This window comes from Astatotilapia calliptera, chromosome 4, assembly GCF_900246225.1.
Source record: "Astatotilapia calliptera chromosome 4, fAstCal1.2, whole genome shotgun sequence".
Lineage (NCBI taxonomy): Eukaryota > Metazoa > Chordata > Actinopteri > Cichliformes > Cichlidae > Astatotilapia > Astatotilapia calliptera.
In genome coordinates this window covers 294,461-355,408 of record NC_039305.1, presented here as the reverse complement: position 1 = coordinate 355,408, position 60,948 = coordinate 294,461, and the positions used below count along the sequence as shown (strand labels likewise).

Below are 60,948 nucleotides of genomic sequence, written 5' to 3'. Positions count from 1 at the left end.
AGTTCTGGAGCAAACTCAGCAGCAGCTCCATGCTGTCTGCACAAGTTCAGCTGTAAAAAAGAAACCCCACCCACAGACTTCATGTAAGCTCCACCCTGACCCTAATTCTGGGAAAACAACCTCACACAGTAGCTCAGGCACAGATGTTTCCTCTATTATCTCAACCATCATAGTGGGAATGTGAAGATCAGACCTCTACAGGATACTGGGAGAAACACACACACTCGTCGTCTGTATTCATATCTTGTGAGGACATGTTGTTGACATAATGCTTTCCCTGACCTTTACCCTGCACCTACACCAATAACCGATTGTAACTTTAACACTAAAACCACATTTTGAGTCTCAAAGGTGCCTTGGTCCCCACAAACACATGAATACACACTCACAGAGTGTGTGTGTGTGTGTGTGTGTGTGTGTGTGTGTGTGTGTGTGTGTGTGTGTGTGTGTGTGTGTGTGTGTGTGTGTGTTGGATACTGGCAGCGCTGATGGGAGGAAGCTGGAAAGTCACGAAAACAACATGTGTAGAGAATTCCAGCACATTAAAAAACCCTGCAGACTGAAGGAGTCTAACTCGAGGTGGTGGGAGGGGTCAGATATCTGGGTACATGTGCCGTGTATAGGACGCAGGCGAGGAGTGCAGCTCGGGCTCAGGTCTGTGTGCTAAAGAAAGCTTTACCCCGAGCTTACATTTCTGATCTGAGTGAGTTTTCACCACACGCGAGCTCGCAGGTTCAATCTGTCCTGAGTTAAACTCATCATCATGCTGAATAAGCCAGAACAATCCTCTAGTTTTCGATTGTGTTCAGGAAACGTGTCAGAGTTTCTTTGAGTCTGGTTGTTTGTTCAGAAGCGTCTTTAGTGTTATTTTTAGAGTTTCACTTTGGCACGTTTGAGGTTTTCAGGTTACACTCTTCAGATTAGATCAGTGAATGTCATTTTTTCTATTTTCTCTCCATTGGAGACGTTTCTCTGTCGGCTCTGATTTCCTCAGGAAGCCACGCCTGACCATTAGAGCAGCAGCAGCAGCAGCTCAGAGACTTCAGCAAAGACCTGCAGCAGCAACCAGTAAGTGAAGCTTCTCCTTCAACGCTTCAGCATTGATCAGAGTCCAAACTGGTTTTGATTTGACTTGAAACATTGAGGTTAAAGTGTATGACAGTGCATGAAAGTGTATGGTGGTGTAGTCCTGGCTGCTATCGGGGGTTCGGTGAAGCAGATCCGTGGATGTGTGTTTGGCTGTAGCAATAACACGGTCATTTCTGACACTTGGGTTTTAAACCTCTTTTTAGGATAAACAAACTGTGATGCAGAGCGATACAAACTCCTGTATTCAGGTTAGAAAAGCACTAATGAAATGTCAAAAACAAACAGCTCTGTGAGGACTCTGATTGGTCAGTGAGGGGTTAACAGCTCTGTGAGGACTGATTGTTTCCAGCTGTGATCAGGCTCTGGGCGGCGGCTCCTCCCACCAGCACACTGTTACACAATGCCTGAGTCATGTCATCATGTTGAACACCTTCAGATTTCCAGTGAAATGGCTTTAAAGTCATAAGTGAAGAAATCAGACTCACAATTTACCCAGAATGCACTTTGTGAAGTCTCCTGTAGTGAATGGTCAAACATCAGATTACCAGTGCTGGTTTCTGCTTGTCAAACAGCTGCATACAGATGTTGTCTTCTGACTGAGACTCATCAGAGCTTCAGTATTAAAGTGGTTGTGCTGGTGGAAAGTCAGGTGACTATGATGGCGTCGGGGGCACCATTGACTCGGACCAAGAACACGCCTCCTATGACCCACAGTGGCTCTGACCGTCCGCCAGCTCGTGTCAGAGCGGTTTCAAACCTGCTGCCAGGCTGAGAGACGGCGGTCAGTCAGTGAAAACATCACAGTGAAAGAGGAAGTGGAACAGGAAGTGACAGGGAGGGGTGGTCGTGTCATACAGGAGCAAAACAGACAGAAGAGGATTTGTGTGAGGCACTCGAAGGCAGCAGGTAAGAGGACAGAGAGAGAGAGAGAGAGAGAGTGTGTGTGTGTGTGTGTGTGTGTGTGTGTGTGTGTGTGTGTGTGTGTGTGTGTGTGTGTGTGTGTGTGTGTGTGTGGAGTGCACTGCGTGGACGTGGAGAACACGGTCACCGTCGGTGTTTCTGTGTTCGTTCTGACTGATGAAGGAGATGAAATAACGTCTCTATGAGTGCGTGTTATTGAACATGCATTATAATGAGTTTGCAGAGCTGTTGTTGTGTTTGCCCTCTCAGTCTCTTCAAAACTGATTTTTAATGTCGCTGTTTTCACCCGGGTCAATAAACATCAAAGTTACGGGAAAGTCGTCTGTTGCTGAAAATGACCTGATATCACTGAGACGTGTTTGACGTGTGTGTGTAACGTTCAGGCTGCAAAGTTGTTTGCATCGGGTTAAATTCCTGCGTCAGTGTGTGTGGAGCTGCCCGTCGCTCCTGCAGGAACGTGGACGCCATCCTTACTTTGGTGCTTTTAAAGTCCAGAGTCTCTGTTGTTATCCCGGGACTCCTGCTCTGCAGACGCACCTGTACACACAATGGACAGCCCTCAGCCCAGGCTGTGGTCACCGAAGTAACCATGTAATGGATTTACTGTCAGGTCACATGTGAGTCATTGGTGTCCTGCGCTCTTCTTGGCTTGAGGGCTCTGATGCTGATTTCATTGTGACGCCTCAGGCTCATGGCACCTCTGTGACTCCCAGATATCAGCTTTTCTTGTAGTCACACGATCACTCGTCTTCATGGTTAGCTAGACACAGGCTCACGTTACCTGCCTGTCCTCCCCTCAGTAAGGCAGGAAAAAGAGGAGGCGGCGATGAGGCTGAGAGGACCTGCGGGTGTAATAAACATTTAAATATTTCCATCATGTGAGCAGCAGCTGAGAGCTCAGGAAGTGTGTGTGTGGTAGCGAACAGGAAATAACAAAGTGAGAAACATAATAACAGCTCAGGCGTGACCCGATCACGTGATGCTGACTGAGCCAATCTGAAGCTGAGGACAGGGCTGGACTGCGTCTCTGGAACCGTCCCCTGCATGATGATGCTAGCTCACCAACAACCCAGAGTCCAGGATCCAGGACAGGGAGTAAACTGAAAGGACTTCCTCTGACTCTGTTTTCTGCTCCCCTGCACAGGTTCATCATGGGTCTCCCAACTCACCGTCAGTGCAGCATCGAGATCCAGAACAAGACCACGACGTTCACCCTGTGCAACCCACGGTGAGTCCTGCAACTCCACGTCCACAGAGAGCTGTCCCCGCGTCAGCTGCATGACAGTTATTGAAAAATCACTTGGATGTTTCTGTGAGGTTAAATCCAGATATATGTAATTATTGTTGTTTTCATTCATGAACGTTCACAAAAGCAGAAAAAGTAAAAGCACAGTTGTTGATTGATTAAATTACAGTTAATCAATCACACGTGAGTGTGCTGCAAGGATTTTAAAGCATTGTGAAGTTTGACGAGATCCCTCGACCCCACGAACGAGCCTTTCAGACTCATGCTGGGACATGAGGGGTCAAGGAAGGACAGTAGGAAGGAAAACTTCCTGTTAAAAGGGAGTTTTTCCTTCCCACTGTCACCAAAGTGCTGCTCATAGGGGGTCATATGATTGTTGGGTTTTTCTCTGCATCTACTGTACAATATAAAGCACCTTGAGGCGACTGTTGTTGTGATTTGCGCTGTATAAATCAAACTGTGTAAATTGGGAGTGTCTGAGCAGAGTCAAACAGGATGTGACACGAGTCAGATCAGATCTCTGACAGGAAGCTGCCATCTTTCTGTTGAGCTACGTTCCTTCCTGCTTCACCAAACCTCAGACTTCCTTTAGACCAAACCAATCCAACCAAGGTGCCATTATTTCTATTTCGTATCACTTTATAACTTCTTCATCTCAAAGAAAAATATCTCCTACACCATATATAAGGATGCATTGTCTATGAAAGACACAAATATGGTTCTTTTCATGTACTGGCACAGCTACATTTGTCTGAAAGCTTACTTTATGGCTCTTGTATAGTTATCTGTGGTACTATATAAGATGAGCGCTAAATTCACCCACAACATGGTTAAGTTGGTGCACTGCCCAAATGTCTGGCTCCTGAGAATGAACCACCATCCTTTTAACTTAACGAGTGAACTGTCTGCTTGTATCTCCTTAAAACAAACGTCGGTTTGACTCGACACCACCAACACAACCAGCTTCAGCGGCAAAATAACTGAATGAACATTACTCCATCCAGATGTTTGACTGTAAAAGTGGCACACAGTGGCATGGTCCTCCTGTCCTGTTTGCTGGTTCTGTTTGTGGATGTATTATCCATAAAATCGTGATCTGTCTGCAGGGTTAAAGTCAGTCTTCTAAAGTAAAGGCCTTAAAAGTAAGTGGAACCTGAGCCGCATTAAGTACTGACATTGCTAATGTCACGTCACTTTGCCGACATTTGACCAAAAGTAACTTTTTCCACGTTCTTCAAAATTTGCATTGCTACTTAAATAAGTGAGAATAAATATGTCACAATAGATACATGAGAACAAAGCCCAGCACTTGCTTGTCTTCCCCCAATTTGTTTTTAAATTAGCTGTGTCCCAAAACGTCGGCTGCATCCTCCGGAGGCCGCATTTGAAGGCCAATTACGTCACAGCCAGGCGACGAAGGCTGTCCCAGTTCGTCGACTCCTTCAAATGCGGCCGACAAATGCGTCCTTCATTTCCCCGAATTTGAAGGATGGGTCGGGTGTGTCCTTCGTGCCCAGAATTCATAGTGCGGGGCCAGCCAAATTTCAGCTGCCAACAATGGCGGCCGCTGCTAAGTTTTAAAATTACTCTTATTAATCTTTCTGGGTCACAAAATAAACTTTTAACATATTTTAAGGCGAGAAAGCAGCTGTGTAAATTACAAATATCTGCTCGGTTTATCAAGACATCGCATATTTGCAAAAGTGTGCCGACGTTTTCGGAGACGTCTGTTACCCACCCGCTCGATAGCAAGCCGGGGGGTTCAATGGTCACTCCAGCCGGCGAGAGCAGTGGACTCCCGGCTTCATCGTTTTCAGACCCCCGCTTTCTCGCTACTCAGGTTAAACATGATATAAGTCACTCGGAGAACTTAAAAATGTAATTGTTTGCCTTTTTTCTGTGTTTTATTTGTTCCGGAGTAAATCGGTTTGGCTGAGATCAAAGTTATTAGATTATTAGATTAAATAAACTTTAATAATCCATCGGGTGGGTTCCTCCGGGATTCTCACACAGCTGAATAAACGTCAAACAGAAAACTGATTAAACAGAAGTGTGAGACGGTCGAGAGTTTACTCCAGTGTCCTGTTATATTTTAGATAGCAAGGAGCAGACGGCCGAGTTTATTAAACTCCACCGAGACAGCGGTGACGCTGATCTGAAGGCTAGAACGTCCCATTTCACAGCCTCGCACTTCCGGCCTTCTCGGTCTTTGAAGGACCCGGCCCACGTAGACCGCGAAGGCCGGGTCCTCCAAAGGATGCAGCCGACGTTTTGGGACACAGCTAGCATTCACCAACACACTTCCGCATCTGGTCCGTTAAGTTATTGTGTTCCCAGAAACGCTTCTGTTTTCTGAATTGATTTTTTTTCCTTTTGTTTTGGCTTTTAGCTTTTCCTGCACCACCCCTTCTCCCCACCGCTCCACCACCCATTTCCCATTTTGGGTCAGATACGTTAAATAATGTCTGAGAATGGCTAATTAAAATATAGAAAACAGTTCCATACTCTTTCCCAAACCAGCAGAGGGATGCAATCTGTCCAGCATGCCCTAGTCTGTGGAGGAGACTCTTTGAGGCTCCGTTCGATCACTACCTCCAGGTCATGATCATCAGCGAGGACAGGAACGCAGAACAAGCCACAAATCACAGGCTTCTTGCTCAGCTCTGTCCTCACCACAACGGACGGATCACTGCAGCCTGTACAGCCTGCCTTACTTCCTAACTTCCTTCCTAACTTCCTTCTGTCTTAAACCCATCTCCAATCTAAAGTGGATGACCGCCTGGTCCTCCACACTGCAAACCAGCTGATGAAGCTGGATGCTGTTGTTCATGCGACAGATCTCCACTCAAGCTCGTTAACAGTAAACTCCTGATAAAGTTTCTTTAATTAATCCGTCACCATGTTTGATGTTGTGTACAGGATTCAGACCTCGGCCTGAAAAGTCCTCCTGCTCTGTTTGAGCCTTTTAGATTTGAGTCTTTGCAGCGTTTGGCCCTTAGAATCAATCCTCCCCTCAGGTGTGTACACAACATGAAGACATTGTTGCCTCGGTTCAACTCCACCATCGGACCAGAGTCTTTCTGTACCCGGGTCTGTGTGGGTTCTCTCCAGGTACTCTGGCTCCCTCCCACAGTCCAGACACCTGCAGTCAGTGGGGTTAGGTGAACTGGTAACTCTAAATCATCCACAGGTGTGAATGTGAGTGTGTTAGAGCTGTGGCAGACTGGCGACCTGTCCAGGTGTGCCCCACCTCTTGCCCTATGATAGCTCAGATAGGCTCCCGCCCCTCCGCAACCCTGATAAGGTTAAGTTGGCCACTGATGGATGGTCTCTGAGCGTGACGGTGCTTGTGGGTGCAGGTCTCTGCCGGTTGTTCAGGTGTGTTGCAGGTGTGAGGTGTGTGTAACGGCAGTGATGTCTTCCTGTTTCTCCAGCATGCACATTGTGAGCGGCTCCTGCAGCTCGCCCCTGCCTCCCACGCTCAGCCCCTACGAGAACGGCAACGCCCTCTTCATCAAGAAGCCTCACACGGCGTGTGGCTCTGTGACCGTCTTCACCTACGACCTCCAGCACGTGTCCACCCTGCAGTTCAACGGCAGGGTCGCAGTGATGTTCTCGGTGCCGTACGACTTCAACTTCTACTCCAACTGGTACGCGGTGGGAGTCTTCGACATGGACAAAGCCTGCGACCAGCACCTTTACGACGAGATGTACAACAAGTCGGAGCAAAAGTTTGTCAGGGGCAAAGCCAAGGGGCCGAGTCTGACCTACAGGGGGGCCTACATCACTGTCAGGGCCACCATGTCCGACACCTACCAGCCCATCCTCAAGGTCGCCATCTGCAATAACTGAGGCCCACAGCCGCACCTGCAGTGTGCACCATTAATCCCACTTAACCCAGTAACACTGGGTTCACACTGCAGGAGACCTGCAGCTGATTGATCAATCAATTAATCAGTCATCAGTCAGTTCGATTCTCTCCTCATTTTATATCCACAAACACAGATTAAATCTCAACATTTATTTGAAATTTGGATTTCTTTCCCTGCCCCTCCTTCCTGATGACATCCAAAAAATGGTGAGCTGTGATTGGTCAGCAGTGTGTCTGTGATGTTGTCTGAACCCGATGTTAAACTTTTTTTCCTTCTCTTTATGTTTGACACAAACTTAACTTTTACTTTTGATGATGTCACTCAGAAATCGTCATGGCGACTGCATTACTGTGGTCCAGTGAGATGAAACCACAGAGCTGTGCAGCTGTGAACATGTGGATGAGATAATAAAGGCTGAGTGAGCCCTAAATGTCTGAGCTGTTTTCTTACGATAACCAATCACAAAGCAGTCTAAGGAGCTTGGGAAGAAAAGCGTCGGGACTTCTTTAAGTTTCTTGAAGACGTTTGGTCCGAGAAGCTTCTTCAGTTTTCAGAGCAACTAGTGCAGAGTCCAAGGTTTTAAGCCCTGTGAGAGTTTTTCTAAAGGGGTCGCTGACCCACTGTTGATCCTCCGCCCAATCACATGAGCCAAGGTGTGAAAACAGGTGTCACTATCAGCCAATGTTGTGAAACCTAGTCCCATCCTGTCATGTGACTTACTGAGGTAAGTCACATGACAGGGTGTGAGTGGGCGTTAAGGCGTCTGGGAAGGATCCCATCCTCTCTGTGAGAGGATACAGAGCTGCTCTGCTAACAGCACTGCCATACACCTCGTGGAGGGCTATGGAGCGTGATCCCTGAAGATGGAGCACGTCCTCTGTTGAGGGACCAGATCTGCCCCACCCTGGCCCTGGATCAGGGAGGGGCAGAGGATTATCTGGATTATAGATGAATATTATTTGCTATTGATATCTATTGACAGTGTATTGATTTGTCCAGGAGCTGCCCTCTGATCCCATATTTATCATCATCAGCATCATGTGATTTTCTGAAGGTCAGTAAACGCCACACAGCAGATCCTCCAGTTTTCACTGCATTTAATTTAAAAAAGATCTTTGTTTACATAAATATATAAATACATAAATACTCTGAATAAATAAATAAATAAATAGAGAGGGGAACATCAGAGACAGTCTTCAGATATTGTGTCAGTGTTGCGTTGCTGTTGCGTTGCTGCAGAGCGCCTCCTGCTGGCAGCAGCAGGAACTCTGATGGAGGCCACGAGCAGCTCCAGCTGTTCCAGGCGCAGTTTGGTTTCCTTCCTGAGCAGCTGCCATGACGCAGTACTGCAGCCCTGTACACACAGTACTACACTTATTACCACTGTCACTACACACAATAATACAACGAGTACTACAGTACTTGTACTTACAGAGCAAGACAGAGTACTGTTGGCCAGAGTCCTGTAGTAGCTCCTCAGTCTGCTGTTGGCTGGACTGTTGGTCGAAACCTGGAGACAAAGAACAGTTCAGACTGAGGCTCGGAAAGGAGGTGAAGTGTTGGTGTGGGAGGAGGTGAAAGGAGGTGAAGCACTGATGAAGAGGAGGCTCTGGGAGGAGGTGAAGGAGAGTGGGTGTGGGTGCATGTTTGCTCCTGTGAGTAGGCTGAAAGCAGTGAAGTGGGCGTGTCCACTCACACACGCGCTCAGTTCCATGATCTGTCTGTGGATGACCGTCAGGAAGCCCTCCGTCTTGTCGGCGCCCCAGGGAGCGGCTGACAGGTTGTCATGGCGATACAGACAGAAAATAAGCTGCAGACTGTCTCTGATGAAAACCAGCTTTGAGTCCACCTGAAGAGAGAGAGAGAGAGGTGAGCTGCAGGCGTCTGATTGACAAACAGATGTGATGTCATCGATGTGGTCATGTGACCTACCTCAGAGTTTTTTATTTGCTTGTAGAGATGTTTTGGGAATCGAACCGGATGAACTGAAGAGTGCTGTTCAGTCAGCTGATCGCCCTGAAACAGAGAGACAGCGCTTCATTTCACCACATCGCTCTGAGCTGTTGCCAATCGTGACGTGTTGTTGACGTCCCCACATTCAGTCTACACACTAAACATGTGACCTGTGATGTTTACAAATGTCCTACAGGCTCTGAATGCATCGTTTTAGCTGTCAGTAAACTTTGTGTTGAATATTCATCACATCTCCAGACGAAGGTCTTATTTCAGTCAGGTTTCAGAGCCCATCACAGGACAGAAACACAACATCTCTAAAGTTAGAAATATCCTGTCTCAGAGTGATGCAGAAAAACGAGTTCATGCATTTATTACTTCCAGGCTGGACGACTGTAATTCATTATTATCAGGAAGTCCTAAAAACTCCCTCACTCACCCCAACCAATCACAGCAGATGGCCCCGCCCCTCCCTGAGCCTGGTTCTGCCGGAGGTTTCTTCCTGTTAAAAGGGAGTTTTTCCTTCCCACTGTCGCCAAAGTGCTGCTCATAGGGGGTCATATGCTTGTTGGGTTTTTCTCTGTATGTATTATTGTAGGGTCGACCTTACAATGTAATGCACCTTGAAGTGCCTCTTGTTGTGATTTGTAGCTGTATTAATAAAATTGAATTGTATGTAAACGTGTCACATCATGAAGAATCACTGAGAGTCTCTAACTTAAGTTCAAAAACCCTGAAAATCCTCTTATACAGAATCTCTTTATGTATTCACACAATATGTTTATGCAGTCCTGGAATATCATTAAAGTCCTGGAAACATGTTTGAAAAAACCAAGCAGTGTTTTTAATGTCCTGGAATGTTTTAAAGACCAATTTAAGGACCTGTACTCACCATGCGAGTGAGGAAGCCCCGGGCTTCTTCCATCGGTGCTTTGTAGTGTGTGAGCCAATCACAGCAGAGGGCAGAGGTCAGGGTGCCACAGAGAATGAAGAGCAGACCGGTCCAGGTGACCATGATGAAGATGATGAAGATGCTGTGCGGTGCTGAGAGTGCGTGTCCATGCTGCCAGCAGAGATCAGGCTTTTATTTTACAAACAGGAAACAGAAAACATAACAAAAATTCCGTGTTTCAGTTTTCAGACAGAAGCTGTGAAAGTATGGGCTCATAATGTGGTCATAAATAGTTTGTACTTGTAAATCAGTTTTGTATGTGTAAAAAGAATTTGTGTGTGGACTTAGCCAAAAAATACGTGTGAAACTCTGCACTCAAGTTTCAAGTAACAAGTATAAATTTTGACCCTGTTTTTCTTCCTTTCATCGGGTTGGCCAATGTCATGTCAATCACAAATTTAACGATCCAATCAGAGAACAGATGGGTTTGGCTGTCGGAGGGGCGCTTTTTTGAACTGCAGGTCCTTGAAGGGTAATACAGTTTGAAGCTGGAGGACCTCTATATAAATATAAATAGCAGCTAGGTCCCCTAACTTTCAGTAGCTGTTGAAAGGATAAAGTTGTGCTATATCAGTGGTTAGAAACACCATTATTACTTTAGGATTAATTTAACACAAAGTCAGGGCTGACCTGGGACCATTGCTGTGAGTCACAGTGCGCAGCATAAAAGTCCTTTCACATCGGACGCAGGATGTGCTGCTAATGCTAACTGCTAACTAAAAGCAAAGGATCCAGAATTTGCTGCTGGCTGCTGAGCTCTGTGTGCAGCAGCTCTACCTGTACTAGATGCACCTGCTCCTTGTCGTTTCTATCTCTGACTTTATGTCCTCTACAAGAGTTTCTGGTTTTTTTTGCTGGTTCTTCAAATGTTCAATAAAAACATGTATGCTAATTCATAATGAAGAAATCTTTGTAACCATCCCCACTAGTAAAGACTGTCATTTCCACAATACTGCCCCGCCCTAGGTCCGCAGCGCTGTTGAAAAGGCTTTGGAGGTCCCTGTATTAAGCATGTAAACCTGTGACACATAAATCACCAAACTCAGACGACCACAGACTGTTTTCCTTCGTGATGAAGGAAGACGCTGGGCTGGCATGTATAAGGGCATTTATTCTCTTCTAGGACCTGAAGCTCCATAAAGCACACCTCCAATAGCCAAACCCACCTGTTCTTTGATTGGATAGTTAAATTTGTGATTGACATGACATTGGCCAATGAGATGAAATGAAGAAAAACAGGGTCAATATTCGTACTTGTAACTTGAAACTTGAGTGCAGAGTTTCACACGTATTTTTTGACTAAATCCCCACACAAATCTTTTTACACACACAAATTCGATTTACAAGTACAAAATATTTATGACCACAATTTGAGCCCATATGAAAGGGCGGGCTTTCAGAGTCTCGTCTCTTTAATCAGGATAAATGTTGTCACACACACTTCAACTGCTTTGATCTGAACCTGAGCCGGGTTTTAACACCTGTCTGCAGGTAAAAGTCCCCACTCTGCAATTTACAAATGTCCCGAGGGGACTGAATGCATCAATTATTTGTAACGTTTATTTATTCATTTATTTATTCGTTTCTAAATCAGAGGTTTTATATTCATGGATACAAGTTTGTGTTTAATCTGCGTGTTTAGGCTCTTATATTCAAGGACCCTGGAAATCCTCTAGAGGACCCTCACCCTCACAGTCCTGGGATATTCTTAAGCACCCTGGAAAGTCTTGAAGTGTCCATCTTCGTGAGCTGTGATTGGTCAGATGTGTGTGTTCTGTCTTATTAACGTGATCAGTTCATTGATCTCAGGCTGATCGATCACTGATTGATCGATCAGCTGTGTATTGGTAGAGGAATGACAGCATTTGGGTGGAATTCGCTCGCTTTCATTTTCCACACTGACAGGAAGCAGCAGCATTTCACAATAAAAGCTGTTTGTGTGTGCGGTTCACTGTTTCCTATAAATAAACTCTTTAACTCTTTACTCTTTATTGTCATTGCACAGTCATACATAGTACAGTAGTACAATGAGATTGGAAAACTGTCCTACGTCGGCACTACATATAACACAACACGATACGACACATCACAACGCAACACAAACAACACAACACAGTATATTAACTTAGTAATAAAAAAAGAAGAAGAAGTGTATGTGTATTGCACACTGTTATTATTACACATTAATTATTATTGCACCTTGTTATAAACATAAATATTATTATTGTTATTGTATTAAACATTGTTACCTCCCCCCTAAAAAAGTCCAGGGAGGTATCCAGTCAGGTCAGCTATTTGCATTGATCAGGGCTGTTGCCCTGTTGTAACAGCTGTCCTTGAGTCTGTTTGTTCGGGACCTCAGCAGCCTGAACCTCCTGCCAGACGGCAGCAGCTTAAACACCCGGTGACTGGGTGTGTGCAGTCCCGGAGGATGCTGCGTGCCCCCTTGAGACAGCGAGTGCTGTACAGGTCCTTCAGGGAGGGAAGAGGATGTCCAATGATTTTTTGGGCCGTATTAATGACCCTCTGGAGTGCCTTTCTGTGTGCTGTGGTGCAGCTGGAGAACCACACACTGATGCAATATGTCAGCACACTTTCAATGGAGCAGCGGTAGAAGACGGTCAGCAGCTCCTTCTTCAGGTCCATTTTTCTGAGGATTCTCAGAAAGTGGAGACGCTGTTGGGCCTTCTTTAAAACCGCAGAGGTGTTAGAGCTTCATTGGAGGTCTGTGTCTATGTGCACACCCAGAAACTTGAAACTGGAGACCCTTTCCACGCACTCGCCGTTGATGCAGACAGGCTGCGGCTCGGACTTCCAAATAAAGATTTGTAGATGTCTGTGTATTTTATAATCGATGTTTGAGTTTCTGCACTTACTGTTGTGAACCTTCTGCTTTCCTTTTTGAGTTTTTTCATGCAGTCTTTATTCAAACCTTACCTGAAAACCATCATGCTTTTATTTTGGTTTGCAGTTTTGTTTTCTGCTAACACCCAGCTGACGTCATCGTCGTTTTCGCTTTCGGGTGTGCAGGAAACTCTCAGTGACGTCACACCAGGTGAGCTCACTGATGAGGCAAGAAAGAAACTCGGAAATAAAACTTTATTAACACAGCAGAGTGGCGACAGACACGTGCGCTCATCCCGATACTCCTTACTTCCGGTCTCAGCAGACAAAAAAAGCTTCATTGAACAATCTCTCCACGATAATCACTATGACAACACAGCAGACGTAAATAGAAAAGCAGAGACAGGATTGTTAAATAACAGCCGTGAGACTCGTGACGAACAACATTAAAATGACGCCAAACTGATTTCCAGAACTTTCCCCAGATTCCTCAGAGGAGTCAGGCCCGGCAGCGGGTGGACTTCAGTGATTGGTTTTGTAGGAGAACGCTCTGATTCGTCGAACATTGTCGCTCTGTCCCCTGATTGGTTGCCGTGGCAGGCTCCGCCTCTCAGCGGAAGCGCGCTCCTCTCGCGACCCCGCTGAGCGCGTTATCAGTCCAGGGGAGCGGCACACGTGCGGCCGGGATGGAGGCGGAGGTCGTGGACTTCCGGGTTCCCGTGGAGAGCAATAAGACGGTGCTAGTGTGGGACATCCCGCCGACCCACGGCGAGGCACACATCCACGTGAGTGCACACACGGTGACGTCAGTTTGTATTAAATGGTGACGGTCTGTCTTGAGCTGCTGGTGTAAAATGAGTGGATGTGACATAAGAGCTGCAGGTGAGTGAGGCAGGAGTCGTTAGTGGGAAGCGCGTGCTGAATTCAGGTCACATCACAGCATTTCAGTGATGTCACTGCCCACCGACCAATCAGATCTCCATTCCTGAACATCCCTCAGAGCGCTGTTTTCTCTGTTTTCCTGCTGAGCATCAGTAATCACAGTCAGGTGGATTATTATCGTTGTGTTGTAAGCATGTATATCTGGACATGCTGACCCCAGATCAGATTGATGTGTTCATATTTAACCTTAGATCCTGAAACAGAGTCAAACAGGTGGTGGTCAGAGTGACGGAGAGCGCAGAGCACATGCCTGCTCGACCAATCACGTCCATCCACTCTGCTCTGATTCCCACGTCTCCTTCATCAGGCTGTGGGACAGGAAGTTTCACGTTTCCATGGATACAGCCTTACTGTGCAGCTGTGAAGCCAGAAACCAGTTTCTGCTGCTTCAGAACATTTCCTGTCAGATTTCTAGTCACCGTCTGATAGCACCTCTGAGGTTTGTGGCACTCTCAGAATCAAGTTCTGTGGAAGTCACATGACCCACCAAAGGCCCCTTTATAGACTGCCCCGCCCCTTTGACGTGATCGTGCTGGTTAAACTGTGAGCTAACAGCGAGGTAATAACGTGAGCTCCATGTTGGGATTAGTGAATCAAGATAACAGCGATACCCTGGCTACTCGCTGAATACTTCTGATACTAAATCTATCAAAAGGAAACAGCGGCCTGTTTGTCATGATGATGATGATGATGAAGGCCAATGAAGACTGTCCACCTAAACACAGATGCAGGACAGGGGCGCTGCTAGGATCCTGAAGCCCTGGGGGCTTAGCCCAGCCCTGAAATATGTTTGGGTTTTACTTGATAACAGCAACTTTTTAACAGTCATGACTACAGTAACAGATGAGTGTGATGAAGCGTTCGTCTGTGAGACGGGATGCTGACGGTACGTAGGCGAGTTTAACAGCGTTCCCTGCTCCGCCTCAGAGCCTCTGCTTTTCACTGCTGCTGATCATCTTCTTCTTCACGCCCGGGTCTTCTTCACCAGCCTGCTGCACTCTTCACCTCCTCGGCTCTCTCCCGTCCTCTTATGAGAACAATGTAAACAGTCATCAGAGTCAGCACTGAACACCAGCTGAGGACCCGCCCTCTGCTGCTCTCCAACCAATTACATCTGTCTACACAGTCACATGTCTTCCTCCTTACTTGATCGCTGTTTTCTATTGCACTATTTTATTTTTAGAGCACTTTAATAATCACTCTGTTGATGTCACTGCACTTTATTTCGTACAAACTGTCCCATGCAGTGTCCTGAGATGTCCACTAGATGGCACCAGTCCTCTGTGAACATGGAGCGTCAGTTACCATCAGTACCAGCACTGACACACCGTATTATCAAGGTTACTGCAGTAATACTGTGTACACATGCAGTATACTTCGTTTAAAAGGCTTCAGTGTTGCAGTAGCTGATACTGCATGGATATAAAACCTGAGAACTTTCACTGTGTCATCACAGCATCCCCTGTAACCACGGTTACACACCATCCTGCAGCCTGTGCTCAATCTGAGCAGCTGCCTGATATTGTGTGTGTGTGTGTGTGTGTGTGTGTGTCAGGCCCAGCTGCATGCTGTCTTCTCGTCCTTCGGTCCTGTGTACCTGTTGAAGGTGAGCCCTAACGCTCCGCTCCACCCTCCTGGTTTTTACGCCCTCATCAAGTTCTTCTCTGCGGCTCACGCCGCTGCAGCTCAGCGCATCACAGACGGACGCCCGCTGCTTGACGACTTGCCGCTGAAGGTGACGACATTTTCTTCGTCTTTGATGACCTTTGTGTGTTTTCCTGGAGCTCACCTGGCCATATTTGTGGGTTTTAGGTGAAGTTGAGCTCCAAGCAGACGCCTCACTTCCTGTCTGGCAGCAGCAGAGTTCTGAGCCATGCACACTGTCTGGAACTGGCCAATCACGTCCTGGGATTCAACGGCTGGACCTCTGACATCATCACAGTAAGCACTGCATCGATGTATTCAGGTGAGCGAGTGAGAGTGCAGGTGACTCACTGTCTGTCTGCTTCAGCTGAAGAAGCTCACCAACGAAGAAGAAGGCGAGGAGGAGGAGGGGGGAGGGGCCGGGCAGAGGAGGCTGAAGTTCGGCTGCGTGCTGCAGCTCCGCTTCCCTCATCACGGACAGACGAGCAGAGGAGCTGCGGTGCTGGAGGACTGCTTCACCTGCACAGGTGAGGGCAGGGAGAGCCCGACACTTTGAACATTGCTGCCTGGTTATTCTGGTCTAAGGTGTGTGTGTGTGCGTGTGTGTGTGTGTGCGTGTGTATGTGCGTGTGTGTGTGTGTGCGTGTGTGTGTATGTGCGCGTGTGTTTCAGGTCCAGATGTGTTCCTGCAGAGGTGCTGCAGGCTGCAGAGGTTGGTCAGAGAGAAGGCTCTGGTTCAGGCCTTCAGCTCCGTGCTGCTCATACTTCTAGGTACTGCAGTACTCTAAATACTTTAAATACTGCCGTACCTGCAGCACTGACTCTGCTCACCTGTGTGTGTGTGTGTGTGTGTGTGTGTGTGTGTGTGTGTGTGTGTGTGTGTGTGTGTGTGTGTGTGTGTGCGCGCGTGTGCGCAGGTAACGGGAAAGTGATGGTGGAGGTGAAACAGACCCCTGATCAGTTTTTAGCTGATGACACTGAAGGAGTCCTGCAGGTAATCTCACCTGTTGACTGTGTGTGTGGGAGGGTAGGTATGGGGGGTTAATGCCTTTAATTAAACCCTCACACGGGGGGTGTGTGTGTGTGTGTGTGTCAGGTGAACGAGTTTTCCTGGACAGAGGGTCCTGCTGATGAAGAGGAGGCTGACGATGCAGAGTGGGCTCTGACTGTGTCGTAGATCAGGACTGTGGGTGGGTGTGACGTGTTTCTGAGAGGAAAGCTTTCAGGTGTAGAAACAAAACAACGGCGCTCCCCGACGCGACGCTCCGGCTGTACGAGGACGGGAAAACTGATCCTGAGATCCAGAAGCTCATGGCACACACACAGCTGTGAAACAGCACCGATCAGCTGTGCGTGTTGCTCTCGTCCTCTCTGCAGCAGTGAATCATGATTTTCCACACAGCTGTTTAGCGTTCCCTCATTATTTATGTTTTGGTTTGAGGTTTTATTTTGAATCGCCAGGCTGGATTTTCTTGTTGTTGTTGTCGTTTCTTGTGTCAGTTTGATTCTTTTTAATAATTAGTATAAAAGATCTGTGAAATAAATAAAAGCACTGACTCAGTTTGTGGATGTCCATCAGAGAACTCTGACAATAACTCTTGTCATTGCATGGTCCTACATGACAGTCAACACAACACCACACAGTAACTTAACTAAACTTAATAACATAAAGAATAAGTGTATGTGTATTGCACACTGTTATTATTGCACCTTGTTATACATATGTCGTTATTGTTGTTAGACACAATAACATAAGTATCTACTCAAAAAGTGGGAATTTAATGTGTTAACTGATTTGACAAAAATAACACATTTAATCGCACTTTGCTTTCCAAGCAAAGACAAAAGGGGACCACTGCATCATTTCCTGATAAACCAGTTATACTGATGCACACATCAGAGCTATGTTGCTAGGACTGATCAGAAAACGTTATCCCGACAGAAGTGGTGTTGTGCAGAAAGTGAGTTTGCATACCACCGAAGCACTTCAACCTTACGGTATCATCTGAATGCAAAACATGTTGCAGCGAGCACAGAAAATGTGGCAGCTGTTAGCAGCCTCAGCACCAACAAAAGGTGCTGGCAGTAGTGATGGGAATTCCGTCTCTTTTCAGAGAGCCGGCTCTTTCGGCTCCCAACTGGCACTTCAGGTTCTTTTGTTGCTTTAATTAATTTATTATCAAGAACAATAAAAAATATGTACAAAAGGAATTACTAATGTAAAAAAAATCCTGGCTTTATCCATATATGTTTATTAGAGGTGCAACGATACACACAATTCACGGTTCGGTTCAATACTTTGGTGTCACGGTTCGATATTTTTTCGATACAATTTAATTTCTCATTTATTAAAATTATAAATATATATTTTAACTCAAAAGTACAGTTTTTAAATTTAATGTTGCTGAAACAACAAAATAATAATAATAATAAAAAAATCTATCTGATGGAGAAATCCCTCATCTTTGGAAAAGAAAGTTTATTACAGAGAAATGGCTCTTTCAAAATAAAAGCTATACTATACGCTTCTTCTGGGCTATATTCTCAGCAGCATATTAAACATATCAGGTCCCCATAAGGAGAATCCTGTGCTAACGGCTGTCTAAATCAGCGGTCCCCAACCTTTTTTGCGCCACAGACAATGCCCAACAATATTATCAAAGACCGGCCTTTTAGGTGTCACGGATAAATACAACAAAATAAAACTAGTACCGGTACCGAAAAAAATAAGATTTATTCATAACACACGTGAAAAGACCCAGGAAAACCGAGCTAACGATAAAAACGATAACAAAATAACGCTGGAAACCGATAAAAACCCTGAAAACCAAACATTTCACACCTGAGCCTCAACTCTCACGGCCCGGTACCAAACGACTCACGGACCGGTACGAGTCCGAGGCCCAGGGGTTGGGGACCGCTGGTCTAAATGACTCGGGTAAAGTTTGTAGCATGCTGCTTGTTGTTTTTGTCTGCTTCCACTTGTCTTTGCACTCGTGGCTCAAGAGTTAGGAGTTCGCCTTGTAATCGGAAGGTTGCCGGTTCGAGCCCCGGCTCGGACAGTCTCGGTCATTGTGTCCTTGGGCGAGACACTTCACCTGTTGCCTACTGGTGGTGGTCAGAGGGCCCGGTGGCGCCAGTGTCCGGCAGCCTCGCCTCTGTCAGTGCGCCCCAGGGTGGCTGTGGCTACAATGTAGCTTGCCATCACCAGTGTGCGAATGTGTGTGTGAATGGGTGGATGACTGGATATGTAAAGCGCTTTGGGGTCCTTAGGGACTAGTAAAGCGCTATACAAATACAGGCCATTTACCATTTTACCATTTGCACTAGGATGATGTCGGAGTAAATGTGCAGTCATATTCGTTGTGTTCCCACTAGTGCTGTCAGCGTTAATCTGAAATGACGTTAACGCCACAACACGGCAAATCTCCGTTAACGTGCTACCGCGGATCGCCCCGTGCGTGGGGCTGGACGGCGTCAACACGTTAACGAGCTAACTGCGCTAACGCACTAGTTCCCACCCATGTAATTGAGCATTGCGTGGCACATCCAACATACTGTTTTACTTTAGTCCATGACGCGCTTACCTTCAGGGTCATACGTCACATGAAAACCAAAATAATTCCAAACGCCAGATCTGAATGAGGGTGGGGGAGGTTCAATTTGCCATGTTGCAAGGCGCTTAACTTCTGTCTCGCTAGCTTGCCCTGCGCTCAGTGAATCTGCGTTCGACTACTCCGCCTAGGCTGCACTGTCGAGCGCAGATCCACTGAGCGCTCAACACAGACAGCATCGTCAGAAGGAAAGTTGATAAAATAAATTGTCTGTGAAGGTTCTCAGTCATCCAGGTCATCGTAGTCAAAGGAGCTTGCAAAGAAAAGCGTCTGGACTTCTTTAAGTTGCTTGAAGACGTTTCACCTCTCATCCGAGAAGCTTCTTCAGTTCTAAGGTCAAATGGTGGAGAGTCCCAGATATAACTAGGGATGGGTACCGGTATCATGGCACCGGTTCTGACATAAACGGTAGTAACCAGACCGAAAAGCAGCGCACATTTCGGTGCTTTATTTCGGTGCTTTTTTTTCCTGAGCTGTGATACACTTCTAGCCAATCATTTTACGTTTCCGAGCATAGTAGGCGGGGCCAGGTACGTACGTTCTTTTATGCAGAGCTACAGATTAAAAATGCCCAAGGCGAAGCGGTCAAAAGTCTGGCTGTACTTCACAGCAAAAGATGCAAACAGCAGCCTGCAACAAGTGCTTTAAGCTGATACTGTCAAAGGAGGTAACTCCTCAAATCCGATGAAACACCTGGCGACGCATAGCGGTTTTTTTTCCCCAAAAACCAAGAAATGCACTGTATTTGATAGCTTGCTGCGAGACCTCACACCGAGCGCATCTACTGCGGTGTGGTGCCTGTTATCGGACCCGGAGTTAGCAACATCCCCCAAAAACCCGAAGAGGAGAGTCCTGGCCCCTAGCCCTGCCAGTGTAGCAGAAATGATGAGGATGATGATGCAGCAGCAGCCGTTCTTCTCTGCGTGAGTAGCTTAATGTTGTTCGTGTGTAATTTACGTTGAGTAGGCTAACCACGTTATTACATTAATGCATGTAAGGTGAACTAGCAAACATCATCATAGCTACATGCGGCTGTCTTCTTGTTTGATGGCAGATACTCACTTCACCCTGGCCAAAAAGGCTAAAATGACCAAAGAAAAAGAGGGAAACAGCTGAACATGAGCGGTTTAGGACAAAGTTTGTGTTTTTTCCATTGTTTATGCACTGCTTCCAGCCAAGAGTGATACCATATATGCCCTATAGCTGCAGAAAAGGCACACATTGTTATCTTTTTACAAAAACCAAATCAAATCAAATCACTTTTATTGTCACATCACATGTGCAGGTACATTGGTACAGCACATGTGAGTGAAATTCTTGTGTGCGAGCTTCACAAGCAACAGAGTTGTGCAAAATACAATAATGTAAACAAGCAAAATACAAGAATGGCTACATCTGAAACTAATAAATATATGTACAATATATAATAGTGTATGCATTTCTGGATGTGTATACTAAATATTTTTCTACGTGTGTGTGTGTGTGTGTGTGTGTGTGTGTGTACACATATTTTACAAATTAAATAGAGTAAACAATAAATAAAATATATAAAATATACAGAGTTGAATATGTGCAAAACAGTGGCATTACTGTACAGTATGGAGTGCATAATGTTAAAGTTCCAGTAGTGAAGCTGAGGTGTCTATGACGTGTTCAGCAGTCTGATGGCCTGGTGAACCAGCTGAACATGAGAGGTTTTTGGACCAATTTTGTGTTCTCCATTCTTTAAGCACCGGTTTGAGCACCGTTTAAGCACCGGCACCGTTTCAAAAGTACCGATTTGGCACCGGTATCGGATAAAACCTAAACGATACCCATCCCTAGATATAACCTAGTGGGAGTGACCCTCCACAGAGTATGTGTGGTGTACAATTACATCAAGTACACCAAGTGATGCAGTGAAGATAAACACTAACCGGCCAGCCAGTCACAGTCTGCTGATACTGCCTTCATGAACTAAACAAGCCGTCACTGTAAATCATCCAAGGACAATAGTTGCAGTCAGAATAATTGATACTCATCTATATATGAATATCTACTGACTCATTGACCTTCAAATATTTCAAACAGGTCTGCTGGCTGAGAGACAATAAATGATGATGTGTTTTATCTTTCATTTGCTCCTGTTGATCCTGAAATGACCAAAGATGCCAGGAACTTTAGCTAAAGTAGACCCTGAGCACATCACTGCAGGTAAACAACAACGACTCAGAGTGCAGACAGTGGACTCTGGACTTTGTGGACTGGTGTCAGCAGAACCACCTGCTGATCAACGCCGGGAAAACCAAGGAGCTAGTGGTGGACTTCCGGAGACGCAGACCCACCACACTGACAGCGGTGAACATCCAGGGAGTGGACATTGAGATAGTGGACTCTTATAGGTACCTGGGTGTTCACTTGAATAATAAACTGGACTGGAGCCACAACACTGATGCTCTTTACAGGAAGGGTCAGAGCAGACTCCACCTGCTGAGGCGGCTGAGGTCATTTGGAGCACAGGGAGCGCTTTTAAAGACCTTCTATGACTCTGTGGTGGCATCTGTCATTTTTTACAGTGTTGTATGTTGGAGCAGCAGTTTATCGGCAGCTGAGAGGAAGAGGCTGGATAAACTCATCAGGAAGGCCAGCTGTGTTCTGGGATGCACCCTGGACCCAGTGCAGGTGGTGGGAGACAGAAGGACTCTAGCCAAAATAACATCTCTGATGGACAGAGTCTCCCAGCCCATGCATGTAGATGTTGCTGAACTGCAGAGCTGCTTCAGTGACAAACTGCTGCATCCTCGATGCATGAAGGAGCGTTTCTGCAGGTCCTTCCTCCCTGCAGCTGTCAGACTGCACAATCAGAACTGCTCCCAACAAACACAGATGTTTACATCTGCGCTGTAACTGCAATAATTTAATCAACCAATTCGCACTACAACCTGGTTTGCCTCTTATCTGTAGTTATTTTTATTAAATTTAATAACTGTACAGTACTCTCTGTATATAGTAACCATTGTCCTTAATGTAAATATGTAAGAAAAATTGTGTATGTTTCTGTTCTGTGTCCTGTGTACTGTTTGTTTGTATATGTGTCTTTCTGGCTGGTGTTACAACCAAATTTCCGCTTGTGGGACAATTAAAGGATTATTCTATTCCATTCTATTCTATTCTAAACAGCAGAGCCAGTTATACAAAAAATAGTTTAATATCATTGACAAAGACACTGATATGCAGTTAACGCACCCACATTTTACACAGACTTTCAAGCGCAGTCAGAAATATCACAAATATACAAAAACAGCCTGTAAAAGTACACGAGACACCAAACAGTTTCACAGAAGAGCCGACCGCACCTAAAGGCAACCGGGATGGTTTTACTAACAGCTTTCTCAAAGGAGATTTTATGGGGGTCCTTGAAGGCAGCACAAAGACACGACTGCTGCCATATTAAAGGAGCAGTCCCCTCATTTTGATTCCAGCCCTTTAAAGGAAAACACCAATCTGTTTCCAATCAATCCATGGCTAAAAGATGTACACATATACACACAGATCAATAACCAATCATCTATAATCAATCGTCTGTGCTTGCTGTCAGCTGGAAACCTCACATCTCCGTCTACAATATGAACGTAAACACATTACGAGGTTTTCACATGACAGCAGACTCACACTGGCAGTGTGTTGGTCCAGTTAGAACTGGTTTGTTTTGGCCTAGTCCAGTTTGGTCTGGTCTGGTTTATTTTTTCAGACGCTGACAGTCTCTCAGTGAGTCTCAGTCCAAGAAGTGACCCAGTGTTTCGGGGACTTCCTGTTTCGACATGAGGAGACTTGGTCCTGGATCAGGAATCCGTCAGCATCCATGTGCTGCTGTTGTAGGTCGTCTTTACCCATAATCCTCCCCTGATGGAGCGCCACCGCCCGCCACACCCCCTGACGCAGAAAGAACCCACACTGCAGAGAAAAAGAGGGATCAGAGACCTTGTATGTCCACAGAGACACGGAGGCAGTGAATAGGTGACACAGGTGAGTTTGCTGGGATAACCAGTGATCTGCTGAAAGGCAGATTCATACTGGTCCTATTTTGGGGTGATTTCCCATAATTCCTTGCATTGACAGCAAACTGAATATTTTTTGGTTTAAGGAGTCTGTCGGGATTTGTGTGTGTGAAATTTGATTTGATTGGCTGCAAAAATCTAGCAGGTGTGGCCACAGACACATTAAAGGGTGAGCCCGCTTAATTTTTTTCTGCCGTTTTCTGTTAATGTGTCTTTTGTGACTCCTTTCAGAATAAAAGCTCCATCAAATCTGCAGAGAAAAGCCAACAAACACAAGCAATCACATTTTTTGCTGAGCTGATCAATCAGAAAAAGTAGAGCAGATGGAAACAGGAGGTTACTGAAAATCAAATGGTCCCTGAGATTATGGATGAAACAGGTTTTATTATGGGAGATGAATTTGTGGGGATGCCGTTATTAGTAAAAACCTAGAATTGATCAAATTTAAGACAAAATTACAAAGAACCTCAAAGTATCAGTGCTGACTACTTTAAGCAAGTACAAACTTTTTAACTTTGATCTGACTCAGCACTTTTCATAGTCTCAGTAATCAGTTAGTAACCCTTCCACCTCTGGTCCTTACAGCCGGGCTCTCTGGCTGCGGTGCCCCAGCCTCAGAGCTCCTCGGTCAGCCTGTCGTTCTCAGATGGCTGGCTCTTCATCTGGGCCTTCTGGGTCTTTGCCTGGTACAGCTCCCTGGTGCTGGCTCTCCTGAAGAACCCACACTGAACAGCAGGGGGCGACACACAACACTTTACAGAGATAAAGCTCACGATACAGATGAATGATGAATGGTGATGAGTGGTGATGAGTTGATGCTGCTCTGGAACCTAAAACTGGAACCAGTCTGGCAGTGCAGCAGAACTGGAGCTATCTTTCAGAAGCACTCTTGAGTTTTCAGAGATGGTTTGTAAATCCAGCTCAGGAACAATGATTTCACTGGAATCATTTAAGACTTTTTCTCCCAGTTTCTATGCCAAATGAATAATTTAAAGACTTCCTCTGATCAAAATCATCTTTCAGTTTACACACAAAACACCAGGCAGCTGAAAGTAAGCTGTTATTATAACAATATATGAGTACTGTGGAGACGGGGGATAATATCCACTTGTAAAAAGTTTCCCTGGACTATGACTTTATCTGCTGCATCATTTCTGTATGTTAACACCCGGGTTACCTTCCAGAGCAGCAGACAGATGAGAGCCAGCAGCAGGACACCTGCCAGGGCAGACAACATGATGATCCATAGGGGGGCGCCAGAGTCCACCTGTAGCCCCAGATCTGGATAGATGTAGACCTCAATCTGCAGAGAATACCTCAGAGATTCAGCAGGAAACTACAGCCACATACAGTGAACTGTGAAGGAGGGTGCAATGGTCCTTAGGGGGCACTGGCTGCAATCTGTTACCTGCGAGCTGTGAGACTCCATGTTCACGGTGGGTTTGTTGGTCTGCAGCTTCAGAGATGCCTGACCTTGAACCAAGACACTGCTCGCATCGCTGTAGTCCTGAAACACAACAAGAAGCGATAACTGGCCATGAGAGGATGAAAAAGACAAAAAGTCCTGATATCTGAGCACAGGTGTCTGCAGGTTTGGGGACAGAAATGCTTTCTGAGCTCACAGGATGACATTTTTTGCATTTCAGAGGTCTTAAGAGTTTTCATGCAGTATTTAAATGATAACGAGGGTTAATTTCGACAACACTTTAACACACAGACAAAAAAAAAATCCACTTTAAAAAATATAGAGCAAAAGAAACCAAAAATAGAAACTATCAATCTAAATAAAATGTAACAAATAGAATAAAAACCACTTGTCTCTGTAGTTGTGATGCAGACGGTTTAGTCTCTTTAAGCTGTAGTTTTGAATTCTTCTGGTCTCCATCAGAGATGGGCAGTAACAATTCAAGTCAATTCAATTTTATTTATATAGCGCCAAATCACAACAAAAGTCGCCTCAAGGCGCTTCATAGATACAGAGAAAAACCCAACAATCATATGACCCCCTATGAGCAGCACTTTGGCGACAGTGGGAAGGAAAAACTCCCTTTTAACAGGAAGAAACCTCCGGCAGAACCAGGCTCAGGGAGGGGCGGGGCCATTTGCTGTGATTGGTTGGGGTGAGAGAAGGAAGACAGGATAAAGACATGCTGTGGAAGAGAGACAGAGGTTAATAACAGATATGATTCAGTGCAGAGAGGTCTGTTAACACATAGTGAGTGATGATGAAACACTCAGTGCATCATGGGAATCCCCCGGCAGCCTACGTCTATTGCAGCATAACTAAGGGAGGATTCAGGGTCACCTGGTCCAGCACTAACTATATGCTTTAGCAAAAAGGAAAGTTTGAAGCCTAATCTTGAAAGTAGAGATATTGTCTGTCTCCTGAATCCAAACTGGAAGCTGGTTCCACAGAAGAGGGGCCTGAAAACTGAAGGCTCTGCCTCCCATTCTACTTTTAAATACTCTAGGAACAACAAGTAGGCCTGCAGAGCGAGAGCGAAGTGCTCTAATAGGGTGATATGGTACTACAAGGTCATTAAGATAAGATGGGGCCTGATTATTTAAGACCTTGTATGTGAGGAGCAGGATTTTGAATTCTGGATTTAACAGGAAGCCAAAACAGGAGAAATCTGCTCTCTCTTTCTAGTCCCTGTCAGGACTCTTGCTGCAGCATTTTGGATCAGCTGAAGGCTTTTCAGCGAGTTTTTTGGACATCCTGATAATCATGAGTTACAGTCGTCCAGCCTGGAAGTAATAAATGCATGAACTAGTTTTTCAGCGTCACTCTGAGACAGGATATTTCTAATTTTAGAGATGTTGCACAAATGGAAGAAAGCAGTCTTACATATTTGTTTAATATGTGCATTGAAGGACATGTCCTGGTCAAAAATGACTCCAAGGTTCCTCACAGCGTTACTGGAGGCCAAGGTAATGCCATCCAGAGTAAGAATCTGCTTAGATACCATATTTCTAGGCTTTTCAGGGCCGAGTACAATAACCTCAGTTTGATCTGAATTAAGAAGCAGAAAGTTAGCGGCCATCCAGGTCTTTATGTCTTTAAGACATTCCTGCAGTTTAACTCATTGGTGTGTGTTATCTGGCTTCATGGACAGATAGAGCTGGGTGTCATCTGCATAGCAGTGTAAATGTATGCTATGTCTTCTAATGATGCTGCCTAAGGGAAGCATGTATAATGTAAACAGAATTGGTCCTAGCACTGAACCCTGTGGAACTCCATAATTAACCTCAGTGTGTGAAGAGGACTCTCCATTTACATGCACAAACTGGAGTCTATTAGATAGATATGATACAAACCACTGCAGTGCAGTACCTGTAATACCTACAGCATGTTCTAATCGCTCTAATAGGATATTATGGTCGACAGTACCGAACGCTGCACTGAGGTCTAGCAGGACAAGCACAGAGATGAGTCCACCGTCAGAGGCCATAAGAAGATCATTTGTAACCTTCACTAAAGCTGTTTCTGTGCTGTGATGAGCTCTGAAACCTGACTGAAACTCTTCAAATAAACCTCTGCAGATGATCTGTTAGCTGTTTGACAACTACTCTTTCAAGGATGTTTGATATAAAGGAAGGTTGGAGATTGGCCTATAATTAGCTAAGACTGCTGGGTCTAGAGATGCTTTTTGAGTAAAGGTTTAACTACAGCCAGCTTGAAGGCCTGTGGTACATAGCCGATCATTAGAGATAGGTTGATCATATTTAATCGGAAGGTTGCCGGTTCGAGCCCTGGCTTGGACAGTCTCGGTTGTTGTGTCCTTGGGCAAGACACTTCACCCGTTGCCTACTGGTGGTGGTCAGAGGGCCCGGTGGCGCCAGTGTCCGGCAGCCTCGCCTCTGTCAGTGCGCCCCAGGGTGGCTGTGGCTACAATGTAGCTGCCATCACCAGTGTGTGAATGTGTGTGTGAATGGGTGGATGACTGGATATGTAAAGCGCTTTGGGGTCCTTAGGGACTAGTAAAAGCGCTATATAAATACAGGCCATTTACCATTTAAGACTGAAGCATTAATTAATGGCAGGACTTCTTTGAGTGGTTTTGTAGGAATGGGTTCTAAAGTTAACTCAGAAAGATCAATTGGAGAAAAAGAGTCTAACTTAACATCAATGGTACTAAGAGTAGCTGTAGATAATATTACATCTGTGGGATGATTATTGGTCATTTTTTCTCTAATGATTAAAATTTTATTTGTGAAGAAGTTCATGAAGTCATTACTAGTTAACGTTAAAGGGATGGTTGGCTCAACAGAGCTCTGACTGTTTGTCAGCCTGGCTACAGAGCTGAAGAGAAACCTGGGGTTGTTCTTATTTTCTTCAATCAGTGATGAATAGTAAGATGTTCTGGCTTTGTGGAGGGCTTTCTTATAAAGCAGCAAACTATTTCTCCAGGCTAAATGATGATCCTCTAAATTTGTGACACGCCATTTCCTCTCCAGCTTACGAGTCATCTGCTTTAGGCTACGTGTTTGAGAATTATACCACGGAGTCAGGAGACCTTAGTTTTCACTGGAGCTACAGTATCCAGAGTCGTACGTAGTGAGGAGGTGAAATTATTAACAAGATGATCGACCTCTGTTGGGGTAGCGTTCAGATAGCTGCTCTATGTTGGTACAGGGCATTGAAGATGATAACAGTGGGTGGATTATATTCTTAAACTTAGTTACAGCGCTTTCAGAAAGACATCTACTGTGATAGAGTCTACTCTCCACCGCTGTGTAATCAATTATTGTAAATGTAAATGTTATCAGGAAATGATCAGACAGGAGAGGGTTTTCAGGAAACACTGTTAAATGTTCAGTTTCTATGCCATATGTTAAAACAAGATCTAGAGTGTGATTAAAGTGGTGGGTGGGTTCTTTTACATTTTGAGAGAAGCCAATTGAGTCTAATAACAGATTAAATGCCATGTTGAGGCTGTCATTTTCAGCATCTACATGGATGTTAAAATCACCTACAATAATTATTTTATCTGAGCTCAGAACTAAACCAGATAAAAAGTCTGAGAAATCAGACAGAAACTCTGTGTAAGGCCCAGGTGGACGATAGATGATAACAAGTAAGATTGGTTTCTGAGTTTACAGCTGGGGTGGACGAGGCTAAGCATCAGGCTTTCAAATGAATTAAAAGTCTGTCTGGGTCTTTGGTTGATTAATAGGCTGGTGTAAAAAATTGCTGCCACACCTCCCCCTCGGCCTGTGCTTCGAGGTTTCTGGTAGTTAGAATGACTCGGGGGGGGGGGGGGGGGGGGGGGGGGGGGGATGTGGGGGATGTGATGAAATGTGCAGAAAATAGGTTTAAATGTTAAACAAATTTCTTCCAGTCAGAGAATGTTGCATATAATTAAATCTTTGCTTGATGCATAAAGTTAAAAGATTAAAACTAATAAAACAAGTTTTAAAAAGAGACATTTGATTACATTTTGTATGATGGATTATGCAGAAAAAGTAGAATTGGGCTGAAAGATCTATCGCTTTATCACCTATTCAGGTTGTAAATCATGTTTTTAAAAAGTAACTAAGTAATTAATTACTTTTGAAAATAAGTAATCAGTAAACTAATGGGATTGCTTTTTTGGGGAAGTAATCAGTAATTAGTTACTGATTACTTTTTTCAAGTAACTTGACCAACACTGGTCTCCGTTTGCTTCTTTAGCTGGTAAATGTTTGCATGCTTGCATTTTAAACTGGCAGGAAGTGAACCAGAAGAATGAAAGTGGGCATTAAATGAGGGTATAAGACTGGGGCTGCCCTTTTACCTCGATCATGGTGGAGTTCCACAGTCGGGCTTTGATGATCAGAGTCGCCGAGTTGTTCATGCTGACGAGAGGACAGACGAACTTCACGCACCTCGCTCCGCGGACACAGTCCTGCAACACGGTTTGCTGTGGTTACTTTGAAACACAACTGTGGACGTCCTCATAAAAATGTCCTCATGTTCTTCAGAAGCCCTCAGTTTTCTAAAACATGTCAAAATTGTTCCTCAAATTGTCCTCTCTCCTAAATGTCCCCACATTTAAAACTGTCCTGTCCTCCAAGATTGTCAATAAGCTTGTAGAAACAGTGTGTCCCTGTGCTTGTGTCTGTACCAGACTGTAGCGCTTCTTCTTTCTCTGAAGATGGAGGACAGTTGGAGTTCTGTCAGTCTGCTCCTCTTCCTCGTTTACTTCATCCAGATTCCTCTTCATCTTCTTCTTCTCCTCTTTTGACAGCTGAACCAACAGGAAGACAGGCTAACTTCCAGAGACAAGTTTAAAATCTTCGGTAAACAGTTCAGTTTTAATTGGCCTTTATTCTAAAGAAGAACGACTTTTATTTTGAAAGTAGTGTATGAGGCTGATGTTGCTGTGGTTACCGTGAGGTTGAGAGGATTAATGATGTTGCCGGGTGGAGAGCAGCGAGGCTCTGAAGTACCATTTATTTGGATCTCTGTGAGGTACAGCAGCCACTTCCCATTGGTGGCTTCCATCGGCCAATCAAACTCCACCTCCAGGGTGCCCAGGTGGCCCAGCGGCTTTCCCTGGACATGCACCTGATGGAGAATACCGTTCACACCTGACCTGGTGAGGGTCACGCAGAACTGTAAATGTTTTCAGACTAACCTGGAAGGTCAAGACCAGCAGGCTGCCGATGTCCTCTGTCTTCTTCATGGCCACCTCACCGATCACATGACCACTGAAGGAGGTGGGGCCTGACGTTGAAATTCTGTCGAGGTACCAGATGAAAGGTTACCATGCCTTCTCCATTTAAAATACTCAGAAGTGTGGCTCCGTGTTGGAGCGTTTCTGTGGACCACTGTGGCCCTTCTTTTCACCTGTCCAGCACTCCCGAGTGCAGTGTGTTGCACTCTTCATCCTCTTCATACCTGCCTCACTTCCTTGTCCCCCATTAACCATATAAGTACAGGGTGTCTGTAGCTCACAAGATAGGTCACCTACTAACTGGAAGGTTAGTGGTTTGATCCCTGACTGCCTTGGGCAAGATACTAACTCCAACTTAATGACTCGCTGCCCTACAAGGCCACCTGCGTCGGGCTAGAGGACACACACGCAGACACAACTGGACCAGGGCAGAGATGCTGCCGTCTACACCGGGTCACTCTTACCCCATTTACCCACCCCTATTGCTTGTCATGTCTTTTCACGGTGTTACGGTGTGAAGGCATAGGGATAGCTCAGTAGGTAGCGTGGTCGCCCTGTGACTGGAAGGCTGGGAGTTTGAATCTACCGAACAGCTACCCTCAGGTACACCGGAGCAAGGTACCATCCCCATTGTGTAATGTATGTACAAGGAGTCCAATTTCACTGCAGGGAACTGCTAGTGACAAACAAAGGCTTCATCATCATCAACTTGCTCTGAAGATGCTCCATCTGAATATGAATATGTGTGAATGTGAGTTAGAGCACACTCAAGTGCTTGCATGAATGATGCAAGTTAAATAAAGCACTTTGAGTACAGAGCCAGTCTATTCAGCATTTACATGGATGTAAGGCATGTGTTTATTGATACTGTCTGTTATCTATGTGCTGATGTTCATCATTTTTTTACTAATTTTGACGCTGTGAGCTGAGGTCAACGTTTCCACTGTGCTTCGGTTTGTTCTGTGTCGGCTCACATTGGGGCAGGGTTACTGTCCTTGTCAGTCTGGATTCATTTCACAACAAAGAGTCGTAACTCAGATTCTCCTCCCTGGCTGTGAGCTTAAAGCTCAGACGGGCCACCTGATGTGCACCTGATCTGTACTTACAAACTGAGTGATGTCTGCAGCAAATACTCCACCACCATGAAGACGGAGATTGGGGACAGATCTGGCTGTTCACTGAGCCTGAAGACACACAGAAATGCCACTCAGTAACCTCCAACAAACACAGAGAGAGTGGCGTGTGGTGAAGGCCGTACGTGGATAGCTGCAGCACAGACTGGATCTCGCGTGTGTCCAAACTGATCTCAGATGGCTGAAATTTGATCAGAACCTGAACCTGAAACACAGGAAGAGACAATACATCAGAAAGAGCTCAGCAGAGTTACTGCAGTACAGACAGCAGCAGACAGCAGCAATGCTAGTGCCCTGGGTCAGCAGTGATATTCCCTACCTTGTTGTTGCTTCTGAAAGGGTTCCCGAGCTCACACTGAAGAGAGGTCCCCTCCACAGAGCACTCCACCACTGCCGAGGCATCACCCTGAAACACAAAGAAAAAGGGGTGATATGGTACTACAAGGTCATTAAGATAAGATGGGGCCTGATTATTTAAGACCTTGTATGTGAGGAGCAGGATTTTGAATTCTGGATTTAACAGGAAGCCAAAACAGGAGAAATCTGCTCTCTCTTTCTAGTCCCTGTCAGGACTCTTGCTGCAGCATTTTGGATCAGCTGAAGGCTTTTCAGCGAGTTTTTTGGACATCCTGATAATAATGAATTACAGTCGTCCAGCCTGGAAGTAATAAATGCATGAACTAGTTTTTCAGCGTCACTCTGAGACAGGATATTTCTAACTTTAGAGATGTTGCACAAATGGAAGAACGCAGTCTTACATATTTGTTTAATATGTGCATTGAAGGACATGTCCTGGTCAAACATGACTCCAAGGTTCCTCACAGTGTTACTGGAGGCCAAGGTAATGCCATCCAGAGTAAGAATCTGCTTAGATACCATATTTCTAGGCTTTTCAGGGCCGAGTACAATAACCTCAGTTTGATCTGAATTAAGAAGCAGAAAGTTAGCGGCCATCCAGGTCTTTATGTCTTTAAGACATTCCTGCAGTTTAACTCATTGGTGTGTGTTATCTGGCTTCATGGACAGATAGAGCTGGGTGTCATCTGCATAGCAGTGTAAATGTATGCTATGTCTTCTAATGATGCTGCCTAAGGGAAGCATGTATAATGTAAACAGAATTGGTCCTAGCACTGAACCCTGTGGAACTCCATAATTAACCTCAGTGTGTGAAGAGGACTCTCCATTTACATGCACAAACTGGAGTCTATTAGATAGATATGATACAAACCACTGCAGCACAGTACCTGTAATACCTACAGCTGCTCTAACAAAGTCACCGTGGTGTTCCACTTTAGATGGTCGGAGCTCTGCTCTACCTTTGTCTCTACTCCAGAGTAGATAAGTGATGGTGGGATGCTGATGCTCAGAATGGTGTTGTGAGCATCCTCTGCTGGTTGACCTGTTGATGGTGTATTGCTGATGTTAACCTCCAGAAACAGCCTCTTGATGGTGGAGTTGAAGTACATCACCTGAGTACCATCAAGCCTGAAAACACACAAGAACACAAACATCGGCCGAACCTCAGCAGCTGTCTTAGTTAATAATCACCTGACAGACTCTAACCATGTTGTATCTCACAGACTCTAAGCCAGTCTTCTGTTCTTTTGTCTGTTATTGTTTATTCTTAATGTTTGTACAGTTTCCTTTAAAAGTGAAATATTTGAATTTTGTTTTTCATTATATCTCAGTACCTAACAGTTAGTAGGAGACACTGGCCTTCAGGCTTTCTGGCAGAACACCTTCAGGGAAGTAAGTGGAATATCAAAGTCAATCATCAAGTAAGTGGTTGCAGTGGGATGTGGTCTGTGGGTTCAGGGGGAGGTGCCAGACAAGGTTGGCCAGCTCTGCCCTATTTCAGTAGCACGCCAGGACATGGAGAAGGAAGGAGCTGAGAGCAGACAGCTGCACCGGGATCAAATGTGGTAAAAGGAACATTCTGAGCTAGTCGGCACATCCGCCTGAAAGGCACCTTGTAATTAAAACACTGTGAAACACTAACACATGTTACAGTGGCCCTCAACTGCCCAGCAGGACAAGGTCAGTCCCCTGACCCATCCAGGAGAGGGGGCACTGGCAGAGATGGTGGTAGTGCCAGACTGAAGTGTTAGAAACCCGTGGCAGCGCTGTGACACTGGCTGAGAACCAGCTAGCAGCAGCCCCAAGAAGAAGGCCCCGTGGCACTTCCCCGTTTCGACTGTCCGCTTAAGGACAGCAACAACAATCTCCAACTAACCTCTATCTGTCACCACAGGTCTTGGCGACAGTGGACGCTACACCTTGCTTACTGGGAGTCCCACAAAGATTGGGACAGCAATGCTGGTGGTGCAGATGACCGGTACACATGCACCAGGAGTACCCACTGATGGAGGAGGAAAAAGTGCTCCAACACCCTCACCCAGTCTGGTAGAGACATTCAGTGTGCCGGTAAGGTGCCAAGGGGGTACAGGTCGGTGTGCGATGGACTCAGGCTGCACACAGACTCTGGTCCACCAAACCCTGGTTTGCCCGGAGCATTGGTTGAAACAGAGCATGGGGACATTCCTAAATCAATTTCATTGATCAATTTCATATCATTCAAATGAAAATAACTCAGCATTAGCGTTAGCTGATATACTGTAGAAGATGGATATTTAAAGCTTCAGTCAGTGATTTTTTAAGTTATTTAATAAAATAAAAGAATACTGCCTGGGTTTGTGTTGGGATGCACTGATGACCATTACTGACATCGTCAGTGGTGACCCGGGGTGAGTGAGGCTGTTTAATGCTGACTCTGAGGAGGAGGAAACAGCGGGGCTTCCAGTGATTCGCTCCACAGAGATGTGTCCACTGGAGCATCGAGTGTAGTCACAAGACAACACTCGATGATAGAAACTGATGTTCACATGGTGCGCCCAGGTATGGGAACTGATAAGAATTTAGCGATTTCGATTTCACTATTGATATCACTTATCAATTCTATTCCTTATGGATTCTCATTGGCTCCACCATCAACGACAACAAATTCATGCAAATTAATAACATGCTGTTTGGTCAAATCAATCACAACAACTTATTGCTGCTAAAGGAGGGTCTGAAGCTGCTGAATCATGGAGTGTACAGCTGTAACAATGATTAGTCTCAGACGTGTAGTTGCTTCATTTTCTTTTTCAAGTGTAGTGGATTTCTGGGTATACAAATATAAATGAGATAATAAATAATGATAAATAATAACAAAGATTTTAACTCCAGTGAAGTACAGAGCTTCTTATCTGCTTCATCATGCCTTTAAATTGGCTTCTTATCACATGACCTCATGCTTCCTGCTGAGTGTTTCTGTCCAATCATCTTTTTTGGACTCTGGGCTGAGCAGTGTGTGTTCTGTTCACTCACTCGGGGAAAGCTTTCTGGCTCTCATCGGTGAACCGAGCTGTCATCTGCAGGTTGCTGTGGCAGCGGTTATCAGAACCACAGTCCTTCTGGATGTGGATCTGAGGGACAAGGACAGCATCGGTCAGACCAGCAGAGTTTGGCTTTTCTATAAAAAGGTTCTGATGGGTTCTGACCTGGGTTCTGATGGGTTGGGGTCTCTCACTCAGCACCGGGAGGCGTTTCAGGTCCTGCACGTTCTTCTTTTTCTTGGGAAACTTCTCGTACAAGGAGGCATTCAAGGAGAACACCAGAGGCTCCACTTTGTCTCTGATTACACTCTTCAGAACATAAGAACACAGAAACTGAACATCAGCTCAGTGCCAACATGACGTGGACTGCAGGAGCTTCTTTGCAGGATCTGTCCAGCCAGACTGATGTGAACTGGCCACTTGGAGCTGAGGAAATCAGGCTGAAAGCAGGTGGTGATCAGCAGGAATGTGAAGTAAACACGAGTCAGTGGACTGAAAGCATGAGAAACAGCAGGCTCGCTGACAGACTGAAACAGAATCACAGAGTGAAAACAGGACGAGAGCCGAGCGAACGCGATCAGAAACACAAACCGAAGACATGAACGAACGTGACTTTTGCTTCGACCTGCCTACACACCACCTCAGATGCTCGCTGTGGTTTTCCTGTTGAGCTGTGGCTGAGAAGCAGGATGTGGAGTCTGTCAGCAGCCGCACGAATAACATGGCGGCAGAAAGTCATCATGACTTTGATCATCAGAATCAGTTCGTTATATCTCACACAGCAGAACTTCCTTCATCTGACTCTAATTAAAGGAAAAAATATAATTTAAGTTTTTTCATGCAGAACTGGAGGACCACGTTTGGTCTTTGCTCTCGTTATGTGGTGTGCTGGTTTGGGACGATTCTCAGAGTGAGCTAGTCTTAAATAAACCGTGACACAGCTCCGACACTCGCCGCTCACATCGACACTAAATGTTTTGTTTCAGTGGACGTGCTTGTCAGATTTCAGCAGCCTGTAGGGGGTGCTATGCCTGTGTTTGTCTCACCTGCAGTCCCACTCTCAGCGTCCTGCACTCCTCCAGCGGCATCGACAGGTAATCAGAGTACACGCTCTGCCCGTTGTCATGAAAATTGAGGCGGGGCTTGACACTAGTGATGTCAGCTTTCAGCGTGAAGAGGATGGCTGTGACACAAAGATAAGGGTTCAAATATAAAACACACAGGCGTAAGATAATCACAGGTTGTGATGTGATTTATTTGTTGTTCCTTAACCCTGACATGTGACAGACACCAATAGAGTCCAGGATCTGGGTGGGCTTTAAGGCGTCTGGAAAGGGAACTCAAAACTGGATTATAGATGGCAGACAGTTGGTGTCGTAAACCCCCGCCTCTGTTCAAAGATGGTCGCTCACAGTGGACATAAATGCTTCTTTCACTCCTCTTTCAAACCATCTGTCCTCTCTGTCCAAAATGTGAACATTGGCATCCTCTTTCAATCCAGTTTTGAGTTCCCTCCCCAGACACCTTAACGCCCACTCACATCCTGGGTCATCTGACCTCAGGAAATCACATGACAGGGTGACTACGATGACCTGGTTGACTGAGAACCTTCACAGACATCTAAAATACAAGACTGTTTTATTAAAACTCCGGCAAGATTTTTATGAAATTGAGTAGGACCACGAATTGATCCTTGAGGAACTCCACATTAAAATTCATAGATAAAGATAATCTACATTTTAGACTGGATTTCAATACACAACATTTTATTTCTGATACTTTAGTTTCTCTGTGAAAAGATTAAGAACAAACATGTTCAAACAAAGGCTTGACGACATTGTGAGGCAGCATCAGATCATGGGAGTCGACAGCCACACTCAGTAGCTTAGATTAAAAAACATGCGCTGAACTAAATTTAAATGAATACACTGCCCAGGTAGCACATCCGAAGTTACTTTTACAACATCACCTTTGGTGGGACATATCAGTTTCATTTAATGTAAATGAAAATAACTCCAGCAGTGTTAGCTGACATACTGTAGAAGATGGACATTTAAAGCTTCAGTCAGTCATTTTTAAGTTATTTAATAGAATAAAAGAATACTGTATTCATAAACATACATACAGACAAAAATAGTGTTATTACACAGAAACTGATGCATTCTCATAAACGTATAGTTGATGTATTATCATTATTATTTTAGCAGAGTGGCTGGGAGGAACAACTCCCTTCTGACTAATGTTGGGGTTTTACACATGTGCCCATCACCAGTCAGAAGTGAGCGTCTCTGACTCACTAACTCGTATCAGACTCCATTCACAAACTTCTACTGCCTCCTCCAGAGTAAATAAAGGTGGATGCTTCTCACTCGGGATTGACAGATACTCTGGATTACTGCCATCACACTGATTTTTCTGCCAATACTACAGTTTGGGGTTTGAGTTGGGGTTTAATTATAGCAGAAAAGGTATCGGATGTATTACTGATAGTTGGCTGAAGCCTCACGATGCTTCTGTAATGGAACATGACGACTTTAGAGGAGATCAACTTGCAGGGAAAAAATCTTTTTATTAATTTGAAATTATTTTCAGTTTTGGTTGGTGTGACCTGCGATGACAGAGGAAGTACTCTTTTTATGCTGGGGTTTATCAATAGTTTATCAATATATTTATATTTGCACACCAATGCTAAATTAGCCAATACTTGAATGGACTCTGGTCTTCTCTTTCTGTGTGTAGTTGACATGTTAACAGTTATCAGCTTCTCTGTGAGACAGAAGACGCTCGGGTCCAGAGACACAGTGAGGGTGACCTTGTCTCTGATTGGTCAAATTAACACAACCAGCAAACACAGACACACACTGAGAGAGCGAGAGTCTCAGATGTAATAATATCAGTTTCTCTAATGTGATTTATCATTCAGAGAATCACTCAGGGGACAAGAGGACACACAAGGACACGGCATGATGTCATCTGTGCGTGTGTGTACAGGCGTGTTATAGCAACAGTGTGGCCTCAGCTCTGATTGGTCAAGTTAACGAGACACAATAAGGACACACGCTCAGAGTCTGTGTGTGTGTTGATTAAAAACTGGATCTAATTGACAGCTGTGTCCTGTCAATCACTCACACACACGCACGCACGCACGCACAGGAAGTTGATGTCATTAGCAAGTCCAGCCTGTAACCTCTTGTTAGTGGCAGTGTGGTCGATTGCTGTGCTCGCTTAGACTCTCCTGAGGTGTTACCTCAGGTCACCTGACCCAGGTGTGTGTCTACAGGTCAGAAACCACTACGGGCTGTTTCCATGGTTACACGTTGGTGGGCTGACACTCCACCATCTCGCTCAACTGCCTGATAAAATCCTGCTGCGTAGTTTCTGTCTGCTGGTGCTGAGAGTGATGCGAGATGGACAGTGAGAGTCCACCTGTTGGAGGTTAATCCAGCTGTGAGCTCAGCTTTGAAGGCAGCACCTCCTCTTGCAGCAGGCCATAGGGACGTGAACTTTGGATGAGTCACATGACTTCATCTTTCAACAGCCAAACTCTGGGAAAACTGGGAATGGTCATGATTTACTTTGATAGATAACAGTTTATGACTGATTTTACTGGCACACGGGCACCTGGTAGGATATAATGAGCAACTACAGCCAGAAGGTTGGGTTAATGCATCCTTAAGCTAAAACTGAAGGAAGCCCGCAGCTATGGGCATTGGAGAAGGAAAGCAAACAGGAAAAATATGTAAATACTCTTGCATCAAACGCCATCAAAAACTAATGAAACGGGACTGATTCTGAACCTTCCAGGTAGACATAGCATGTTACAGGTGTACTACCGCGTCTGAACAATACTTCCTGGTTTAATTTGGCTCAGCTATCCTTCACGGACATCTCCCTGCAGTCCTGTTTTGGCCACTCGTATGCTCTCCTCCACAGAGCCAAACCTTCCAGCCCAGCCTTCCAACCTTCGCAGAAGTTAGCATGATCAGATTTAATATGGGTGCATTTTTTTGTCTTTGACTCACTGATGTTGTCTCTGTCGCTCTTCTCTCCCCTGTTGAACATGTAGAAGAAACACACTTCCACCTGTATACTGAGAGAGTCGAGCTGTTAGCATGTTATCGTGTGAAAACACCTCCGTACTGAGGGTCTGTGAGCATGTTAGCTGATGGTAGCTTTGAATCTCACCAGAAGTCACAGCTGTTTGGGTCCACGATGGTCGGAGAAACTTTGAGTGTTTTATTTAAATGGATGACCGGTCGACTCCTGAGGATCAACACATCAGTCCATTAATAAATGCATAAATTTAGTTATTCTTGAGCTCTTAATTAGCAGTAAGTGCTAATGATCAGTACTTTGAGGACTTCAAAATGTACTTTAGATGAGCACTATTTAGCGCAGAAGTTGGTACCTGAACAGAACAACGGTATCATCGAGAGAACCAACCAGCAGGTCCGGGTAATAGTTCCCATCAACATCCCCGCCTGCAGAAAGGGAGTAGCCAAAAGTCCCGAAAACAGGGGAGACCGTGCTGCCTCGGATCACCTGTACAGAGGAGGAGGCGGGGTCACAGGTGTGTCTGCACACCAATTTAAAAACCATCACTGGCAAAACTTGTCTGGCCCGTGAGGACATGTCTGCACTCTGATGGTTCAGAGTTGGTTTGAAAGTTGTGTCCTGGGAATGTGGGTCAAACATAGAAAGGACCGTGTTTTTGTGAGACCTGGCTCGGCTCTGTAGAGATGCCCTCACTGCTTCCTGTCCAGATCATCACACTTCCTGCTTCATGAAAAGGAGCTCCGATGGCAAAGTCTGGAACAACCAAAGACCCGTCACCATGACTACTGATTACTGATCACGAAAACACCAGCATCACGTTGAGCCCTCACCCTGGAAGCCGTCCTGGTTGAGGTCTCCTGCAGCGGCCACAGCCATGCCGAATGCCGACCCCGCCGGCCCCTTCAGCACTACGCTGGGCTCAGAATTGAACCTCCCTCCTACGTTCACGTAGACATAAACTGCCCCGCCCACCTCCGTCTGACGGTGGAAATAAAAAGGAGCGCCCACCAGCAGGTCGTTCCACCTGTGGGACAAAAAAGCAGCTCAGTGAGTGTTCCTGAAACATGTTCCTCAGGTTTAGATTATGGTGCTCTGTGGTTCCCACTGAGTCGTTGTCATCAGAAGATTTTACTAAAGGTACTGACCGTGTTGCCTCAGTGCGGGTCATGTGACCCATAAACCATTCCTCACCCGTCATTATTGAGGTCAGTAACTGCCAAGGCGTTCCCAAAATACGAGCCCATCTGTTGACCGCGCAGCTTCTGGCGAATCATCAGTTTATCAGAGCGCTTGACGGCCAGCAGCACCGAGCCATGAGCGTCTTCCATACGGTCCCGAGGAGCTCCTATTCAACAACACACCAATCAACACATCTATCAGTAAATCTACAGGTCAACCAGCTGCTTCCTGATTAGCTGAAAAGTCTTCACCTGTTACGATGGTTTCATCATCCTCAGAGAGAAGGCGAGGAGCCTGAGCGACAGAATATCCTGCACAAATACACGTTTTACATTCAGCTTCAATTCTTTAAATGTAGGAAAGGTTCCCATTAAAAGCATACATGTCTGAACATTCATTGAAACTTCAAAATAAAAGCAGCTGAATTCTGTGACACACAGACAGATAGATACATGCGAGACCGATGGAGGACTGATCCAGAGGAGACCTGCTTCATTAAAATAAGTCTGCCACGTAAAACAATAACACAAAGCACGATTCAGATCCTGACTGATCCGCACGTCAAAGTATCGGCTGCTCATCCACATACGTAACTCTGCACTTAGCTTGTGAGGCTGCAGGTATTTATTTAAGTCAAAGGAAAGAGCCGGACTCACAGCCACCTGTGGCGGCAAACACTTCCTGCAGAAACCAGAATTACACTTTTTGAACGATATGAAAGCCGGTTTGATGCGTGCGTTTCTGAATGAAGACACACAAACAGAGAGTTTTCACTATGGACTCTTTTCTGCGTCAGCGTGTGACTAAAAACCTGAAACACTGCTCACAATAAACTAAGCCTGACGAGAGCTTCTGCTCTGTGTTGAGGAACATTAGCGTTTCTACAGGACACCGTCCCTCTGCTCCACCCTCATTAAATCATTGTCTCAAACCGCATGTGCTCATTGCAAACCTTATTTAGGCACATTCATGTAGCTGATTTAAATACTGTCCTGCCCTGAGGAAGACACGTGTGACCGAGCTCAGATCTGAATGAGCTATTTAAAGAGACGGCGCACCGATGTAGATGTTCCTGTGCTTCTGGTTGGAGAAGGAGCTCTTCTTGGTGTCAAACTCATCGTCAGGGTTCATCCAGGAGACTTGGACGTTTCCTACAACACACACACCATGAACTGCATTAGATGCTCACAGAGCTGAGATGCTCGCTCTGAAAAGGAAGAAAAACATCAGAATAGAATAGAATAGAATCACCTTGCCATTCGAAGCTTCCAGGCGAGCCAACAAGGACTTCGCTTTGAGTGATGGCCGCTGACATCCCCATCCCGCACATGACCTCACCAGTGAAATCACCCAGATGACTGAATACAGACAGGCAGCAGGTGAGGAGGCGGAGCATCACTCATCACCTGTAGTGTGCAGTCATGTGACATACCTGCAGGACTGTTCGGGGTCCTGCCAATTAGAGTCGTTCTCGTCGTACCGCAGGTCGTTTCCACGGAGATAACAGCGGCCAATCATTTGCCTTAAATTGAACGCTCCATAGAGTTTTGTGAAGCGGTGACCGCATGCCTGCAGAGCAAACACGCCATTCTTTAACTTCTCACCAATAGGAAAATAATCAGCCAATCAGAGCACAAACTCACCAGGACACGCCCCCCAGGCCGGCCCTGACTGGCTACTGAGACGCCCAACCACATGTCCTCGACCAGTTCATCAGCATGGATCTTGGCTGAAACACATCACAGGTGAGTCACAGACTGTAGGCTCCGCCCACTGACGGGGTAAAGGTAAAAAAGTAAACTTTTGTGTGATTTATTCCACTGACTCTAACCCCATACGACCTGTGCTGCAAATATGTTGTCCAGCAGCTGACAGAGCAGGTGCTATCCTGCACACCTGAGCTGCAGCAGTATGACAGCACAGCTCACCTGGACCTGTCACACAGGTGTCACATACCCGCTGGCTAACCTCAGCCGGGAGAGTCAGCTCAGATCAGTGAGTCGCTGATTCATGACAGTTTCTCTCCATATAAACACTGTGTGTGTGTGTGTGTGTGTGTGTGTGTGTGTGTGTGTGTACATGTGGGTGGGTGTGTTGCTGTTGTTGTGTTTGAGCAGCCGATAACACACACAGCAGCTTTCACTGCTCACTGAGGGATGGAGTTCCCATAATGCACCAGGACACTGATAGCATCACCCATTAGTGCAGCCAAACAAGCTCAGGAAACGGGTCGCTGACTGTCAGGCTGAGTACCTGATCTGTGATTGACCGATACAAGAGAAAGTAAACAAACCAGCCAATAAGGCTAAGGACACGTGTGACTCACTTGGATCTATGAGCTTCATCCTCCTGCAGTCTGACTGGTTGGCACTGATTGGACAGGTGTACACTCCTCCTGTGTGATTGGCTGGAACATTTGGCTCCGCCTTCTCTCTGGGGGCTCCGACTAATAGCCTGTCGGGATGACACAGACGGCACAGTTAACGTTTGAGATTCTGGGTGGAATAAATGAGGAAACGTCTGAAGGACACACACAGAGGACACGGGTCGCCTCCTTCTAAGGAGCTTCAGTCACGTGACGTGAATTATCTGAAGATGAGCAAACCGGCCCAGCCTTCCAGAGACAGTTCGGGGGACTCTGTTTGTGTCAGTGCCGTCTACATTTAGTCTCACAGTAAAGTTTTACTGGAACAAACGTGTCCTCCCAGCTGAGAGCTCGTTCACAGCAGCCTGACCTGACTGTGCATCTGTACCTGTTTAACTGCTGCTGTGGGGTCCCAACTGCTTCACAGCTCAAACCCTATCAAACACACATTTGAACTCTGCCTGTCCTTAGGCATCACTACCTGCTTAACGTGTCTCCCAGAATCACCTGACTATGCATAGTGTCCTCAAGAACCCATAAGACCATGGCAGATGGCCCCGCCCCTCCCTGAGCCTGGTTCTGCTGCAAGTTTCTTCCTGTTAAAAGGGAGTTTTAAAAGAGTTTTAAAAGAGTTTTAAAAGAGTTTTTCCCTCCCACTGTCACATAGGGGGTCATATGATTGTTGAGTTTTTCTCTGTATCTATTATTGTAGGGTCTACCTTACAATATAAAGCGCCTTGAGGTGATAGTTGTTGTGATTTTGAATTATTGATCATGAGTGTGACAATCACAGAGGAACACACCTGGGGGGAGGGGGGGAACTTCCAATCAAAGACATTGACCTCCTAACCCCTGAACACTCCAAGGAAGCTACATTAGAGTGTGAGTGTGTGTGTGTGTGTGTGTGTGTGTGTGTGTGTGTGTGTGTGTGTGTGTGTGTGACTAACAGCTAATCCAATTACAGAGTATAAAGAGACAGTTGTCACGGTGACTAGAGACAGACAGCTGGGTGGCCTCTGTGTGACCGCCTCTCACATAGAGACAGGAAATGTGCAGCTTTAGTGTGACCTGCACTTCCTGTTAGACCCCCCATCTAACCTCAGTTTACTCTCACACGATACTCTGCAGACAGTAGCTGCGCGCAGAGACTTGAGCTGCTTTTATTTTGAAAGTCTAACCTAAAAATGTGTGTGTGCAGTGTGAGGCTGCACCATGTGACCTGCCGGCATCTGCTCGGACTCACTCTGACGATAAACGCCGCGCTGACAGAGGTGGGCGCTGTCACTCCTCTGCTCCCCGACATTACGGAGCCCCCGAAAACCTCCTGAAGCTCCACCTTTCTTAATACCGCCTTGTCCTTTATCTGCTGTTTGCGCAGACTTCAGAAGAATTCAGACATATTATTAACGCTGTGGGGCATTCACCTGACTCTGTGTGTGTCTGACGCACACACACAGAGTACGGTGTGTGTTTGATAGGGTCCAGTGAAGGAAGCGGAGAAGTCGGCCAGAATTCGGTGGAGAACAGTCACCTGAAGCCAGACAGACCACTCCGTGAAGCCAGAGAGCGGACAGAAATGTTGCCCACGACGACCACAAAATGATCCACTATTTTAAACGTCCTCACAACTCCAAATGCCACGTTTATTATTCACACATGAAAGTGTTTCTGAGATATGACCTCACTTCCTGTTTTACTGCTGCTTTGATTAGCTGTGATAGATTTGGTTCTAACTGATGAAAAGTGGAAACAATGTTGCTTTGAACTCTGCTTCATCAAAATAATCCAGCAGTTCTTCATCTATAGAAAAGGACCCACACAAGCCCGCTCTGTCACAACACTGGTGTTAATGGTCACTTTGAGGACAGTAGAGATCTGCTGACCTAAGGTTCAGTCTGAAGTCAGATCATTTACCCGGACACACCTAAAAGCAGATGTACAGCTAGCACGCGCACGCGCACACACACACACACACACACACACACACACACACACACACACACACACACACACACGCACGCACGCACACACACACACACACACACAGGTGTGTACTCACAGGTAGCTCTCTGTCTTCAGGTCTTGGTGCAGAGCAACAGAAAATCCAAACAGACTTCCTCGTTCGCCCATCTTCAGCAGTGGAAATGATGTGTCGAGGTTAAACGCTGCACACACGCTGATACCCACAACCAGCAACATGCACACACCTGTTGCCATGGAGACACACACCTGAACAGCAGAAAAAAGTCAGAAGTGCGATTGTCAGTAAGTTATCTTTAATGTCACACGGGTTTTATTCTACCTGGCTGTATCGTCATGGTAACTGATGCTCAGTGGAAGACGTATGAAATGTGAAAGCTGCTGAGCCGTACCTTTGTCGTGTCATCAAATGAGTCCTGAGTGAATCTCTCAGAGTGTTAAAATGCTGACTGTGGTCTGGATAGCCATCTATCTCTTTCATGCAGACGACACTGTTATTGATGAGCCTCTTTATACCCTCACAGTCACACTCCACCGTGAACTTAATCTGCTGCGTTTCAGGACGTTTTGGTATAATCTCGAAAAAACTGGATTGGGGTCGTATTTGGAAATGTAATTCACAAAGGTAGCATGAAAATCAAAAGTCAAAAATTATTGTAATCTTTTATTTGAAGTTTGAATCTCTGGAAGCAGGATTGATGCTGCTCAGCTTTCTCTGGGTTATGTTAAGAAAGAGTGCAGCTCATCCAAGCTGTGTGAGCTTCCTACTTTGTGATGATCTGCTGGGATTGGTGGTGGTCGCTCTGCCACGGTTGATTTGAAGTTGGTATGGAAAATGAGGAGCACTTCATCATTCTACCTGCTCACAAGCTTAATGGAGATGCTGATTTCTTTTTCCAGCAGAGTTTAGCAGGTGTCCGCAGCAGCAAAGCTAAAGGAAACAGTTTTCTGGTCACCCTGAACGCCACAGAGAATCTATGAAAGTCACTTCAGCCAAAACTTCAGTAACACCTCAGCAGCTATGAGCTTTTCTCCTCCGTGCTATCGTTGTGTTCCTTATCCTTTTCTACTGTATTTCCTTGCAGCTCTTTACTCTTCTCTCTGTGTTTTCTGTTGGGTTTATGTCTTTCAGTAAATACTGAGAAACTGTCTTTCTGTGAGCTGCAAACAGTATACCTGTACTGACTGTATTTTTGCTTTCACTTCAGGCTGTTCGTTCTGGCACTAATGAAACATTAATTACATGTAACAGCGCATTAAATATGAAGTGTTTTCAGTCATCCACCCATTCACACACACATTCACACACTGGTGATGGCAGCTACGTTGTAGCCACAGCTGCCCTGGGGCGCACTGACAGAGGCGAGGCTGCCGGACACAGGCGCCACCGGGCCCTCTGACCACCACCAGTAGGCAAACATGGGGTTAGTATCTTGCCCAAGGATATTTGACATGCAGCCCGGAGGCAGCCTGGGATCGAACCACCGACCTTCTGATTAGTGGCTGACCTGCTCTGCCACCTGAGCTACAGCCTCTCACAGCATCTTTACCCAGCAGACTTACAGTACATTAGCTTTAGATGTGGAGTATTTTGACTCTGTGGCACTTCATTACAGCGTGAGGACACCCGTCTAACCCTGGAATGAATTTACTGAGATATTAAATTTGCTGCTGAATAATAGAAATCTGGTCTGAAGTCTGTCCCTGTCAGATCAAATGTAAAGAAATAAGGGTAGAGGAAGAAATGCAGACCTGTTGCTCTTCCTGTTGGCTCGTTGGTTTGTCCCTTGCAGGTTGTCAGTTTGATTCCCGCACTGCTCCGTCTGACTTCTCCTCCGTCTGCTCACCGACTGATCTGCACACGCTCAGATGCCTCCCTCACTCACGCCCTCATTCTCATTCTTCAGCCGTGCTCACTCGCCCTGAAATGAAATCATGTCTCTCTCTCTCGGTTAACCCCACCCCCACACACACACACACACACACACACACACACACTATATTTGTCTTTCTATCTTTGTGAAGACCCATGTTCTCATGTTGCTTGTAGAACGCCTGATCTAGAACCAGAACAGAACCCTGAAATTGGTTTTGAAGGTCCAAGACATTCAAAACCTGGACCGCTCAAGTCCATGAAACAAAACCAAATGTCCTCACAAAGCCCAGAACTCACATGAATAGACATTTGAGCACCCACCCACACAAAGTCACAAAATGATTCAGGTTGTTTGGACATTTGAGGGCACCTTGATTCTCGACACACACACACACACACACACACACACACACACACACACACACACACACACACACACACACACACACACAGTTTTCTGGGTTTATTTCCTGTCTTTGTTGCTGCTTCCTGTCTTGCTTTCTTCTCCTTTTTCTGATGTTAAAAACACAGTTAATGACACACACACACACACACACACACACACACACACACACACACACTGCATACCAGAGACCCATGCAGTAGGAGAGCATGCTCTCTGCTGAGGAGCAGTGCTCCACTGAGAGCACCACAACTTGAAGAAGAACCTCTGGTCCAGGTTCTTCTTCTTCTTCAGGACATGGGGGAAGTGCAGCCACTGCTGGGCCTTCTTTAACAGGGCGATGGTGTTGTGGGTCCAGGTGAGACCAGTGGATATGTGGGTGTGGGTTAGATACAAAACAAATTCTATGGCAAGGGGGAGCCAGAACATCAGGTCAGGGGGAAGAAATCATGATCCCCATCCTCCGAGACTGTGGTGACTGTGAGAACATCTGACTCAAAAGAGAGGATCATTGCAGAGTTTGAAACCTGGACCCTCCGAGGTCGATCACTAAGACTATGTAATATACCCTCTGAAGGTCTTCTAGGCTTCCTGTCGTGTTTGGGTCAAATCTGACTGATTTACAACTTAAAACACTCATAAATATTGTTTTTTACATCTGCCTCGAGGCCTTATGACATCCTCCACACTATGCACTTGAACATATAACAGTGATGGTCAGCTCTTTCATTGAATTTTGATTGTTTAAATCAACCTTTACATTTGTGATGTTCCTGGTCAAAAGTACCTGCCATAGGAAATGAATGGGAATCCACTCAACCCCTCCTCCACTGACTGAGCGACCCCCTGAATGGTATTTATGGTAATGTCATCTTCTCCTTAGCACTGCCCCTGAACCCACTCTACCACCCTGCCACAACCACACCCTGCTGCCACAGTGTCATACTAAGCTGGAGCCAGAAGAGCACAGACCAGTAGAGTTACTTAGTGACTTTTTTAAAAACACGATTTAAATTCAAATTCAAATTTTATTTGTCACACACACACAACCATACACAGTATGACATGGGGGTGAAATGCTTGTAGCTGTACAATGCCCGACCATTAAATGACAGAAGAAAGTTTTACAATATTTACAATTTACAGTTTACTACAGAATTTACAAATTAATTTACAGTAAAGAATGTGTAAATAGCAGAAGAGATTATAAAGATAAGGATTATAAATTATAGGAATTATAGGATTATAGGAAATGTGTGGTGGTGCGTGTGGTGACGTGTGTGAGAGTCCAGTCTTATAGTGACGTGTTTGGGAGAGTCCAGTCCTACACCTGGTTCAGGCCCCGAATAGCCTGGGGGAAGAAGCTCCTCCTCATTTCCTCTGTTTTGGCCTTAAGGGAGCGGAAGCGCTTCCCAGACCTCAACAGTGAGAAGAGTCGATTGTTGGGATGGGAGAGGTCCATCATAATCTTCCTAGCTTTGGACTTGCACCGCTTGGTGTAGATGGACAGCAGGTCAGGGAGCTCTGATTGAATGATGCGTTCTGCCGAGCGCACCACCCTTTGCAGATCTCGTCTGTCCTGCTTGGTGCTGTTCCCAAACCAGGTGCAGATGTTTGACGTCAGGACGCTCTCGATGGTGCAGGAGTAGAAGTTCTTGAGCACCTTCAGTGGCAGATGGAAGTCTCTAAGTCTTCTGAGGAAGAAGAGACGCTGACGGGCTTTCTTAACCAGGGTGTTGATGTGACAGGACCATGACAGGTCCTGAGTGATGTGGACACCCAGGTATCGGAAACTGTCCACTCTCTCCACTGGCGTGCCACTGATGATGAGGGGTTTGTAATTCCTCGCCTGCTTTGTAGTGAAGTCCACGATCAGCTCCTTAGTCTTGCTGATGTTTAGGAGGAGGTTATTCTCCTGGCACCAGGTCTCCAGGTTCCTAATCTCCTCCAGGTAGGCCGTCTCGATGTTGTCGGAGATCAGGCCCACAACAGCAGTGTCGTCAGCAAACTTGACAATGGAGGTGGTGTCGGATGTGGCTACACAGTCATAAGTGTACAGTGAGTACAGCAGGGGGCTTAAAACACAGCCCTGAGGCACTCCAGTGCTGAGTGAGATGGAGGGGGAGACTTGTTTCCCACCCTCACTGTTGGGGTCTGTCTGTGAGGAAGTTGAGGATCCACTGACACAGTGATGAGCTGAGTCCTAGATCCGTCAACTTGGTTAGAGGGAATTATTGTGTTGAATGCTGAACTGTAGTCCACGAACAGCATCCTAACATAATTCCCTCTGCCAGTGTCCAGGTGACTCAGGGATGTGTGGAGCAGGTGAGATATGGCATCGTCTGTGGAACGATTAGTCCGGTAAGCAAACTGAAGTGAGTCGATGGTGGGAGGAAGTGAAGAAGTGATGTGATCTCTCATCAGTCTTTCAAAACACTTCATCACAATTGAAGTCAGTGCTACTGGACGGTAGTCATTGTGGCAAGCGGGCTGTTGTTTCTTTGGAACAGGGACAATAATGGACCGTTTGAAGCACGTGGAAACCACAGCTTGGGCCAGGGAGAGGTTGAAGATCTCCGTGAACACCGGCGCTAGTTGATCAGCGCAGGCTCTAAGGACCCGGCCAGGGATTGCATCTGGTCCTGCTGCCTTCCTGGTGTTCACCCTCCTGAAGGTGTTCCTCACGGCATGCTCTGTGATGACGAATGCATTTTCTTCACTGGTGCACTCCGAGCGCGCGCAGCCGTTTGTTGTTTTAATTGCTGCGGCGTCGAAGCGAGCATAAAACGTGTTCAGCTCATCAGCCAGTGAAGCATCTGCATTCATCATTGAAGAAGCTGGTCGTTTATAGTCCGTTATAGTCCGCAGTCCTTTCCACAGGCTCCTAGAGTCGCACTGTCGTAGCTGTGACTCTAGTTTTTCCCCGTAGCTCCGCTTTGCCTTTCGGACCGCGCTGCGCACGTTGTAGGACGCAGCCTTGTATAGGTCCATATTACCGGAGACGAGCCCTTCATTGTAGGCAGCGGTGCGTGATCTCAGAGCGTCGCGGATGTTTTTATCCACCCACGGCTTCTGGTTGGGAAACGTTCGGATGATAGTTCTTTCTGCTGTGTCGTCCGCTAGTTTCCCGATAAATCCCACAACCGCTTCCGTAAACATGTTGATGTCATCAGAGCTGCGCCGAAACATGTCCCAGTCTGCGTCATCCAGTGCGTCCTGCAGCGCGGTCATTGAGTGGTCCATCCAGCGAGCGACCTCCCTCCTGATTGGTGGTTGCTGCTTTAGCCTTTGTTTGTAAGCAGGCATGAGGAAGATGGCGGAATGGTCCGATTTTCCAAATGCCTGCAGGGGCTGAGCCTTGTAACAGTTCTTGAACGGGGTGTAGCGGTGGTCTAATGTCCTCGTGTCCTCGATTTACAACCTGAATAGTTGATAAAGCGATAGATCTTTCAGCCCAATTCTACTTTTTCTGCATAATCCATCATATAAAATGTAATCAAATGGAAAAGTCTCTTTTTAAAACTTGTTTTATTAGTTTTAATCTTTTAACTTTATGCATTAAGCAAAAATGTAATTATCTGCAACATTCTCTGACTGGAAGAAATTAGTTTAACATTTAAACCTATTTTCTGCACATTCCAGCACATAAAATAAAATATTTTTTGTGTTTACACTCAGTCTTTCAAATAGATGCAAGTAAAACACAGCAGAAAATAAATAAAGTCAAAGACTCAGCGGTCCTGTTGCTCTATTTTCACCTGTAAAGCAGGAGTGGGGTAGGCGGAGGTTTACCCTGGTGCAGGTGTGCCGCGGTCAGTGGAAGAATCCGCGAGTTTCTCTGTGAGTTTCCCATTACGTCGTAGCTACTCGGTGCTTGTTTGGAAGTTTAGGGGTTTTTTTCGCTGTAAAAAGAAGTTTTCTTCCCACGCACAGCGGACACTAATGTTTTTGTCACTTTTTATGGAATCAAACTCAAAGTAAGGTCAGTACTTCCACGCTTTAAACGCTGCACGCTCATACTCTCTCCTGCACTTGATATGTGATCCATTGTTGATCTGCACACAGCTGTTGTCACGAACGTCGCACTCGCTTACGTCACTGTCATGAGACATTCTCACAAAAAAAATCACGGTTTTAGTAACGCAGTAACGCAGCGTTCCTACGGGAAAGTAACGGTAATCTAATTACCGTTTTTGCAATAGTAATCCCTTACTGTACTCGTTACTTGAAAAAAGTAATCGATTACAAGAATGCGTTGCAAGTAATGCGTTACTTGTGATTTGGCGCTTTATAAATAAAACCAAATTGAAAAAAATTTAATTGTGTTGAATCAGGGACCCTCAATGAACTTTCCCTGACTAAGGTTTAACCCTCCACCCCTGTGCTAATGTGTTTATCGTACCTTAACCATAGGTCTGTACCTAGCCACCAGCTACCAGGTTTGAGATGTGTGTGTGTGTGTGTGTGTGTGTGTGTGTGTGTGTGTGTGTGTGTGTGTGTGTGTGTGTGTGAACTAGGAATCAAACAGATGAATTGATTCAAACTGAGGACGAGACCAAGCTCACCACCCATGGTCCCCAAATGCCAGACAGACAGGAGCACACACACACACACACACACACACACACACACACACACACACACACACACATTTTATCTCTTGCTGCATCAACACGAAACACACAGATTATCTGATGCTGTGTCATGGACACAATAACCAGTCAGACACACCAACAGTTACTGACAAAGAGCGACTGATCAAAGGGTTGAGGCGACACCTGTGTGATGAGAAATACTCGTCAGCGTGCACAAGGACGCCCTCCATGTCCCTCCCCTACAGTAAGGCTTCATGTCCGATGAACAGCTTACATCCTGCCTCTTCTATGAGTTGAACTCGTGCTTTGTGTGTGAAAGTGTGAAAGCAGTTCTCTGACAGCGCTGTATGTTTCAGGAACACAGGTGTATTTAGAGTTCACTGTTTGAACTTTGAGGAAGTTTTGACTCTAACCAACAATTTAAAATAATTCCAAGAAAAAAAGCTTTTTTTGTTTTGAATTTGAAGTTCATTACAGACTAAATGGATCCAAATCGGGAACACGGACTCATGCTCACGATTTCTGTGAAATCAACGGTGTGGATCATCTCTGAATCTTAAACACAATCTTTCATACACAACATGAAAGCAAAGCCAGGCGGTGACCAGCGTCTGTTATCAGTCCCATCAGTTTTATGTCAGACAGAAGAGGTCAGAGAAGACTCCATCAGGGTTCCTTCAGCCAGCGGCGCTGACTTATCGTCTTATTCTACAAATGTGAAGCAAAGTGAGTTTGTCTGGGAACCTTCAGAGCCTGTTTTCTGTCTATCAGCACAATCAGGAGGAGGAGAGTGCATCAGCTGCTCGGGCTGGAAACACCACAATCAGTGATCTACCATCTCCATCACCAATCATGATTACTCAGTGAACTTGTCATATGCAAGACGCAGACTCGGAAAAACAAGCCTGAGATGTTTTCTCAGAGGCTGACTCATGGAGGGGTGGGTTTGAGTGCTGCAGGTCAACCCAGGTGGTTGCCGAGGGGTACCACCGCGCTGACCATGGTAACGGTAACAGTGTGTCCAGCGTGTGAGGCAAGCTCACCGCCATGATGTCGTAGCATCAGTGTGAGTTCTCCATGAACGACGAACCTGCTGGGTGTGAAATATTCTTCCAAAGCTGAACACGTTTGCACGGCTGCAGTCAGGAAGTCAGCCCGAAGTGGAAACACCTGCATCACATTCAGGTTTCGCTGCGGCGCTCTCTAGCACAGTGAAGCACATTAAGCTGCTGATAATACACAAAGTGAAATCCAACACTGCCGAGCGGAGATAAGCAGCCAGCCATCGACCGTGCGTCTCACACTCTTTCACCAAAGAGCCAATCACAGGCTTTGTTCCTGTTTTTGAACTCATTTCCAGCACAAAGGAAAACACTCTGAAACAAAGTACACAGTGCATTCTGGGTAACGCCACCAGATCTGCATTACCAATAATAATAATAATAATGGATTGGATTTATATAGCGCTTTTCAAGGCACCCAAAGCGCTTTACAATACCACTATTCATTCACACACTGGTGGAGGCAGCTACAGTTGTAGCCACAGCTGCCCTGGGGCAGACTGACAGAAGCCAGGCTGAGATATCGCGCCATCGGCTCCTCTGACCAACACCAGTAGGCGGTAGGGTAAAGTGTCTTGCCCAAGGACACAACGACCAGGACAGAGAGCCCAGGGATCGAACAGGCGACCTTCCGGTTACAGATGCGATTCCCAACCCCCTGAGCCACGGTCGCCCCAAATGAGCGCTGTGCCTAACAGTGGCCTCTAACCTCCGCCCGGAGCCAACAAGTGACAGTGACTGACAGCACAGCAAACCCGTCTGTTTGACGGCAGATGCGAGAACACACTCTGCTGTGACTGGATGGTGAGCCAATCTCTTGATGACCGTGTGACTTCCTGTCAGAGTCAGACAGGAAGTCCTTGCTGCAGATAAAGAGGATGAACAGGACCCTGATTACTGTTTGATAAACAACATTCCTTATCTCACTTCCATTTGAAAGCACATGATGGGAAATCTGCTTCAAGTCAATGATGTTTGTTCTAATATGTGGGGGAGCCACAGCGCCACCTACAGGACAGAGTTCACACCTGAAACTCACGCTGTAGAGTCTGGAGCCTCAAACAATCCAGCTTCTCATGTCACCATGGTAACTAACGCTGCAAACCTGCTCCAGATTACAGATGAAATCTCAACGTGCTGACCAATCAGAGTTCCTGATGATCCCTCAGAGCTGTGTGTGCAGCGTTAGTCGGTTTCTTTCTATTGGCTGGAAACAGGTTTATTCTTCTATGAGCGTTAATAACGGTCCCTGTTGTACATTACTCTGTTCAGTTACTTAACACACTGCTGTGCTGATATGGCACAAAGCACGTTAACAATCCATTTGCACAATGTTTCTATTTAAATTTAAATGCAATTATTGTTTATAATGTTTGCAGAGTCAAGGAGCCGTTCAGGACACATTTCACTGTGTGTTGTACTCGCATGACTTGACAAACTAAGGCTGTGTCCCAATTCAGCGACTGCACTGCTTGGAGTACACATTTTGAGACCTATTACCTCACTGCGATGCGACAACGGCTGTTCCAATTCAAAGTGTACTCCTAATGCGCCTGTCACTACCCAATCCGGAGATTGAAACCCGGAAACCTGATCGGTACCACGCATGTGGCCTCTGGCTACACTGTAGCTGCCATCACCAGTGTGTGAATGGGTGGATGACTGGATGTGTAATGCGCTTTGGGGTCCTTAGGACCAAGTAAAGCGCTATACATTTACCATGTGTGAATTTTACGATAGTTAAGGGTCAGCGTATCTGTTAAGAATAATAAGTATTTTTGCAATAATGAAATATCAATATAATGAAGACAAAAATAAAAAATAAAAAGATAGTTACGGATCAGGACTCCCCGATCCTTACTGCGCATGTGCAAAGTCGGACTGTACACATCGGGTCTAGCCGATCTGTACCGCGCATGTGTAGATGTTCTCTTCTTCTTCTTCTATAATTAACTCTGTTAATAATAATCCGTATTCGGAGCGGGCACCGACAGCGCCGTCGATTTCCCCAAATAACAAGCGTGGTCCGGTGTCGCTACCAGATCCGTACCGGAAACCCGATTGGTACCCCGCATGCGCAAATCTTACGTCACTTCCTCTCTTTGCCAGCATTGCAACATTCAATATATTTGAATGACACGGTTAGCGCCCAGTTAGCTCCTACCATTTCTCAAGGGCTCTGCCTCCTTTTCAACTACCGGGACATTTAAACAATGGATAATCTGTTTACAAACAAATTCATGCTTTTCTCCTCAACAGAGAGCGTCCCCCGATTGAACAACAGCGCCGTAAAATAAGAACAATGGCGCCTAATTACCAGTGTTGGGACTAACGCGTTATTAAGTAACGCGTTACAGTAACTACGTTATTATTGTGGTAACGAGCACGGTAACTAGTTATTATGCCAAAACCAGGAACGCGTTAGTCGTTACTGGGATTTAGATAGGCTCGTTATTCGTTACTTCGTGTGGTGGCATCGCAGAGCTTCCACAGATTCAGTAACATTAGCAACTGGTGGAGGCAGCAGGTGGATGAAGGAAAGGGGACGCAGAAGGAAAAGAGACCCGAGGCGGCCGCCGGTCCAAGTGTGAACTGAACTTCAGGTAAGAAGTTATGACCTGCAGTCTCTCTGGGTCAGATATGAACCAAGTTTAGGTGGAGTTTATTTTCGTTGTGCTTTTTCGTACTGCGTGCTAGCTAGCATGACGGGGTTTCTATACAGCTGGGTGGTGCTATGTTACTGATGTTGAACTTTATTTTGTTCATAAGGTTAGTTATTAGAGTTGCCAACCATCCCGTAAAAAACGGAATCGTCTCGTATTCAGAGAAATTATTACGCGTTTCTTATTGAGGTGAAAAGGAACAGTTTGTCCCGTAATTCAGCTACAATGAAAAAGGCACAAAGCTGGAGTTATTCTGTGTCTTTGCTGCACAGCTGCCTCTTCTTCTCTCATCCTCTCCCCTCCCTCTCCTGTTTCTACTTCAATCATGAAAACTGATCAATGATCAGCTGATCGGCTTTTCTCTCGTTTGTTTATCGCCCACTTTGTGCCAGAAAGAGGAAACCAGCAGATGTCTCGCTAAACAACAGCAGCACGTTTAAGCTTGATCAGCTGTTGTTAGAATTTATTTAATATTAATTTCTAGTATCAGCTGATGTTTGCTGGAGCCACAGCTGTAAAGCTGCTGGTCATGATGTCGGTTTGGATATGTGGTGAGAGGGAAACGTGAAGATGAAACCAGGAGATGTCCTTACTGAACCATCAGAGCTGAGATGGAGAAACAGGTTTACCTTTTAGGTGACATGAATGAGTTGAAGTTATGAACTGTTTCTGAGAGACAAATAACACCAGGATCCTTTTCTAAGTAGCTGACAGCTGGTAACTGTGCAGGGGCGGGTCTAGCAAAGTGTTTCCAGGGGGGCAGGTAGGGCATTAACAGGGAGAGGGGGGCACAAAGAAATACTGTCTTATTCTCATTTAAAATGTCTCGCTTTTAAAAAATAATTATCTGAGTTTTACAACAAACGATTGATAGATTGATGCATATATACCATCAGAACAGTGAACATCACTGTCACAACAGCGTTTGTTTTCATTCAAAGGCTTTATGATTTTTCCTATAATGGCGGCCGGTCTCTAGTCAAAGTGCCCGGGCCGATTTATTTGTCCCAGTCCAGCCCTGTATGCAGCTCATCTGCAGTCTGGTGTTACCTACATCTTCCTATTCAGAAGGCAGAATTTCAGAGTTCTGAGTACAATCGAAAGCACCACGACTGCAGTTTTTGTGTTGGATGTAAAAGGCACACATGACACTGTGACGTAGGCTAGAATCATGGCAGCAGTCAATGACGGTCCAGGCGTGGGGTTTCTCTCGTGGAAATATGCACATTATCTTTTCCTTTCTGTTGGTAGGTGGCACAGTGCACTGTGGCAAGTAAGCAAGCTAGAAGACTGCAAAGTTATGGAAGCAATACATTAACAAGAGAATTCTGAGTAAAACCAAAGTTACTTTCCCTAGTAACTAGTTACTTTGAAAGTAACGAGTAACTTGAAGTAACTGAGTTACTTGGAAGTAACTAGTAATGTAACTAAGTTACTAATTTAAAGTAACTTACCCAACACTGCCCCAAGTGGAGGAGTTCAAGTATCTCGAGGTCTTGTTCGCGAGTGATGGGAGAAGGGAGCCGGAGATCGACAGACGGATTGGGGCTGCAGCTGCAGTAATGCAGACGCTGCACCGGTCCGTCGTGGTGAAGAGGGAGCTGAGTGTAAAAGCGAAGCTCTCAATTTACCGGTCGATCTACGTCCCTACCCTCACCTATGGCCACGAGCTGTGGGTAGTGACCGAAAGAACGAGATCGCGGATACAAGCGGCAGAAATGAGCTTCCTCCGAAGGGTGGCTGGCCTCTCCCTTAGAGATAGGGTGAGAAGTTCGGCCATCTGGGAGGTGCTCAGAGTAGAGCAGCTGCTGCTCCACATCGAAAGGAGCCAGCTGAGGTGGTTCGGGCATCTGACAAGGATGCCCCCTGGGCGCCTCCTGGGTGAGGTGTTCCAGGCATGTCCCACCGGGAGGAGGCCCCGGGGCAGACCCAGGACACGCTGGAGAGATTATATCTCTCGGCTGGCCTGGGAACGCCTTGGTGTTCCCCCGGACAAGCTGGAGGAGGTGGCTGGGGAGAGGGAGGTCTGGGCCTCTTTGCTTAGGCTGCTGCCCCCGCGACCCGGCCCCGGACAAAGCGGATGAAGATGGATGGATGGATTACCCAACACTGCTAATGACAGAGTTAATAATACAGACTTAGTAATGTGTCACGTGTAGATTCATCAGCCAGATGAAGTGTTTACTGACAATTGACAGTGACAGCGGACATCATCATCACTATTCCGACAATCCTCTCCACACAGACGAGCATAAACACACTCGACTATCACTAAATCAAATTTAACACACGTTTGTAATGACGCTAATTCAGTTTACAATAGGGTTCATTCGCTCGGTCAGCAGGTGGCGGTATCCTCATCCTCATACACTGCCATTAGACTAAACAGAAGAAGAAGAAAACATCTGCACATACGCGGTAAGGATCGGGTAGACGCACCGTACGTAGTGCGCGTACTCCGAAGTGTGCTGGATTGGGACACAGCCTCTGTGTCCGACCAATCAGTCTGCCCTCTCACGCAGGCGGCGGTCCTCCGTGCATCCAACATGTTAAACTTTATTCTTTAGTCTGACCAACGGAAGCGTTAAAATCTACACACACATTCAGCCTTCGTAGTCAGAAGCTTTACTCATACACTCGTCTGTATTTAATCATTGTACTTTAGTTTGATCTTTATTTGTAAAATCAGCAGTCCATACACCCATGCTTGTTTGTGATTGGTCAGATGCTGTCAGCTACACCCTTCCTGTGAGCGTGCAGGGAAGCCCTGGGTTAGCGCCATGCTGACCTCTGAACCTGACTGGTGACATTAGGGTACATGAGCTGGGTCTGCCAGCCTCGTTGAGCAGCACAGGGTGGTGAACGTATGTGAAGTGTTTTACTGACCCCCAGTGGCCAAATGCAGGAAGTACACTTTTAGTCAAACAGGACTAAACACCCTAACTGTTTAGACAAAGTGAGATTTTGAAGGCTCAGTGTTTTGTCTCTCAGCTGCTGCCATTCTGGATCCTTGGAGGAAGGTCTTCATCCTCTACTTACACAAAGATCAGGGCCATCCCGAGTCACCTGACCTAATGGGTTGGCTATCCTCAGATCCTGGCAGCAGGCACTTCTGCATCGCTTCTTGAATCCGAGATGATGTCTGTGGTTCTGAAGAGGTGTGCAACAGGTATCTATAGACTGCCCAGTCCAGGATTCCTGGTCCGGCGTCAAGTCTGAGCTGGTACAGGTGTGCAGAAGGCATCAGCTGCCAGTGAGTCCAGGAGCTCCTCTTCCTCATGGAGAATAATTTGGAACCAAAGAGAATCAGAATCAGATGGGACAGTTTAGTCTGGGAACTAGAACCAGAACCCAGCCCACAGTCTAAAAAGCGGGTTACAGAGGTATGGAGCTTAAAAAGCAGCTTCAAGCTGAAAGATGCAAAATATATGCTTGAATTAAAAAAAAAAAAAAAAAAAACTAATAAAATGTTCATCGGATACTTTTATTTTGAATAAACTGAAGCAGCTTCCCTCACAGAGAATATCACGCAGGACCTTAATGTACAGCACAACAGAGGAAATGAAGGTTAAATGTTGCAGAGACCCGTTTCAGACTGGCACACCTGCTGCAGGTGTGTTTGTGCACCTGAGCTAAAAGGCACCCAAGAACGATCCCTGCCCCACAGCAACATGTTCACGTTTCAAAATAAAAGCTTTGAAACTGTCACGTGCCTACATTTACTACCCCTATGTATTGCCCGGTGTTGTCACATGACCCTAAACCTTTCTCCTGTGGCTCGCCACCCATCACAGCCCACAGGTTACTAACTGTTAACGGGACCTCGAGCATCGTTAGCGTGAAGACCCTCAGGTGGTCCCGGTGTGCATGTCTGGTGGTTCTTGTGACTTGTGAATGGGCAACGAACACTTCAGCGTCCACTTGGTCCTTCAGGTAAGCTAAAAGTCACACAGACTACCTGAGATGGTGAGCGAGTCAGGACGAGAAGCACACTGAGGTGTGCACCTTCACTTTCTCACACCAAGAGACTCTCGGTCAGGCTAGAAAAATGCATTGTGGGTAAAAACATGCAGGTACATCACAGTTTTGCAGTCAAACACAAGCAGCAAACCCACACCTAACAGCCCAAAGTTTACCTGGACAGTTGAAGCTGAGCCTCCTGTCGGCTCCACGTGTAGGAAAAGTTATAAAAAATCAAACACAAACATCAGGAAACACAAAGAAACTCAGAATCGGGGGAACTAGAGGCAGCTCCATGAATTTGATCAAAGACCTCAGGGGGGCTGAGAGCGGGACATTTCTATGACTCAACAGCATAAATTGTTTACAAACTGCACATGCTCAGCAGAGGTAATCCAGCAGGTCTGGGGGTGGGGTTAAAAATGATTCCTGAGAAGGATTATGGGTGAAGGTCAGATGCGCGAGGCCTTTCCCAAAGTCAGACACACACTGGCTCATTTCACCCAGTTCAGTCCAGTTTGGTCTGGTTCAGTTGGGTCGGATGTTGGCGTAGTTCTTGATGACGCCGGAGAACCTGATGATTTGGACCTCTGGGTTTTTGGGTTTGAAGTCCTGCCATAGGTACTCAGGTGACAGCACCTTGCTGGGTTTGTTGATCCACATATACCTGAGTAAAGAAGCAGGAAGTAGAATCATCTAACGATAACAACAAGGACCAGCACATCCAGCACCTGCCCAGCCACCTTTCCTACCTGTTCAGGTGACTCTCCTCCTGCCAAGCTGCCTCGATGCCCCTCTTGGCGTCGTCCTCAAAGTTCTTGCGGCAGGTTTTGGCGAGCAGGTGAACTTCTTCCACCAACCCCCCGAATGCCCCTCCACAGTAGTAGAAGTCCCCCTCCCCGGGAGCCACGTAGGCGTTGGACGCAGGACTCCGCTCGTAGGGGAACCTGCTGCGGTCATCTCTGTAGTAACCTGCAGACACAGGTGGGAGCGATGTCACTAAAAGTTCAGGGCAGAACAAAGCCGCAGAAAGCAGAAGTGAACGCACCTGAAATCTTTTTCAGAATTTGGCCTGAGTTTTTGAGATGTACTCTGAGGAGATCAAGCTGTTATTTTAGGGTTCATGTCTCTGTACCTCTTCTGTTTTCATATGAGTATGCCATAAACGTAATGCCTGTTTTTGACCTTGTGATTTGAAGCATGTGCCTTAAACTGAAATTCTCGCCCCAACAGGAGGGATGATGTAATCTGTCTGCTTGTTAGCACTCGTGTCCACAGTTTTCAAGATATTATGTTCAAATTCTGTGTGATGGGAGAGTTTGTACAGAAGTCAACGATTTCAGCCAATTCTGCTCCGATCATAAATAAAATAAATTAAAATACAGCGTTAAGGTCATAGGTCAAAGGTCAGACATTGGCATGTTTCAGTAAAAACATCCTAAGACACCAAAACAGCCTTAACCTCTGACCCTAAATGCTGGCCTGGACCATAAGCTCCGAGCTCCCTGACCTGCACTCAATCTACAGCAGGCGGTGCTGGACCAAGGCCAGGAAGATCGTGAAGGACCTCAGCCATCCCAACAACAGACTGTTCTCTCTGCTGAGGTCAGGAAAGCGATTCCGCTCCCTGAAGACCAACACAGAGAGACTGAGGAGGAGCTTCTTCCCGCAGGCGATACGGTCTCTCAATCACACCACCACACAGTACTGACCCACACATATGGTTCTTACACACACACTGGACATTCTGGACATTGTTTTTGCACAACACTGGTCACTATATTCTTCATTTCCAGTTAATACTTGTACAGCTGCTGTTATTGTGTATATATTTATTTATATTTAGATTTCTTCATACATTCTTATATAGTTCTATATTGTGTATTTTGTTGTACAGTTATTTCATTTTTAACCTTAATTTATATTTTATTCCTTCCTAGTTAAATTTACCATTTTTAATTTTTCATATTTATTTCCTATCTTATTCATAGCCTTTTCCTTTTTTGTTTTCTTTAGGTCACGAGCAGTTGTCCAAGCATTTCACTACATATCGTACTGTGTATGACTGTGTACGTGACAAATAAAATTTGAATTTGAATTTGAAGCGAGACATTTGGCCGGCGGTCACCATGGAGACCCACAGCCAGACTTTGTTTCTTTGGAGGTTCTCTGCTGATGTTTACAGATGTGGGAATACTCGGATGTGTGTGTGGGGTGTTTTTGATCGAGCTGAAACGTCGACCACGAACTCGTTATTGTACGGTTTCGTGGCAGTGCGGGAGAACAGACCTGGATGGATCACGGCCACAAGTCCTCCCAGCGACTCGGCCCCCCAGCGACCGTGGAACTTTGAGTCGACGTCCAGACAGAAGATGTAGTCGGCGCGGTTCTGAAGCTTCTTCTCGATCAGGTTCTGGATGATCTCCATCCTGCGAGCTGAGATCTCCTGCCAGCGGTTTGAGCTGGGCACCGAGCGCACCGTCAGCTGGAGGAGGAAGAGGAGGAAGGAGGCAGAGTCAGAAAACAA

The 60,948-nt window shown here is 45.9% G+C and overlaps 4 protein-coding genes and 1 pseudogene across 5 annotated transcripts in view; 2 read left to right on the top strand and 3 right to left on the bottom strand.

Annotated features, from left to right (window-relative positions):
- Window positions 1–484: 484 nt before the first annotated feature.
- Window positions 485–7,558, top strand: LOC113020104 (bryoporin-like; annotated as a pseudogene).
- Window positions 7,559–8,275: 717 nt separating this feature from the next.
- Window positions 8,276–10,096, bottom strand: LOC113021331 (interferon a3-like). Its single transcript, XM_026165940.1, has 5 exons — window positions 9,974–10,096; window positions 9,061–9,144; window positions 8,825–8,977; window positions 8,561–8,638; window positions 8,276–8,482 (listed from the first exon to the last, which is right to left on the bottom strand). The coding sequence occupies exons 1-5, from the start codon at window positions 10,094–10,096 to the stop codon at window positions 8,312–8,314; spliced, it is 609 nt and encodes a 202-aa protein (XP_026021725.1). The 3' UTR covers window positions 8,276–8,311.
- Window positions 10,097–13,484: 3,388 nt separating this feature from the next.
- rdm1 (RAD52 motif containing 1) lies at window positions 13,485–16,930 on the top strand. Its single transcript, XM_026163624.1, has 7 exons — window positions 13,485–13,662; window positions 15,375–15,554; window positions 15,632–15,760; window positions 15,831–15,990; window positions 16,136–16,234; window positions 16,381–16,457; window positions 16,560–16,930. The coding sequence occupies exons 1-7, from the start codon at window positions 13,564–13,566 to the stop codon at window positions 16,638–16,640; spliced, it is 825 nt and encodes a 274-aa protein (XP_026019409.1). The 5' UTR covers window positions 13,485–13,563; the 3' UTR covers window positions 16,641–16,930.
- A 6,027-nt stretch (window positions 16,931–22,957) lies between these two features.
- On the bottom strand, window positions 22,958–45,701 carry LOC113020103 (integrin alpha-3-like). Its single transcript, XM_026163788.1, has 29 exons — window positions 45,616–45,701; window positions 43,943–44,112; window positions 41,845–41,972; window positions 41,162–41,247; window positions 40,951–41,087; window positions 40,770–40,876; window positions 40,577–40,669; window positions 39,770–39,829; window positions 39,531–39,684; window positions 39,170–39,363; window positions 39,004–39,092; window positions 38,692–38,825; window positions 38,469–38,546; window positions 38,306–38,373; window positions 35,330–35,466; window positions 34,449–34,592; window positions 34,276–34,373; window positions 32,223–32,391; window positions 31,226–31,312; window positions 31,032–31,111; window positions 30,880–30,957; window positions 29,735–29,837; window positions 29,488–29,664; window positions 29,222–29,344; window positions 28,892–29,002; window positions 24,523–24,621; window positions 24,292–24,417; window positions 23,685–23,839; window positions 22,958–23,010 (listed from the first exon to the last, which is right to left on the bottom strand). The coding sequence occupies exons 2-28, from the start codon at window positions 44,098–44,100 to the stop codon at window positions 23,729–23,731; spliced, it is 3,129 nt and encodes a 1,042-aa protein (XP_026019573.1). The 5' UTR covers window positions 44,101–44,112; window positions 45,616–45,701; the 3' UTR covers window positions 22,958–23,010; window positions 23,685–23,728.
- A 12,225-nt stretch (window positions 45,702–57,926) lies between these two features.
- Window positions 57,927–60,948, bottom strand: part of LOC113020102 (globoside alpha-1,3-N-acetylgalactosaminyltransferase 1-like) — a 20,343-nt gene continuing 17,321 nt past the window's right edge. For both annotated transcript variants that reach the window (XM_026163786.1, XM_026163787.1), the window contains 3 exons: window positions 60,711–60,906; window positions 59,174–59,393; window positions 57,927–59,088 (listed from right to left, as the gene is read on the bottom strand). In XM_026163786.1, the coding sequence (XP_026019571.1) occupies window positions 58,950–59,088; window positions 59,174–59,393; window positions 60,711–60,906 (555 nt within the window). In that variant the 3' untranslated portion in view covers window positions 57,927–58,949. The remainder of the gene's footprint in view (window positions 59,089–59,173; window positions 59,394–60,710; window positions 60,907–60,948) is intronic.

What these genes read in the sequence shown, in the direction of transcription:
- LOC113021331 (XM_026165940.1), bottom strand. Translation starts at nt 10,096, where the DNA reads ATGGTCACCTGGACCGGTCTGCTCTTCATTCTCTGTGGCACCCTGACC. An exon ending in AGCAAATAAAAAACTCTGAG is followed by an intron (nt 8,978 to 9,060) that starts GTAGGTCACATG and finishes CTCTCTCTTCAG; the next exon opens with GTGGACTCAAAGCTGGTTTT. An exon ending in TCATGGAACTGAGCGCGTGT is followed by an intron (nt 8,639 to 8,824) that starts GTGAGTGGACAC and finishes CTTTGTCTCCAG; the next exon opens with GTTTCGACCAACAGTCCAGC.
- rdm1 (XM_026163624.1), top strand. Translation starts at nt 13,564, where the DNA reads ATGGAGGCGGAGGTCGTGGACTTCCGGGTTCCCGTGGAGAGCAATAAG. An exon ending in ACGGCGAGGCACACATCCAC is followed by an intron (nt 13,663 to 15,374) that starts GTGAGTGCACAC and finishes TGTGTGTGTCAG; the next exon opens with GCCCAGCTGCATGCTGTCTT. An exon ending in CGTGCTGCTCATACTTCTAG is followed by an intron (nt 16,235 to 16,380) that starts GTACTGCAGTAC and finishes GCGTGTGCGCAG; the next exon opens with GTAACGGGAAAGTGATGGTG.
- LOC113020103 (XM_026163788.1), bottom strand. Translation starts at nt 44,100, where the DNA reads ATGGCAACAGGTGTGTGCATGTTGCTGGTTGTGGGTATCAGCGTGTGT. An exon ending in GAGCGACAGAGACAACATCA is followed by an intron (nt 35,467 to 38,305) that starts GTGAGTCAAAGA and finishes TTTGTGTCACAG; the next exon opens with CCATCCTCTTCACGCTGAAA. An exon ending in TGGAGTCTCACAGCTCGCAG is followed by an intron (nt 24,418 to 24,522) that starts GTAACAGATTGC and finishes TATTCTCTGCAG; the next exon opens with ATTGAGGTCTACATCTATCC.